This window comes from Sorex fumeus, unplaced genomic scaffold (assembly GCF_029834395.1).
Source record: "Sorex fumeus unplaced genomic scaffold, SorFum_2.1 ptg000043l, whole genome shotgun sequence".
NCBI classification, from domain to species: domain Eukaryota; kingdom Metazoa; phylum Chordata; class Mammalia; order Eulipotyphla; family Soricidae; genus Sorex; species Sorex fumeus.
The window spans coordinates 5,826,953-5,899,041 of record NW_026606100.1 but is presented as its reverse complement, the minus strand read 5'-3'; the positions used below and the strand labels follow the sequence as shown (position 1 = coordinate 5,899,041).

The 72,089-nt window shown below is 42.9% G+C and overlaps 2 protein-coding genes across 2 annotated transcripts; one reads left to right on the top strand and one right to left on the bottom strand.

Moving 5' to 3' along the window:
• Positions 1-17,026: 17,026 nt before the first annotated feature.
• SLC16A12 (solute carrier family 16 member 12) lies at positions 17,027-49,749 on the top strand. The gene is given in 8 exon segments (XM_056120599.1): positions 17,027-17,162; positions 26,984-27,090; positions 27,093-27,231; positions 30,667-30,770; positions 35,849-35,992; positions 38,324-38,903; positions 41,582-41,841; positions 47,028-49,749. Coding segments are annotated over 7 exon segments (1,539 nt in total). The 5' UTR covers positions 17,027-17,162; positions 26,984-27,029; the 3' UTR covers positions 47,279-49,749.
• A 3,029-nt stretch (positions 49,750-52,778) lies between these two features.
• On the bottom strand, positions 52,779-63,170 carry LOC130029601 (interferon-induced protein with tetratricopeptide repeats 5). The gene is made up of 2 exons (XM_056120600.1): positions 63,048-63,170; positions 52,779-55,845 (listed from the first exon to the last, which is right to left on the bottom strand). Exons 1-2 carry the CDS (start codon positions 63,050-63,052, stop codon positions 54,411-54,413), a joined length of 1,440 nt encoding a protein of 479 aa, XP_055976575.1. The 5' UTR covers positions 63,053-63,170; the 3' UTR covers positions 52,779-54,410.
• Positions 63,171-72,089: the final 8,919 nt, after the last annotated feature.

Sequence of the window (72,089 nt, the reverse complement as noted above, 5' to 3'; positions counted from 1 at the left end):
CTGAGTAGGCTCAAAATAATTTATTTTATATTTCATGTTACTACAAAATGGTAAGTGGACTTATCAAAAAATAGTCCAGTAAAAGAAAATTTGTGGAAATTGTTATAGCTCACAATGGTGTTACTAAAGTAATTGCGGATTTACTGAACTGTTTGTTGCTGGTTGAGACCTCTGTGTTGTTTTTGCTTATTGAACTTCCCCATCTAATTTGCCGTTCTTCTACTGGACTGTCAATATTGCAGAATTTGAAAATACATGTGCTTCAGGAGTTCCAGGAACTGTAGAACTGGGACAGTTCTTCGCCTGCCCCTCTCCTGAGGAGGCCTCAGAGTTTTCAGCTTGAAGACGGGTGTACCTGTGAATTTCATTGACTTGGCATCTCTCCCAAGACTAGTTGTGAGGCGGGGCTGTTACTATGGAGGCAGCTGTGGGATGTAGGTGTGGCTGTGGTTGCTGGAGCTTCTAGCAGTATATGGGGGTGAGGTGAGGGGAAGCTGCCTGCTCCCTCAGAGAAAGCACCAGAGTTTTCACTTACTGGAGAGTTTCTTTCTCTTCTGCTTTTTAATATACATTTCTAAAACAAAACAAAAGTAACAAGCAAAAACCTTTGACAAATTTGAAAAAGAGCTCAAACTCAAACTTGATAAAAACAAAATGGCTAATGGTTTGCCATTTTAAATGTATATGTGAATCGATGTTAAATAAAAAAAAATAGTGAGTATATGCTTAGTTGAGACTATGTAGAAGTGGTTTTATTACTTATGAGAAGGGAATAAAGATTTTATTTTATTTTTTATTTTTTTTATTGAGTCACTGTGAAATTACAAAGTTATTGATGACTGTGTCTCAGGCATTCACTGTTCCAACACTGCTCCCTTCACCAGTTCCCACGTCCCTCCACCAATCCGCCACCCACTCCCTGTTTGCCTCCAACCCACCAGTCTGCCTCTACCAGAGGTGGTTCTTTTGGAAGGTTTTGTTTTGTTTTGTTGCTTTTTGTTAATCCAGCAATGCTCAGGGATTACTCCTGGCTTTGCACTCAGGATTAACTCCTGGCAGTGCTCGGGGGACCATATGGGATGCTGGGAATTGAACTTGGCTTGGCCGCGTGCAAGGCAAATGCCCTACCCACGATACTATGGTTCCAGCTCCCAGAGGTGTTTTGTTTTGTTTTGTTTGTAAGTTTTGCACTGTGGTTTACAGTACTGTTAGTGACAGGCTTTCATGCATAACATGCATTACCACCTTTCAGCGTCACCTCCTCCTCCCAGTTGAACACATTCCTCCACCACAGTCATTGCCCCCTCCCACCCTATTCCCCCAGTGGCATCGTTCCTACTGAAGATTAGTTCTCAAGTTCTATCTCCATTGTCTTTGGGTATTTGTTATTCCACCATTATGTGGAATAACAAATGACATATCAGAGGAAATAAGGATTTTAAGACAGACATGAGAAAATACAGGAAAAGGGTATCCGTATGTTAACTTCCTCACAGAACTGTTTCCTATTTTCATGCATTCCTTTCCCATTTTGTCCTTGGACATCTGTATTTTCTATAGTTGCACACATATATCACACATGCATATATGTGTGCTATACATATCACACGTAGATTGCGTGGTCTGGTTGTGGGTTAACTCAACATAGACATTTTTATATATTTTATTTATTTAAACACCGTGGTTTACAAAGTTGTCCATGATGATTTGTTACAGGTATTCAATATTTCGGCCCCAATCCTACCCACTGTCACCTCCCTCCACCATTGTTTCCGTTCTCCCAAACTACCCCTTAAGCCTGCCCCTGTAACAGACCAACAATAATTTATTTATATTGCTTGTTACCTCTAAATGGCTGACAGAATGTTTCTGTAGAGGAAAATTTGTGAAAATCGTTGTATATCACCATTGGGACATTAAGTCCTTGTCTGAGGGTTTACTAATCTGTTGCTGCTAGTTAACTGTCTGTGTTAATGTTTTTTTGAATTTAATGTAATTTTTAAATTTTTTTCTAAATTTTATTTTATTTTTATAAAGTTGTTCATAATAATTCATTACACTTAATATTTGACCACCAATCCCATCACTATTGCACTTCCCACCACCATATTTTGAGTATTTCCACCTCAAATCCTCAACCATGCTCCCCAAAGCAGAACCGAAACAATTACTTTTGTACTGCTTAGTATGAATAATCTGCTAAAAATGGTCCAATAAAGTTTCCTTAGAGGAAAGTGTGTGAAAACTGTTGTATTTCATCCTGGAGCCATTAAGCCCTTGTATAAGAGATCACTAACTTGTTTGTTAAACCCCACCAAATGTTGTGTGCTATTCTTGGTACATCAGTGATGTAGAGTATGAGAGGTCAGTTCAGGAATTCTAAAATTTAGAATACGATTATACAGCAGATTCACTCATGTGTGAGGCTTGTTCCAGTCTGTGGAGAGCAGCCGTGAGCATGGGTTGAGTTCTGGAGGTTTTCGGCTGCCAGGGCTCTATAGGGGCTGGGAGGGAAACTCACCCATCTCACTCTGAGTTGCTCCAGTTAAGACAGCCTGATTCCAGGTCTGGAGGTATCTCTGAGGCATCTTGTTCTCTGTGGTAATGTTTTTTTTAGAGAGATTGGTTGGCTTCTATGTTACATCCTATCCATCTACTATTGTGATGTCAGTGTTATAGATATTGGAGATGTTGTGAGTCTGTAAATACAGTACCACACTCCAGAAAATCCAGAGTTCTTCACTGGGCAGTCTGACTGGAATTAACTGGGCAGCATCTTCAGAGCGTGGGAGCAGCTGCCGGGACTTGTTTGGGCAGGTGCTGGTCCGGCCCACTAGGAGAGTGTCCTGGAGGTCTCAGGTGGAAACAGGTGTCTGAGAAACGTTTGCTGCTATGTGATATCTTTTGAGATTTGAACTTACCTGACAGCAGCGGTGGGACGTGGTAGTGGCTGCCGGGGTTCGGGAAGTAGAGGAATGTGGAGGGAGGTCTCCCATCCTGACTCGAGGGAGACCTGGAATTTTCAACCACAAGGACTTGTGTTCTTTTCAGCAGATTACATTCTGCGTGAGGCTAAGTCCTGAAGTGATGGAGACCAACCAGAGGCATGGCTTCAGCTTTGGGATATGGGAGCAGGTTCCTGAATTTTTCAATACCGTCATTTTTAAATGCTGCGATAGTTCATATAACCATCATTTCTAAAGGCACAATTATCCAGTGACATGTCATGAATATCAACTTAGGAAAAGTCATTAAATTAGGGAGGAGGGGACAGAGCGATAGTACAGTGGGTAGGGAGTTTGCCTTGCACTAAGTTGTCTCGGGTTGGATCCCCGGGATCCCATGTGGTCCCCCGAGCACCACCAGGAGTAATTCCTAAGTACAAAGCCAGGAGTAACCCCTGAGCATTGCCAGGTGTGACCCAAAAAGCAATAAATAAATAAATAATAAGGGAGGGAACATGAATATAGTTATTTGGTAAAAGGATGGTGCTTGTACATTATTTAAGTGTGCAGTGAGAAAGAAAGAGTTCACTCAAACCTGTAAAGAAGTGGAAGTTAGTTAAATGTTCAAGAAACATGGTATTTCTTGGATTTTTTGTTTCTCCTCTCCACTTTCTCTCTGTCACTCTCTCTCTTATTTGACTACTTAATTCTTTAATATATTCTCTATCTCATAAGGGAAAATTGGCATGGAGATTTGAAGTTGCTTTTTAAAAATTCTGTAATAAAAAACCTGTTTGATTTCACCTGTGGTTAGGATATTTATTAACTAATAATTTTATAATTATATCACTCTTTGAACTAGTAGATATAGTTCAAAGTATTTTGCATGGTGGACATGGCTATCGAAGAGATTTGAGTAGAAGTCATGGATAATCTTCTCCATTGCCATTCTGGAGGATGTGATGGATCCATCAGGACGTCGGAGGGCAGTCATCTTGGTCTTATAGTTGGCGAAGGACAGGCGGGCATTACGAATACTTTTCCCGGCTTCTGCTGCATCTACCAGTACTTCTGCTCTTCTCTCTTTGAGGTCTTCCTTGATCGCATCTCTGCACTGCTTTGCGAGCTCGGACGTTAGCTTGCGGTTGCCTGAGGCATGTGCCAAACCACGCTGGCGAATTAGCTCAAGAGTTTTCGAAGATAGGCGATTTTTTGTGGCTATCTCTCTCTTGGCGTTTCTCGCACATTCATGGAGGTGCTGAACCAGTCGATTGTATTCCTCGTCAATGTTGTCAACAATGGCATCTTCCCATGTTGCCGCAATAGTACCAAAGAGTTCCCAGTTGGTGGTCATTCTGGGAGTTCTCTTTTTGAACTTTGCAGCCCTTTCTCCCCGCTCTGTGAAGTAGAATTTTGCACGAAGGAGACGGTGGTCCGATCCCGTTCGAAATTTTGGGACAACAGCGACATCAGTCAGGCAAAACCGTCGATTGAATATGATGTGGTCTATTTCGTTGTGGAATCGTCCACCGGGAGACTCCCATGTCCATCGTTTAGATTCTGCCTTCTGGAACTGTGAGTTACCATGAATGGTCTTGGTCGACATGATGAACTCAGACAGTCTCTCACCCTGTTCATTCCATTCTAGGCCATGGGTCCCGATGTGAAGTTCTTCAGCTGATCTTCTCGGTCCTATCTTGGCATTAAAATTACCCACAATGATCTTGTAGAAGGTGTGGTCTTCTTTATAGAACTTCTCTAGCTCCATGTAGAACTTCTCGATTTCTCTTTCATCATAATGAGATGTTGGTGCATAGACAACGAAGATAGAAACTGCAGGCAGTGAGCCACATCTATTCAAATGTAAACGTCCGATTCGGGTTGTTAGGCATTCGAATGAATCAATGCTCTTGGCCAAGTTTGTGTGACAAGGACACCGACGCCTCCAACACCTCTTTTATCGCATGTTCCGAGGAACAATTCTTCTCCAGTGTCGAAAACGGCATGGTGAGATTCGTGCCTTCTTGTCTCAGTCAGACCAATGATGTCGTACTTGATCATTCGCGCTTGTACCATCAGGTCCTCGATGGATGCATCTGATGCTAGCGTACGTGCATTGAAAGTACAGACGATCATTTTTGTCTTACTTCGTTGTGGCAGCCTAGGTCGGCCTTGAGATTTTGTCGGCCTCTCCTTTCTCATCCTTCTCAGTGCTGCCATGTCGGTGAAGCCTTCAGGGTCAGGTGAATGAGACCAGTTGTAGTTACTGGTTTTGGCATATCGAATACACAGCGGATAGCTTGCCAGGCTCTTCCGTGCGGGCGGAATACTCTCGGTAGCTTGCCAGTCTTTCCGAGAGGGATAGAGGCTTTTGGGGTGACCTCTAATCACCCTTGTAGGTGTTACCATATTTGAACCCTATCAAATATGGTACGACAATTCCAGAAGATGGGTATTTAGTGTCTTATGATGTGTCCGCAAGCGGCCACGCGGGTCTGGAAAGCGTCCTGGAGTGTGGCGACGGCTGGGTAGTGGAAGTAGTGTCGAGAGTGGAAGTCTGCCAGTGGGGTATTTATCTGGGTAGGGTGGGTCTCCTGTGCACAATTCGATCCCTGGGTGGTTGATGGAAGCAGACAGGGCAGGGTAGGGTGGGGCTCCTGATTAGAATCCCTTTGTCACCTGTGGTGGTGGGAGCAAGCAGAGAAGCTCTGTCCCTGGGTCTGCCGAGCCTGGAGTCCAAGGTCTCAGAGAGTTCCGCTTATCTTGTTCTGTGGGTCTTCAGTCGTGCGTGGGTCTCGGCCGGAGCTGCCACGCGGGTCCGGAAAGCGTCCTGGAGTGTGGCGACAGCTGGGTAGTGGAAGTAGTGTCTTCTACTCAAATCTCTTCGATAGCCATGTCCACTTGCCGACATACCAAATTCCACAGGATGGATATGTCGTTCCCAACATTCTCCCTTCCGAAATCTGACACGCCATTTCGTCGGTAAAGAAACAAACAGCACCCGGCCCAGACAAGGTCAAACCTGAACACCTGAAGAACCTGCCGTCAGTACTCATCAATACACTGGCTCGGCTCTTCACTCGCTACCTGTCTGAATGCAAGGTTCCGTCCCAATGGAAAACCAGCAGGACCGTACTACTGTTCAAGAAGGGAGACATCCATGACATTGGCAACTATCGCCCAATCTGCCTATTGTCTGTCATCTACAAGTTGTTCACTCGAGTCATCCTAAATAGGATTGGCAGAACACTAGATGAAGGACAACCATGCGAGCAAGCCGGGTTCTGCAAAGGATTCAGCACCATCGACCATATATCCACACGATAACCAAGCTCATTGAGGTTTCTCGGGAGTTCAAGATGCCGCTCTGTTTAACGTTCATTGATTTAAAGAAGGCCTTTGATTCTGTTGAGACGGATGTGGTCATTGAAGCCCTAGCCAATCAGGTCATTCAAGCCCAATACATCAGGATCCTCCGTGAGCTGTATTGCAGATTCACTACCAGGATCTCACCATTCTACAAAGAAGTGATCGTTGATGTCAAGAGAGGGGTTCAGCAGGGTGATACCATTTCACCAAAACTCTTCAGTGCCACCCTCGAGAACATCATGCGACAACTGGAATGGGAAGGAATGGGAGTGAAGATAGATGGTCGGCAACTACACCACCTCCGCTTTGCTGATGACATTGTTTTAATAACATCAAACATCAGCCAAGCGGCACAAATGCTGGCCGACTTTGACCGTGAGTGTGGAAAGGTAGGACTACAGCTGAATCTTATGAAGACAATGTTTATGAGAAACAGCCTTGTTCCTGACGCCCCATTCACTCTCAATGGAACGACCATCTCCGAATGCAACAGCTATGTGTACCTAGGTCGAGAGGTCAACATGACAAATGACCTGGCACCCGAGCTGTGCAGGAGGAAGAGAGCGGCTTGGAACGCCTTCAAGAACGTCGAAGAAATAGCTAAGAGGATGAAGAACCTCCGGCTCCGGGCACATCTCTTTGATTCCACTGTTCTTCCTGCATTAACATATGCCTCAGAGACCTGGGCCCTACGCAAACAAGATGAGAACGCTATTCAGGTCTCCCAAAGAAGAATAGAAAGAGCTATGCTTGGAATATCACGTTTCACTCAAATGAGAGAACGAATCCGGAGTTCTGACATCCATCGACGATCAAGGATCGGGGACGCTGTCTCATTTGCCAAGGTGTTGAAAATCAGATGGGCTGGTCACGTAATGAGATTTAAAGACGACCGCTGGACTAGAGCTGTTACTGATTGGATTCCATGGGATGTCAAAAGACCGCGTGGCCGCCCACCTACCAGATGGTCAGACTTCTTCGTCAAGATCATGAACGATCGGTTTGAGGCCCTTCATCTTCCTGGAGCGAACAGATGCCATTGGGCTACACTAGCACGTGACAGGGACAAATGGAGACGTTACTGGCGCCCGCTCGAGCAAATCAACGACTAATGGGAAGTTAAGTGATTAAGTGATTAAGTGATTTTGCATGGTGCTCACTGAATGCTGCTGCATAGCACTAGAAGATGTAATTGCTTTACTTTTTTTTTTGGCTTTTTGGGTCACACCCAGCGATGCACAGGGGTTACTCCTGGTTCATGCACTCAGGAATTACTCCTGGCCGTGTGCTTGGGGGACCATATGGGATGCTGGGAATTGAACCCGGGTCGGGCCGCGTGCAGGGCAAACGCCCTACCCACTGTGCTATCACTCCAGCCCCAATAATTGCTTTACTTATATCTATTTTATTTTCACAAGTCCTAAGCATTGCACCTAGCATGCCTAGTATGCTCAGAATTTGTAGAGGTATAAGTTACATACAATAAACTAATTATACAATTCAATGAGTTATTTTATATGTATATAAATATAGTTTAGATAATATAGTTATTGTAGTACGCTTGTGATAGCACCTGTACTGTAGCACTGTCCTCCCATTGTTCATCGATTTGCTGGAGCGGGCACCAGTAACATCTCACAACAAATTGTGAGACTTGTTGTTACTGTTTTTGGCATATCAAATACGTCATGCTTTTGCTTGTGGTACTGATACACAAAGTTACTGTGTCCCCTACACCACCTAAGTGCCCAATATCTTCTACTGTCCCATATGTTGTCTTTATTCTGGTTCTCTTTCCCTCTTTGTAACTACCCTCACTGCTTAGTAATTGTATTTTTATTCCAAGGTTAAGGGTTGTCTTTGTTCAGTGCTATTTCCTTGTTTTGTCCCCCTATACCACAGATAAGTGAGATCATTTGATAGCTGTCCTTTTCCCCAGTGACTTATTTTGCTTAACATGATACCATCCAGTTCCATCATAGTGCAACAAACTACATGCTTTATCTTTTCCTACGACTGCACCATACTCCATTGTGTATATATACAACAGCTGCTTTATTCACTCATCTTGTCGTTGGAAACTTGGGCTGTTTCCATATCTTGGCTGTTGTATAAAGTGCTTTATTAAGCATGGGTCTGCATATATCCTTTTAAAATAAAATGTTTAGAAAAAAATAAAAAAATAAAATAAAATATTTTGTGTTGTTGGTGGGGATGCCACAATGTGGAATCGTTGGGTTCTGTTATAGGAATTCTATTCTTTTGGGGAAGATTTCCCATATTCTTTTCCATAGAGGCAGAACCAGATGACATTCTTATCAACAGTGATGGTGTTATTGGGGTTTTGTTGCTGAGGTTAGTGAATGCTTTATATATATATTGGACATGAGTTCTCATCTGATGTGCAAATTTTTTCTCCCATTCAGTAGGGTATCTTTTTTTTTCCTTTTGTGACATACCCAGCAATGCTCAGGGGTTACTCCTGGATCTGCACTCAGGAATTACTCCTGGAGGTGCTGGGAGGGACCATATGGGATGCCAGGGATCGAACCCAAGTCAGCCATATGCCCTCCCTGCTGTACCATCACTCCAGTGCTCAGTAGGGTATCTTTTAATTTTAGCCTGAATTTCTTTTGTTTTGGGCCACACTCAGCTGCACTAAATGCTTATTCCTATTCCAGCATTCAGGGATCACTCCTGGAGGTGCTGGGGGTACATGGTATATGGGATACTAGTAAGCCTTGAACTCACTGAGTTCAAGGCTGCTATACTATTTCTTCAACCATACAAACACTATTTTAATTCTATGTAGTCTCATTTGTTTTGTTTTTGCCAATAGAGTCAAATCATTAACAACACCTCTGAGGTGCATATCTGGGAAAGTCCTTACTGTGTTTTTCCTCAGTATATCTGATGGATTCTGGCCTAATTTTGAGGTCTTTAATTCACTTTGAATTAACTTTTGTGATTGGTGTGAGATACAGATCCAGTTTCATTTTTATGCCTGTAGCTATTCAGCTTTCCCAGAACCATTTGTTGAAGAGTCTACACATCAGACACCCAGCTCCTTTGTCATATATTGTCCATAAATTTGAGAGTTTAATCTCTGGACTCTTGATTCTGTTCCATTAGTCTGAGGGTTCATCTTTATTCTAGTATTGCACAGTTTTGACTACTATAATTTTATACATAAATTAAAATCAGAAAATAAAATACCATTCATCCTTTTTTCTTCAGAATTGCTTTGGCTATTCAATTTTATGATTCTATACCAATTTTAGTAGAGTTTGTTCTTAGTCCTTGACAGATGTTATCAGAATTTTGATGGGGATCAAATAGAATCTGTATAATACTTTAGGAATGAAGGTCAGTGTTAATTCCTCCAATCCATGAACATGGAATGTTTTTCCATTTCCTGGTGTCTTCTCCTATTTTTTTTTTTTTTTTTTTTTTTTTTTTTGCTTTTTGGGTCACACCTGGCGATGCACAGGGGTTACTGCTGGCTCATGCACTCAGGAATCATTCCTGGCAGTGCTCAGGGGACAATATGGGAAACTGGGAATCGAACCCAGGTCAGCAGCGTGCAAGGCAAATGCCCTACCTGCTGTGCTATGGTTCCAGCCCCTCCTATTTCTTTTAATAGAGACTTAGAGTTTTTGATACTTAAGTCCTTTACATCCTTTGTTGTTTCCTAGGTATCTGATGTTTTAGGACAACATTTCAGTGGGGTTGTCTTTTTTTACTTTTTTCTCTTCTAGTTTATTATTTGCATATAGAAATACAACAGATTTATGTGTGTTGACTTTGAAGGTTGCTACTTTTCTGTATTGGTTAATTGTTTCTAAGAGGTTTCTTTTAGTTAAGTCCTTAGGATTTTCCATGTATATTATCATATCATATGCTAATACTGATAGTTTAACTTCTTATTCCAAAACTATATTGAATAATTGTGGAAAAAGTGGAAGTCCTTGCTTTGTATCTGGGGTCAAAGAAAAGGATTTTGTCTTTTTGCTGTTCATTGTGATATAGGCTGTGGATTTGTTATAAGTGGTCATTACTATCTTGAAACATGTAGCTTCTATCCCAATGTTATTGAGGGTTTTTTTTTATCACGAATGACTCACGTCATTTTTAAAAATTACAAATCATGTCTAAAGCTCTCTCTGCATCTTTTAATATGATTGTACAATTTTTTTTGATTGTACGATTTTTGCTCAAGCGGGCCCAGTAACATCTCCATTGGACGATTTTTATCTTTCCTTTTGTTGATATGGTATGTATATTAATTGATTTACATGCATTGGACCATAATTGCATTCCTGGAATGAATCCCACTCAATCATAGTGTATTATTCTTTTGATATATTGTGGATTTGGTTTGCTAAGATTTTGTTGAGGATCTTTGCATTGACATTCATCTGGGATAGTGGTCTGAAATGTTCTTCTTTAGAAATATCTTTGCTTCTCATATTACTGTAATGTTTGCTTCATAGAAGCTGTTAGGAAGAATTCCTCTTTCCTTGATATTTTGGAAAAGCTTGAGGAATGTAAATAGTAAGTCTTCTTTGAAGTTTTGGTATTGTGACTCCTAGATAAGGACTTTTGTTTGGGGGGAATTTTAAAACTATGACTTCAATTTTCTTGAGATAGGCTCCCCAGGTTTCTAGGTTTTCTCCTGTTTCTCTCTTGGGAGGTTGTATGAATCTAAGAATTCATCCATTTTCATTTTAGATTCTCCAGTTTCATGACATAGATTTTTTTTGCAATAGTCTATGATCACTTGTATTTTTGAGGTGTCATAATTTCTCCCATTTCATCTTTCATCTATATGAGTTTTCTCTTTTTCCCTCAAGAGTCAGCTACAGGTTTGTCAATATTTTGGTTTGTTTATTTGTGGATACACCCCTAGCAATACTCAGGTGTTACTCCTGGCGCTGCACTCAGGAATCACTCCTTGTGGTGCTCAGGGGACCATATGAGATGCCAGGGATCAAACCTGCTTAGCTGCATGCAAGGCAAATGCCCTACCTGCTATACTATGGCTCCAGCTCCCTAGGTTTGTTAATTTTGTTTATTCATTAAACAAACAAACAAACAAAGCTCCTGATTTCCTTGACCCTTTGTATGGTTTAATTGGTTTCTCTATCATTGATTTTTGCTCTGGTTTTGATTATATCATTCCATTCACTTTGGGATTCATTTGTTGTTCCTTTTCTAGTTTCTCAAGCTGTGAGGCTTGGTTATTGATTTGATCTTGATCTTCTTTCCTGACATAAGCTGTACTGCTTGTTCTCAGCATTATTTCGTTCAATGCTTCCATTCACAACACCAGGCTAGTGCCCATGATTCTATTGACACAAATGCCTTGGGAAGACTTCTGAAATGTGTGCATGATCAGTCTGGTTCCAATGACTCTGATTTGGGTGCACCTGGGTGACAACAGACTTTCAGCCCCTGTGACCTATCGCTGCTTCAGCACCAAGATCTAGCTGGGCTGACCCAGGGTTCACCATTGCTTGTGTCTGGCAAGTGAGACAGATGGCTTCACAGTCCAGGTTACTAGGGTAGTGAGTGGGGCTGTGGTTCTGTATACTCAATCACAGCTGTTCACCAAGCTGATCTTTGTAGCTAGGGAAGGGTTTTTAAGTCTGTCAGCACCAGTATTCAGCATTAGGCAACTCATCTCCAGGGTGCTTTACACATCTTTCACCCTTTAATCCATATCAAGTCCCTGTTAAAGAAGAACTAGTAATTCTAATGTACCCCGTAGGAACTGAGATTCAGCGTGTGGAGTTGCATATCAAGGTCATACAGCCAGTCCTTTCTCAGCTGGGTTTCAAAGTCAGATGCCTGGCCCATGCCAGGTGTATTGTTCTATGAGCTTAAAATGCAATGCAGTTTTCTTATTTATAGTACTGTCTTAAAGGTCTTTAAGATTAGTAGTGTCACTATCCCACAGTGACCAGGTCCCATGGTGCATTCTGGACTGATACATGTTCCCCCAGCTGATGTACAGAGGAATAGGTCTCAGGCTGGTGGCTGGCAACCTTTTTTTTATTATTGGCATCGGCCAGTACTTATGTAGAAAAAGAGAACCATCTTCATAAGGGTAGGGAGACAGGGATTAGCTTGGGTTTTATTGAACATAAATATAAACATGGGTTTGGTTCAAAATAAATATAAACAGATGTAAAGCGCTTCCTTCAGGGGAAATTCTTCTAGGAGATCTACCCAGGAGCAGCTCTCCTGGGGGCTCCAGCCTTCTGAATTGTGGTTCAGAAGTAGTCTAACTGGAAGGGAAAATAACCACAGAATTCCTTAGAAAATTCCTTTAATATGCTGTCAGAAGAATGTGGATCTCTTTTTTCTCAAAATAAATTTTTTTCTAAAAGTCATACAGTCATATTACTGTTTGCAGCTGCATCCTGGCCTGAGGGCCTTCTGTAAGCTTCATTTTCAAAGACATGCTCTTTCAAAACTTTTTTCACCCTCAGCTTCAAAATGCATGTGAAGCTAAGTGGCAGAGTCAGGGAGGCACCATCCAGCTAGGACAAGCCTGACTAAGTCCATGAACAGGATAATGGAAATCATAAAAGGAGGGCAGGTAAGAGGGGATGAGTTGCTATGAGATATTAAAGAGTAAAAATATGGGGCTGGAGTGATAGCACAGTGGATAGGGCATTTGCCTTGCAAGCGGCTGACCGGATTCAATTCCCAGCATCCCATATGGTCCCCTGAGCACTGCTAGAAGTAATTCCTGAGTGCATAAGCCAGGAGTAACCCCTGTGCATTGCCAGGTGTGACCCAAAAAGAAAAAAAAAAAAAAAAAAGTAAAAATACTCAAAGCGATGTGGTAAACATATGCAATGGAATACTACTCAGCTATAAGAAAAGATGAAGTCATGCAATTTTTTTTAATAATTTATTTATTTATTGAATCACTGTGGGAAAAGTTACAGAGCTTTCGGGTTTAGGTCTCAGTCATGTAGATACCGAACACATTTCCCTTTACCAATACTCATTTTTAACCCCGAACCCCAATAGACCCCCACCTCCCACCCCTCCCAATTCTTGTGAGGCAGATGAGTTCTAGTTAATACTCTATCTACTTTGACTAGATAGATTATTTCGATAGAAGATGCACAATTATTGTTTAGAGTTTACGACCCCCCCCCCAATCAGATATGCTGAAACAGCGTTGTGAAATGATTTGCTTTCTACAACTTGGTTTAAGAATAAAATGATGTCTATCACGGCCGCGCGGTTTTGAATTTCTGCTATTTTACTTATTGACCCTGGAAGAATTTCTATTAAAAGTTAGCTAGTTAAGAGATTGGTTTCTGTGCCCTGGAGTCGTGGCCGTGCCGGAGAGCCGCTCGTGGGGGGCAGCTGGCGACCTCGGTGGGGCGTGGGGGACGGCCCACAAAGCCCCCCTTCCCATGAGGTCCCCGCCGCTCCCCCGAGCCCGGCTCAAACCTGCTTTCCACAAGGCTCCCGTGCGGCCGCCATCTTTCTTTCCAGAGAGGAGCGGGCGGGCCGGTCAACGCCCTTCCCCCTCCGGGCAGGCTTGGTGGCGCGGATCAACACAAGTCCATTTGCTTTTCTGCTCCAAGCGGCTGGTTCTCTGTGCTAAGTCCTTGTGCCTCCGGGGCCGTGGCCGTGCCGGAGAGCCGCTCGTGGGGGGCAGCTGGCGACCCCGGTGGGGCGTGGGGGACGGCCCACAAAGCCCCCCTTCCCCTGAGGTCCCCGCCGCTCCCCCGAGCCCGGCTCAAACCTGCTTTCCACAAGGCTCCCGTGCGGCCGCCATCTTTCTTTCCAGAGAGGAGCCGAAGTCATGCAATTTTATGCCACATGGATAGATCTGGAGAATATCATGCTGACTGAAATCAACCAGAAGGAGAGATACAGATGCAGAATGATATCTCTCATATGTGGAATATAGAGACACATAGTAAGGGAATAACAATGTCAAAAGGCAACAGAACCTGAGAACTGGTCTAAAGAACTAAGCATACCAGGTTGGAGTGGGGTGAAGAAGAGATAGGTTGAAGGGGTGGGGTGGGGTGCACTGTTGAGTGTGTGTTGTTGAGACACTGTCTGCAAGAAACCATGTCATGAACAGTGTTGTAAATCAAAGTGCCTAAAATGAAATTTGAGAAAAGACCCAATATATTCTAGTGTACCTCATTTGAAAGGGTTAAAACATTAATATTAAAACATTTATATTAGCAACAACAAGCCCTAGTTTTAGGGGAGAGCATTCAGTGTCCTTGGGGGCCTATGAGTCTGACGTACCTTGTAGGATCCTAAAAATTTGAGTATATAACTTGGGAGTTGGTTTGACCACAGAGATAGATATCAAAATTGTCCATGTAAAGTGATTGCTAACTGAAAATAAAGGAATGTTTAAGTATGAGAGCAAAAGAGGACGTTGGTGTCACAATTGAGTTTTATATTAGAGAAACAAAAGATTTGAGTTGGTGACCTTGAGTGACTTGAACTAGTTTAGATAAGGCTCAGCAACGGCTCACTAATTGACTTCACCTTTTAACCATAGTGGTTAAAGGGCAGGTTTTCAGGTAACTGGTGAGCAGGACAGTTTCCCTTTGCCCTTCCAGATTTACCATCCATCCCATTTCTGTCCTCTTCCATTTCTTGGGAGAACATGTATAGGTTGCATCAACTAACTGGCTGCCCCAAATGTGAACATTTGACATTGATGGGACTTACAGGCAGAAGGAGTTAAGTATGATGTATTTACTTCCTTGACTCTTACTATTAGAGCACATGAATTGGGAGCTTACCTTTATCATTGATTTATAACAGTGACTTTTGAAGGTTCCAGAGCTGCCCTCTCCTTTGACCTTTCAGGCTTAGAGGTAGTAATATTTCCAAATATTACTAGCCCGGAGGGACTCTACTCGGTTTGTTAGGGTTTATGAACACCCCTCACACCTTTATAAATAATGTCTTTGTTGAAATTGCCCCTATTTCCCACTTCCTACTGGAACCTTAATAAAGAGCATGTCTAGTAAACCAAAAGGAATCTATGTTCTACAAGACACTAGCTCTAGTTCTACTTTTAATAAGCAGATCTGATCTAGGAGTCTCAGACCTAGGGGAGGAATTAGCACAAGGTGTGTCTATTGTCTATCCATATTTATGTCCATATCATGTGGACCTTACTACTTGATCAGTAGTAAACTTGTAATTAGTAAATTACACTGGATTAGTAATCTAACACCAAGATTAGTGAATTATTGAATATCATTCTCTATCTGCAATATATTATTACCATAGTTTTTCAAATTTATAATTGCCTTGGTGAGTCCTAAAAATTATTTGAAAATTCCATAAAAATTAACTTTAACATTTATCTTTGTAGATTTTCTTAATTAACTTACGTTAAATATGCATATTCAGAGATATTTTAAAATGTGTAATATGTACTCAATACTCAAAGTTGGGATCTTATTCTGTTCAAAGCTCACCAAACTATTCCTTGGGTCCCAAACTAGAAACAAGTGTAATGAACTGGCTCGGTTCTGATCACTGCTATCAGGATCAAGACAAAGATAACTGCCCACATCTTGAAAATTATCTTTGTAAAATCATTGTAATGCCTTGACTCCCAGGAAGAAGTTCAGGTCGTTGGACTTGCACTAAAGAGTACACCGCCTTCTCAAACTTGGCAACACCTTGTCCTTTGTGTGACCTCCCATGGCTCGGGCAGGGAACAGACTCTACAGAGCGCAAAAATAAACATCTCTGAGGGCTGTGGAATGTGATGGCCTATGTGGTGTGGGCCAGACAGTGGGCCTGCTGCCAGGCTCTGTAGGTGAGCTTCCCAGCAGCCCATGCTGGGCTTTAGCCCACTGCAAAACTGCAAAAGCAAGAAGAGAGGACCACCTGGCAGTGAAGTTCTGTCTCCAGATTTGGACTGGTCAGGGGCCTGGGTCTGCACAGGCTTTATGTGCTCACGTACGTCATGAGGTTTAGTCGCTTAGGACTATTACCAGATGCTCGGAAGGCTGATAAAACCAAGTTAAAAGAACAAGGAAAGATTTGCATTCTCTCTCTCTCTCTCTCTCTCTCTCTCTCTCTCTCTCTCTCTCTCTCTATCCCTCCCTTTATATGTTTGTTTAGTTTCTTCTTACCTTCATCCATTCCTTGCTCCCTCGCTCCTTTTCTTCTCTCCTTCCTTTCCACTTCCTTCCTCCCTATGACAGGTTCATACTTCTTCAAATCTTTGTTTTCACATACCACCACCCCACACACACACACACCACAACAAACTAGGTAATTTCTCACCACCCCCTTCCTTGAACGAGTTGTTCTCTTCTCTGTGTGATTTGAAGAACTGTCTGAAATTAGGAAGCTGGGGGGTGTTTAGTCATTAAATATGTATGACAGGACTGTCCTTCTTGCACTGTCCTCAGGACTTCGGACAGGGCAGTGGATGCAAGAGCCAAGGGTTAGTCCCCTCGAAGAGCCCTTACGCTGCTGGACCCCTCTGCCTACTTGCTTTTTCTTCACTCTCTGTCGGTGTTGTGAAGTTAACCCACTCTCTGAGGTGGGTTAACTTCTGGCCAACTAAATAGCTGACTCCCTGCCCATCCCGTTTCAGAAAGCTGGAGGTCTCATGATTACAGAGGGAGGAAGATAGGGTATAGACAGGCCATGCTATTCTTCAATCAAGCGCTCCTGCCAACCAACAAAAGACTCTGAAATATATCTCAGCCCCCAAGTTTCTTCTCTGCAGTCAAGAAGGCTCTGATAGAACTTCAGTGAGTCTAATAATTCCCTAGCTTCAAGAGTGAAAGCTGAAAAATTCCACAAGAACACCAAGTTAGGCATAAAAATATAGTGATCAGACAACGTGGTTATTAGGCATATATTTACAGTGTGCTAGAGATTGGGCTATTGAGCTGAATGCTTTGTGCAGACGTATTAACAGAGAGCGCCTTATCTCAGCCCTATAATTTCTTTTACAAGCAATCTCAAATAGAGAAAATAATTCTATCATTTCAAAAAGTATAATTAGAGACAAACAACTGGTTATGAATTGCTCTGTAAACAAACAAACTATTAAACTCAAAAGTAAGCATTTATTTGATGTTGCCTAGAATCAGTAGCCGTGCGGTTTAGCAGCTGATAGGATTGGAAAGAATCTTATTTCTACTCTGGCCTCTTATGAGAATCACAAATTGTACCTCTTTCTTTCTTTCTTTTTTTCTTTCTTTCTTTCTTTCTCTCTTTCTCTCTTTCTTTCTTTCTCTTTCTTTTTCTCTCTTTCTTCCCTCCTTCTCTCCTTCCCTCCTTCTCTCCTTTCCTCCTTCTTTCCTTCCCTCCTTCATTCCTTCATTCCTTCCCTCCCTCCCTCCTTCCCTCCCTCCCTCCCTCCCTCCCTTCCTCCCTCCCTCCTTCCTTCCTTTCTTCCTTCCTTCTTTCCTTCCTTCCTTGGGATGGGCTCCCCTGAGTACTCCAGGCTCTGCGCTCAGAAATTACTCCCGGAGGGTACTCAGGGAAACATATGGGATGCCGGGAATCAAACCTGGGATGGCCACGTGCAAGGCAATTGTCTTACCCACTGTACTGGTCCCACAAGTTGTACCTTTTTCTCCATTTCCTTAGACCAAGTATCTATAGATCACTCCACTGCTTTATTCTTGATGCTTAGGTATAGTATTCCTAGCCCTCATGTCACACATAATGTAGAAACTTCAGCAGTTTATTTAGCAAAGGTCATTGTTGAAGTTTTGTGCCCAAAGGTCCCTGACAGACATCCAAAACTTTCTAGTTGAAGTCAGTAATTATTTACCAGGATCTGTTGGAGAACAAAGCAGAGAGAAGCAAAAAGTTGGGGAGAGGAAATCACTAATCTGTGTACCTAAGAACAATATTATTTTTTCTTAGCATATTTGTAATATCATTGAGCAACAAAAATAAATAAAACCTTTTACATTAGAAGGCATCTTAAGACTCAGAGACTCCAAGTGGAAAAAGTAATTGATCTTTGGGGCCGAGACAATACAAATCCAAGTAGAGAGCAAAGGGGGTTCTTCAACTTCCATCACTGGTGAGTTCTTTTTATTTATTTTTGGGGAGAGGCACACCCAGCTGTGTTAGGGCCTACTCCTGGTTTTGTGTTCAAGTATCACTCCTGACAGACTCAGGAAACCATATGGGATGCATGGCATGGGATAGAAGTCAGGAACTCTGGAATCAGCTAGAGCACTTTGCTACACCATATAAAGACTACATTAGGCTGGAGTGATAGCATAGTGGGGTGGGCGTTTGCCTTGCACACAGCTGACCTGGGTTCAATTCCCAGCATCCCATATGGTCCCTTGAGCACCTCCAGGAATAATTCCTGAGTGCATGAGCCAGGAGTAACCTCTATGCATCACCGGGTGTGACCCAAAAAAGCAAAAAAAAAAAAAAAAAATTAAACTATTCAAATTCTTGGCACCAGGGAGATAGGGCTGACGGGCTGACTTGAATGTGTCACCTGCCAGGAGTGACCCCGAGCACCAAACCCCAAAATAAATAAAATATTTGAGTGTCTCCAGTGCACATGATATCACTCCTCTGTAATGTCCAGTCAGTAGCCAGGCTGATCAGAGTGGTCTTGGATTCTGGGGTAGGGCAGAACCAAACAGTTATTCTAGTTTAGAGGGAATGAGAGCAAGTCCAGTGACTGGGAGGAAAGTAGCTTCCTCTTCCACAAAAGGCTTACATTTCACCCAACAGTTAGCAAACAGATGTTCAACACGTCTGGCATAAAAAGTGGAATATGAAGGAGATTGACATAAAGATTTCCACTAGGAGGGAACTTGGAGGCAGCAAAGAGCAACAAGGAGAAAGAGATTAAGACCAAGAGCTTCCCATTGCCTCTTTTGCAAACCACAACACCCAAAAGGAAAGAGAGAACAAAAGGGAATGCCCTGCCACAAAGGCAGGGGGAGATGGGGGACTTAGGGGATGGGAGGGGTTCTGGGATCCATGGTGGTGGAAAATGGGCACTGGTGGAGGGATGGGTATTTGATCATTGTATAATTGAAACCCAAGCACAAAAATTTGTAAGTCTACAACTGTACCTCATGGTGTTTCACTAATAAAAATTAAAAAAAAAAAAAAAGACCAAGAGCTTCCAATCCCTGAACACTTTAGTTTGAGCTTCAAAGCCAGGGCGAGGTTCTGTCTTGCAGTTAGACTACTTTTTATTTAAATCTGTGAAACAAAAATTATGATGCCTTCTTCACATGGTTGGGATGAAGATTAAAATAGGAGAATAGGTACAGTAGAGAATTTAGTTTTATTTGTTTTGTTTAGTTCTGGGACCACACCAGCAATACTCCTGGTGCTGTACTCAGGAGTCACTCCTGGTGGTATTTGGGGAACCATAAGGGATGCTGGGGGTCAAATCCGGATCATCTGCATGCAAGGCACATACCTCACCCACTGTACTATCTCTCTAGCTCCACAGTAGAGAATTTAGAAGCTGGTGGTGAGCTGCCACTAATAGTAGCTATTCCTGTTATTTCACGGCATATTTTTTGGCCCAGGGAGCCAGGAAATTGATCCCTAAGGTACTGACTGGAACCTACGTGATGAGAACACTTTTCTTCCGGCTGAACACCATCTCAATAAAAACAGGTTATGCTGAATACTCTTCATTTCCTAGTTGTAATGTTAATTTTCTCATGTTTTTATTTTACTTTGCTTTATTTGGGGTCGTTTTCACCTGTTCCCAAGACTTACTCCTGGCTCTGCACTCAAAAATCACTCCTGCTGGGCCTCAGGTGACCATGTGTGGTGGCAGGAAATGAACACATGCAAGGCAAGCACCCTACCGCTGTACGATTGCTCCAGGCCCTGTGTTTTAACTGATGATTTTACCCTTCTGATGAATAAAGTGACCCTCAGATTTGGTTTGGTTTTGGAGTTTGGGCCCCATCCAGTGGTGTTGGAGGGCTCTCCTGGTGGCTACTGGGAACTGATCATGCAGTGCCAGGTATTGAACCCTGGGCTGCTGCATGCAAAACATGTACTTGGTCTGTTAAGCGATCTTCATGACTACTTTCATAGGTCTTTAGTAGAACCAAAGTGCTCAGGGCTTACTCCTGGCTCTGTACTCAGAGATCACTCCTGATAGGGTTCTGGGGACCATCTGTGGTACTGATGATTGAACCCTGGTTAGCTGCATGACAAGCGCCCCATCCACCGAACTATCACTCTGGGCCCATTTTTTTATGCCTTTTTTAAAAAAAAAAAAACTTTTATGATTTATTTTTGTCTTTTGGGTCACACCTGGCGGTGCTCAGGGATTACTCCTGACTCTGCACTCAGAGTCATTCCTGTTATTCCTGGCAGTGCTTAGGGAACCATATGGAATGCCAGGGATCGAACCGGGGTCAGCTGCATGCAAGGAGAACGCCCTCCCCACTGTACTATCATTCCAGCCCCTGGCCGTTATTTTTAACATTTGACTTGGTGAGGTTCTCTTAAGTGAAAGCACAACTTCTCATTTATAAGACACTCTGATAGAGCTCTTATCTGTACTCCACCCCCTTCCCTCTCAGCTTGGGGGTGGTGAAAAAGTCAGGAGATTCTGATGTGTATCATTAAACAGTTTAGTGGTGAGGAGATAAAGAGTGATAACAGCAGTATGCTTGATAAGGTTCTGGAAAGAAATGTGCAGACTATAAAATGGAGATTACTCTGAGGAAAAAGGGATTGGTGGAGACAAAGCAGAAAATATAGAAAAATTATGTGGCAAAGTGAGTACAAAAGGAATCTGAAGATAAAAGAAACAGAGGCTGGAGTGGTAGTACAGTCTGTAGAGCATTTGCTTTGCATGCGGCCCACCCGGGTTCAATTCTGGCATCCCACATGGTCCCCTGAGCAATGCCAGGGGTGATTCCTAATTGTCTGCCATGGAGGCAGGGGGAGGGTTGGAAAGAGGGGGTCTACTGGGGACATTGGTGGTGGAGAATGTGCACTGGTGGAGGGATGGGTGTTTGATCATTGTATGATTGAAACTCAAACATGAAGCTTGTAACTTATCTCATGATGATTCAATAAAAAAAAAAAGTGATTCCTGAGTGCAGAGCCAGGTAGTAACCCCTGAGCATCGCCAGGTATGACCCTTTGTATCACTTGTATCACTTGTCATCCCGTTGCTCATCGATTTGCTGGAGCGGGTGCCAGTAACATCTCCATTTGTCCCTATCACATGCTATTGTAGCCCAGTGGTATCTGCTCGCTCCAGGAACACGAAGAGCCTCAAACCGATCGTTCAGGGTCTTGACAAAGAAGTCTGACCATCTCATAGGTGGGTGGCCAGGCGTTCTTTTGACGTTTCATGAAATCCGGTCAGTAACGGCTAATCCAGCGGTCATCTCCAAATTGCATTACGTGTCTGGCCCATCTGATTTTGGATGCCTTCGCAAACGAGGCAGTGTCCCTGATCCTCGATCATAGACGGAGGTCAGAACTCTGGATCCCTTTTATCGCTTGAGTGAAGCATGATACTCGAAGGATAGCTCTTTCAATTTCTCTTTGGGAGACCCAAATAGCGCTCTCATCCTGTTTTCATAGGGACCAGTTCTCTTCTTCAGGTGTGACCCCAAAAGCCAATAAATAAATAAAATTTTAAAAAAAGAAGAAGATAAAGGAAACTCATAACATCATAGGATAGGTGGGAGTGGTATAATGGGCTAGTAATAAGGTTGATATTTGTTTAGCAAAGGCAATAACCATATATCTGGGCTGATTATGGGTGCCTAAAAAGATTACGGCTAAGGATACACACACTTTCACTGTGAGAAAGATTAAAATTATCTCTGTACTTCCTTCTTGTTATAGAAGTAAAAGATCTTTAGATGGAACACCTTAAGGAAACAAATGGTGTAGCCCAAAAAATACCTTCCTATTACCCAGGTAATCACTGATTCCACTGGAAGTGTTCTCTAGAGAGTTGCAGTAAGACTGAGACTTGCTCATAAAGCAACACAGATCTGAGGAAAATTGCAGCTTCTTTGTTCCTATAATCAATTTAAACTTCTTTATAAATCTCGGTAAAGGCAAGAGAGGGGCATTCATTTTGCTAAAAGAATCTTTGTCTAGCATCAAATTGTTATTTTTCCCTCCTATGTTTTCTTTAAAAATGTTATGCTTTTTGCTTTCATGGTAAGAGCTTGTGTTGTAAATAGTGTGAGTTAAGACTCAAGATAAAATTTCCCCTCAATAAATGTGTGATTCTATTTCTATGCTGTTATGTGTCACTAATCTATTATGCTAATATTATACTACCTCAATTACTTTGGATTTATAAAGTAAGTCTAAAGGTTATTTAGTCTAGTAGTTTTCTTTTAAAAAACATTTTACTTCTGGGGCTGGACACATAGTACAGTGGTAAAGCCCTTGCCTTACATTCTGTTGGCCTGTATTTGATCCCCAGCTACAATCTCCTGAGCCTATCAGCAGTGAGCCCTGAACACAGAGCCAGGAATAATCGCTGAGCATCACCAGGTGTTCCCCCACCTCAGAAAAAAAAAATAGCTCTAATACTTTCGATGTTCAGGATTCTTCAACTGTTGACTCTATTTTTTTTCATTCTCCCACATTCATGGAATGATTAATTAGATAAAGAGGGGGTACAATGCTTTAAGGAGGTAGAAGGCTTGAAAATGACCACATCGAAGTGCTCTCTGTAAGAATCACTCCAGCTGCCTTAGTCTCAGGATGTTTGTCTATATTTGCTCTCTGAACTAACAAGGCTGCCAGTTGTTCCCAGTTTGTTTCCTGATTTCAAAGATGCATCTTAGAAACTTCCGTGAGCCATTTTCTCGAGAAAACTGTGATTTTAAATTAAATTTTTATTAAGCAGTTTAATTTGCACATATTTTGCCAGGTGGTAATAGCCTATGTTTCCAAATTATTCGTGGAGTATTAATGAAATATTTCACTTATTAGTGGGCTGGAGTGATAGCACAGTGGGTAGGGCATTTCCCTTGCACGTGGCCAACCTGGTCGACCCGAGTTCAATTCCTACTCCCCTCTCGGAGAGCCCAGCAAGCTACCGAGAGTATCTCGCCTGCACGGCAAAGTCTGGCAAGCTACCTGTGACGTATTCCATATGCCAAACACAGTAACAAGTCTCATGACAGAGACGTTACGGGGCCCACTCGAGCAAAATCGATGAACAACAAGAGGACAGTGCTATAGACAGTGCAGTTAAAATTTCTTAATACAGTGATACCAATAAGTGGGTGGTTGTTTAATATAGTGGGAAAATCATCTGTCAGAAGTTTTTAGTCCCATAAAAATTTATCCCTACTGTAATTAAGAAGTCTGTTGGATATTACAAAATGTCAAGTCTTACAAACCACGTTTTCTCACATTTTCTGTGAAGCCAAAAGACAGGTACCACTTAGCTAGGTTCTCAGATCGGAATGTCACCAAGTCATCTCCAAAGTGAGAGCCAAGCTAAGTGTTCAACTGGTGGCTCAATTAGGGAAAAAAATCTGCCTCAAAGCTCAGTGGTGTTGGCAGAATTCACTGCTTTTCTGTTATAGGACTGAGCGCTTTAGCTTTCTGCTGTGGCCTGGAAGCTGACTTCAGCTTCTCCAGGGTACCATGGTTTTCTGCCATGTGGCTTTTGCCCTAGGCAGAAGGAGCTTCTGGCGGGAGGATGTAAGTGACTCCACTCACCAGCCTGCATCTTAGGTTGTGTGGTGAAGTCATGAGTCAAGGCCCATCATATGGCTGTATCCTGGTGAGAAGCAAGTCATAGGTCCGGATACCCACACCAAAGGATTGTACAAAGACAAGAGCCATGGAAGACTAGACCAACAAATGGACATCTTAGAATCATCATTAGCAGCTGTGCATGTGTTTGCTCATCACTAAATCACCAGTGCCCTGAAACAGTGTCAGACATAGCTGGTGACTGAATGAAGCAATGTTGCAGATAGTCTTCCTTGGAAAATGTGTTCCTAGTCCCTCACCCCCACCCCTCAAATCCTTAATTCACTTTTTGGTTTTATATATGATATATTTTGATGTATAAAATATTACATTTTAATAATATTCTGTCTAGAATATATATAGGTATCATTGTATTAAGAAATGATTTTAATGATTTTTAATGATTTAATGATATTCTGTCTAAAATATATATATATATATATATATTGCTTTTTGGGTCACACCCAGTGATGCTCAGGGGTTACTCCTGGCTTTGCACTCAGGAATTACTCCTGGTGGTGCTCAGGGGACCATATGGGATGCTGGGAATCGAACCCGGGTCGGCCGCGTGCAAGGCAAATGCCCTACCCTCTGTGCTATCACTCCAGCCCCTAGAATCTATATTTTTTTAAACAACTGAAATTACATATATTTTTTTATTTTATTTTGCTTTTTGGGTCACACCTGGCGATACACAGGGGTTACTCCTGACTCTGTACTCAGGAATTACTCCTGGTGGTTCTCAGGGGACCATATAGGATGCTGGGAATTGAACCCAGGTCAGCTGCGTGCAAGGCAAATGCTCTACCCGCTGTGCTATCACTCCAGCCCCTAGAATCTATATTCTTAAATGTGGATTATCCCCATGTGGAGTAACTGAATGGTGGGCAGAGTTGGGGGTGAAGTGCATAAAAAAATGGCAAGAGCAAAAGTTTCTAAACACAAAACGAGCAAAAATTAATTTAAAAAACAATTGCTTAAGAAATCCAAGGTGTTTCTCACTGTTTGGGAACAGTTTTTCCCCAATTTGCCCAGTAATGTTGCACACTGGGTCCGGGCACACGTGGGGCAAAGGATGAAGGGCACTCGGAGAAACAAACCACTCCGGGAGACAGCTGATGGCCATTGACTTTATCACCAAATACACACATGTTTTATAGAGGGTCTCGGCTTAAGAGGATGGTCCAATCACATGACCAATCACCTTTCCAAGTCTGCTTTGCCCAGGCCCAATCCCAAATAGGGCTAGATGCTGCAGTTAGGAGTGACTTGCTAGATGACTCGACAGTTCTTGGGAGGGGGGGCGGGGGTTGGGTGAGACTCAAGACTGGATACCTGGTGCTTGTCAAATGTACCCAGACACTCCCTACTGGGTCACTATGCAGCGACAGATCTTATCTGCTCTGGCGCCTGTTGCCTTGCTCCACATGTCACAACATTCTTTGGATTTCTTTGGTGGAAGGGATCATGAGTAGGAAAAGCTTAAGAAGGCATGATCTATAAGACCAAGAACTAAAGGAGAGTGGTAACATAGATGTAGTGGACCGCCTTTCTTCTCTAATCTTTCCTAGTGCTTAGTTATATTAAATCGCTATGTACCAGTATCTGAGCCCAGTATCTGAGCTCTCTATTCTATTTCATTTCTCATTCTCTTCTTTCTTAATCACATACTTAATATTTTGATTGTTTGGTTTGGGGGATTTGGGTTTTGGTTTTTAACTTTTTTTTAACTGGGGTTCGGTGACTTACAATACTGCTAATAAGAGTTTCCCATGTGTATGATTCCAGCACCACACTCATCACTGTGCCCACCTCCCAAATCACATGCTTCAACAAATCATAGCTCTCTAGCACAGCAAAGCCAAGAAGTTACTGTTGGACTAAATAAGTTGAATAATTAGAACATGGTCTTCTAGAGTGTTAAAACAGATTTCAAATTACAGAGTCTCTAATAAAACTAAAGCTTGTTTTAGTTTTATACAGCACTATGTGAGTCTAATGAGAGGAATCTCTTCTGCACAGTCACTGAATTCTTCTATCCTATAATTCTATTTCTTCTTTCTCCTCTTCCTCTCCTTCTCTTTATCTTACTCCTCCTCCTTCCTCCTTCCTCTTTCTCCTCTTCTTCCTCCTTTACTTCTTTTTCTTCCTCCTCCCTTCCCTTTCCCCTTCTCCTCTTCTTTCCCTCCCCCTCCTCTTTTCTTCACCTCTTCCTCCCCCTCCTGAGATTAAACCAGGGTTAGTCACAGGCAGAGCAAGCTCCTTTAACCCATGTGCTATCTCTTGTGCCTCTCTGTCCTGAAGTTCTGCCACCCCTTGAGTGATGTCATGGTCTGTGTACTTACAGCATCTCTTCACTTATATCTATTCTTCTAGAAAGGAGTGGTAGAAATGTTTTGAAAGTGCCTTTTACCTGAGCTAATGAAATAGAATTCACACATATTACTTTTTTCTTCTCACACCTCTTTCAGACAAAGTCACTAAGGAAAATGTTTTCAAACAAGGTGCATGTATTAGGCTAAAATATGAGAATGTCTGTTATTTAAAAAGGAGAATGGGGGGCCTGAAGTGATGTTCAGCAGGTAGAGCACATACCTTGCACATGACTGACGCAGATTTGATCTCTGGCATCCCATATGGTCTACCCAGCACCACCAGGAATAATTCCTTAGTGTAGAGCCAGTAGTAACCCCTGAGTATTACGAGGGGTAGTCCAAAACCCAAAAATAATTTTTTAAAAAATGAAAAATAAAAGGAGAATGGGTACCAAAGACAACTTTGCCCCAGCCCAATATTCATAGTTGCAAATAATCATATGTAACAGGAAAATCTTAATAATCTTGCCTTGTAAAAATACAAACTTTCAGATTTGGCAGTAAAATCTAAATGTGACCTCACTTTTCTTTTCTTTTTAGATGGCCAATTACCCATGTGCCAGGTAGCATTCTATGACAATCTTGAATGCCAAGAGGAAGCCACTGGACAGCAAACTCTTCCGAGATCCTAACTGGACTGTTTGGTAACTTGGAAAAGAAGAGAAAAGAATCAGAACTATGGCAAGAACAAACAGAGCGCCTTCTGCCTCCCCTCCAGACGGGGGCTGGGGCTGGATGATTGTGGCTGGTTGTTTCCTTGTCACCATCTGCACCCGAGCAGTTACCAGGTAGGTGGGAACTAACTCTGCTTTATTAAGGTGATAGGGCATGTTGTCTTTTTCTCCCTAAGAATGCTTCATTTTAATTCTGAACATATTATGGTGAAAATTCATGTGTTTATGTAGGGGTGTGTGTGTGTGTGTGTGTGTGTGTGTGTGTGTGTGTGTGTGTGTATGAGTTTCCTTTATCTGCTCACATACATTTTCTTTGTAAAGTAGGTGGGATTTATTTTTGTTTTGACAATTAGGAGTCTTGCCTAGTGGTTTCTTCTGTGATATCTGACATAAACCTGAAGTATCAGGACAATTTTATACTAAATATTGTAACTATTCCAGCCATTTGTTTTCAGAAGAAGCTCATCCCAGAAAGGAAAAACATGTAAAACCCAAATACTTAAAAACCTCTTGAATCACCAGATACCATTGCATGTTTAAAACCTAGAATTTATTTTGCTTTGTTTTGTATTTAGCTATGAATGTGGGGGCTATGCAGAAGGAGAGAGATATAGTGTGATTTTAGGGCATATGTCATACTTTCTTGCTGTCTCCTTTTTTTAATTCAAGGATGCAGTACTATAAAAAAAAAAAAAAAGGATGGAGACTGGAGCGATAGCACAGAGGGTAGGGCATTTGCTTTGCATGTGGCCAAGCCAGGTTTGATTCCCAGCATCTTATATGGTCCCCTGAGCACCACCAGTAGTAATTCCTAAGTTGCAAAGTCAGGAGTAACCCCTGTACATTGCCGGATGTGACCCAAAAAGCAAAAAAATAATAATAACAAATAAAATTAAAAGGATGTGGTACTAATTATGCATGGACTACATGGATATATATTGAAATTCATTCTTACATTTTAATTTAGAATAAACTTGTTCCTGAAATATGCATGGACCAGTTCTTCTAAATTCTTTCAAATCAAACTCTTTGTTGCTCATCTCTGGCAGCAAAAGAAATTAATTTGTGCAAATAACTTTATTTGATAACATTGTCACCAAATGCATGAATGTTTCCCCCATGAAATCTGTATAATGCTCATATATTAAATATAATATATATTACATTAAAAATATAGAACTGAGGAAAGAAGCAGGATGTTTGTTTCTGTTATAATAAGTACTAGTTGAGTATGTTTCACAATCAACTATAAGTTGTTTAAAATAGTATTACTGGTAGGAAGTCTGATTTTTCTCCATTTATATTATGACTCTTGAAATCTGGGGGTAGAGAGGTTAGTGAGATAATAAGAATCTCTTTTATCTTGGTTCTTACCTGTGGAATGTTCTATCATTCTCATGATGAGACCATTTTGGAAGTGAGCTCAGTGCCTTATGAGCACTGCTGGAATCCAGGAAAGAGGCTACCTGTAGTTGCCAGCAGAAGTTACTGGGAGAGATTGGGTAGAGGAAATCTGAGCAGAATAAGGTGAGAGGAGGGAAGTGTGATGATGTAACTAGCATCAAAATTTAAATATAATGAGCCAGCAGGCAGTCCAGAGAACTGGGAAGGGGGAAGAGGAGAGCGGCCTGCAGGGAACGTGCCAGCGTAGAGCATCAGTTCATTCTTTCACCCCTACTTTGGTTGAGAAATACTTGGCACCCATCACTGGGTAACTTTTATAACTAGATGGTTTGATTTGTACATATTGTGAAAGAATTTTTTAAATTGATTCAGCTAATTTTATTATTAGCAAAGAAATGTTAATATTCTTATATAAGTAAGTAAGTAAGGCCCTCCCGTTGATCATCGATTTGCTCGAGCGGGCCCAGTAACGTCTCCATTGGAGACTTTGTTGTTACTGTGTCTGGCATATCGAATACTCTCGGTAGCTTGCCGGGCTCTCCGAGAGGGGCGGAGGAATCGAACTTGGTTCGGCCATGTTGGCTGCGTGTAAGGCAGACGCCCTACCCGCTGTGCTATAGACACAGTTAAAGGAAAAGAAAGAAAAACCTCCTGTGATGAGATATCTGACAATTTAGCCTCTCCTACTTAGCGTATCATGTAGACTGTGTGAGCTAAAATCATCCTGTGAGCATCACATCTCAAGTACTTAACTTCCAACCAGAAGTCTGTACCTTCTTACCACCTGCCTTTTATTTTTCCCTTTCCCTGTCAACCACTGGTCTGATCCCTTTCACTGTGCATTTTGTTTTTTGGCTTGTTTGAGATCCCACATCTGAGTGAGGTGATACCTTACCTGTCTTTCTTTGTCGGACTTATTGTACATAGTGTAAGTCCTTCAAATTCCATGTTGCAAATGGTAACATTATGTTATCTGTGGGGGGTGGGCTTCCAAGTAGTGCTCATGTTCACTTAGGGCCATTCTTGGTGATACTCTCATCCAACCAGACTGGATGGTTCAGTGCCCGAGTCTGGCAGTGGTTCAGCTCAGGCCTGCCCAGAAGTGCTGGAGCACAGCAGGACCACCCTAGTGGTGTTCAAGGTCATACAGTGCTGGGAAAAGAGCCTCGGGCCCATGCATACAAGATATGCACCCTGACACCTGTGCTATATCCCACTACCCCTCATTTTTTGTTTTGTTTTGTTTTGTTTTTAGGCCACACCCAGCTGTGCTCAAGGCTTACTCATAGCTCTTTACTCAGGGATCACTCCTGGCAGGTTCAGGAGACCATATAGGGTTCCTGAGGATTGGACCTGGGTCCAGCTGTGTGCAAGGCAAATGCCACACCTGCTGTGCTATGTCTCACCCTACCCTTCAATTTCTATGTCTGAATAGTATTCTATTATATGTGTATGTGTGGGGACATATATGTAAGTATGTACAAAGGATCTATTCATCCATAGAAGGACATAGAGCTTGTTCCCAGGTTTGACTATTGTAAATAATGCTTTTATAAATGTGGAAGTACAGATATACTTATAGCACTGCCCTGTATGTACTTAATGGTATTGTAAATTTATGTCAATTGCTTCTAAGAAAATCTATGTAGAAGTGTATTCACACAGTTTCAGACCTGTGTTTTTCAATGTTTGAATGTATAATGATCAACACCTGAAACCTATATAATGATAAAACAATGTAACTTCAACTTAAAATTTTTTAACTCATGCTATTTGATCTTTCATAAGAGCTTCTCTAGGGCAGTGATCTTCATATCCACTTAGCTTGAGTAGCCCTCTAATGATGAACTCTTATCCTATAGGATGATCTAATGGAAACTTCTAGTTTTCTATTTATGAATATAGCAATGTATGATTAAAAAGCAACTAAAACCCATTAAGGCTGGAACTGATGAAGCCAAAACTTTAAGCTCTTACTCAATTCCATGTCATGCTCATTAGCTCATTATTTAATTATATATATGTATGTATGTATATATGCATATATAATCGGTCATATATACATATCCTATATCCTATAACCAATCATGTATTTATGTATATATGTACACATAATATATATAATATCTTCACCTTATTTTTCAGATGCATCTCAATTTTTTTTGTGGAGTTTCAGACATACTTCTCTCAGGATTATGCACAAACAGCATGGATCCATTCCATTGTAGACTGTGTGACTATGCTCTGTGGTGAGTTTCACTTAACCAGGAATATGTAATTACTTTACATGCCAGTAACCTCCAACTGCCTTCAATTACCAGTTTTTATAAGTTGCAGAGCAATATAATATTGACTAAGATTATGCATTTGAAAAAGAAGATTGATCCTACTGTTAGTCCATCTCAACCAGATTTTCTCTTGGAATGAATAATTTTGGCTGATATCAGATGGAGCAGCTAATTAATATGCTCAAAAGAACATATACCATTTGGTTCTTCCATATCAAAAAAGGACGATGGAATCATAGGAATTGTTCTGATTTTAGAAGTAGTTAATCATATAGTATTTGCTTAGCTTATTTTCCAAATGCTATGGTTCCCTAACCCTGAATATGCAGAGTCAAGAAGGATATGGAAGGAGAGGCTGATAAAACACCAAGGCAGACATAGGCTGCCAAAACGCAGAAAAACAAAAATGATTGTCTGTACTTTTAATGCTCATACGCTGGCATCTGCTGCATCCATTGAAGACCTTATGGTACAAGCGCGAAAGATCAAGTATGACATCATTGGTCTGACCGAAACGAGAAGACATCAATCCCATCATGCTGTTTTCGACACTGGAGAAGAACTGTTCCTTGGAACATGTGATAAAAGAGGCATCGGTGGTGTCGGTATCCTTGTCAACACAAACGTAGTCACGAGCATTGATTCATTCGAATGCCTAACAACCCGAATCGGATGATTACACTTGAGTAAATGTGGCTCACTACCGGCAGTTTCTATCTTTGTTATCTATGCACCAACATCCAGTTATGGTGAAAGAGAAACTGAGAAATTCTACATGGAGCTGGAGAAGTTCTATAAAGAAGATCACACCTTCTACAAGATCATTGTCGGTGATTTTAATGCCAAGATAGGACCAAGAAGATCAGTCGATGAACTCCACATCAGAATCCATGGCCTGGAATGGAACGAACAGGGTGACAGACTGTCTGAGTTCATCATGTCAACCAAAACCTTCCATGGTAACTCACAATTCCAAAAGACTGAATGTAAACGTTGGACATGGGAGTCTCCCGATGGACGGTTCCACAATGAAATAGACCACATCATATTCAATTGGCGGTTTTGCCTAACCGATGTTGCTGTTGTCCCAAAATTCCAAACGGGATCAGACTACCGTCTTCTTTGTGCAAAATTCTACCTCACAGAACGAGGAGAAAAGAATGCAAGGTTTAAGAAGAGGACTCCCAGAACAACCACCAACCGGGAGCTCTTTGGCTCTATTGCGGCAACATGGGAAGATGCCGTCATTGACAACATTGATGAGGAATACGATCGAATAATTCAGCACCTCCATGATTGTGCAAGGAATGCCAAGAGAGAGATAACCACAAAAAACCGTCTTTCTTCGAACACTCTTGAACTTATTCACCAACGTGGCTTGGCACATGCCTCAGGCAACCACAAGCGAACATCCGAACTGGCAAAACAGTGCAGAGAAGCCATCAAGGATGACCTCAAAAACAGGAGAGCAGCAGTACTGGTAGATGCAGCAGAAGCTAGGAAAAACATTCGTAATGCCCGCCTGTCCTTCACCAACTACAAAACCAAGATGACTGCCCTCCGACATCATGATGGATCTATCACATCTTCCAGAAGGGCAATGGAGAAGATTATTCATGACTTCTACTCAGATCTCTTTAATAGCCACATCCACTTGCCCACATACCACATACCACATGATGGATATGTCGTTCCCAATGTTCTCCCTTCCGAAATCCAACATGCCATCTCGTCGGTAAAGAAACAAAGAGCACCTGGCCCAGACAAGATCAGACCTGAACACCTGAAGAACTTACCATCAGTACTCATCAATACATTGGCTCGACTCTTCACACGCTACCTGTCTGAATGCAAGGTTCCATCCCAATGGAAAACCAGCAGGACTGTACTACTATACAAGAAAGGAGACATCCACGACATTGGCAACTATCGCCCAATCTGCCTATTGTCTGTCATCTACAAACTATTCACTCGAGTCGTCCTGAATAGGATTAGCAGAACACTAGATGAAGGACAACCATGTGAACAAGCTGGATTCCGAAAAGGATTCAGTACCATCGACCATATCCACACAATAACCAAGCTCATTGAGGTATCTCGGGAGTTCAAGATGCCGCTCTGTCTAACGTTCATTGATTTTAAAAAAGGCCTTTGATTCTGTTGAGACGGAAGTGGTCATGGAAGCCCTAGCCAATCAGGGCGTACAAACTCAATACATCAGGATCCTTCGTGAGCTCTATTGCGGATTCACTACCAAGATCTCACCATTCTACAAAGAAGTAATCATCCATATCAAGAGAGGGGTTCGGCAGGGTGATACCATTTCACCAAAACTTTTCAGTGCCACCCTCGAGAACATCATGTGACGACTGGAATGGGAAAACATGGGAGTGAAGGTAGATGGTCGGCAACTACACCACCTCCGCTTTGCTGATGACATCGTTCTAATAACACCAAACATCAGCCAAGCGACACAAATGCTGAACGACTTTGACCGTGAATGTGGAAAGGTCGGACTACAGCTGAATCTTACGAAGACAATGTTTATGAGAAACAGCCTTGTTCCTGATGCTCCATTCGCTCTCAACAGAACCACCATCTCCGAATGCAACAGTTATATATACCTAGGTCGAGAAATCAACATGATGAATGACCTGGCACCTGAGTTGCGCAGGAGGAAGAGAGCGGCTTGGAATGCCTTCAAGAGCATTGAAGAAATAACTAAAAGGACAAAGAACCTCCAACTACGAGCACATCTCTTTGATTCCACTATTCTTCCTGCATTAACATATGCCTCAGAGACCTGGACCCTACGAAAACAGGATGAGAACGCTATTCGGGTCTCTCAAAGAGGAATCGAAAGAACTATGCTTGGAATATCACGATTCACTCAAATGAGAGATAGAATCCGGAGTTCTGATCTTCGTCAACGCTCAAGAATCAGGGACGCTGTCTCATTTGCCAAGACATCAAAAATCAGATGGGCTGGACACGTAATGAGGTTTACAGACAACCGCTGGACTAGAGCCATTACTGATTGGATTCCACGGGACATCAAAAGATCACGTGGACGCCCACCTATAAGATGGTCAGACTTCTTCGTCAAGACCCTAAATGATCGGTTTGAGGCTCTGCATATTCCTAGAACGAACAGATACCATTGGGCTACGCTAGCACGCAACCGGGATGAATGGAGACATTACTGGCACCCGCTCGAATAAATCGATGAATAACGGGGATTAAGTGATAAGTGATAAGTGATGGTTCCCTAATTATCCAGTCCTATAACCAGTCACTGCATAGCAGTGATTTCTGTCCAAGTAATCTTTTTTTTTTTTTTTTTTTTTTTTTACTTTTTGGCTCATACCCGGCAATGCTCAGGGGTTACTCCTGGCTTTTCACTCAGGAATGACTGCTGGCGGTACTTGGGGGACCATATGGGATGCTGAGAGTCAAACTCAAGGCAAGCAACTCCTGCTGCTGTACTATCACTCCAGCCCTGTATCCAAATAAGTCTAAAACAGTACCAGTAAATGCATTACCTCCCAAAACTTGTTTTCACACTGTTCCCTTCCCCAAAAGGGTACAAAATTTGATTCATGAGTTTCTTCATTTTTCATGAGTAAATCATTCTTAGACAAGGACTGGGCAAAGAAAAGATGGTGCAGTCATGAAATAAACTCATTCACCATGGCTGTCATTTCACCCATACAACCCCAGAGTTTGCAATTTAGAGTTTGTAGTGTTTCCAGACACTCCCATTTCATCTATATAGTAGAGGGAAACTATCCTTGGGATTTTAACTTCTATTAATTTTTCAAATCAAACTTATTCATGTCTTAGATTCTGAGGCTAGTCCTGTTCAAATAATGTATTTGAAGATTATACTCATTTAATCCTTTCATTTAAGTGAATTCTGTATTTTAGAAAGTGCATTTCTTTGTGCACAACTTGGTAGGAAAGGGAAATGCTGAATTCTGCAGGAGACTATAAATAATGGCATCTGATTCCGTTCTAGGTACCGATTCTTATTTATTTTTAGAAAAAAACTGTGCATATTTAGGAATCACTTGAATCATGTCCTGTGTTTGGAGGCATTGAAGATGAAGACTAGGTCTAAAAGCAGGTTTTATGAGCAGGTTAGGTTGGCTCTTTTTCTTGATAACACTATGTACCCCCTTCCTTTTTTTTTTTTTTTTGTTTTACCAGCAAGACAGTCCGTTGGTTTTCAGGGTCACATGATCAGTAACAGCCATTGCATGGACACCTCATGAGAATCATGGAATCATGTTTGTATTTTAGGTGACTCGTTTCCCTCCTGTTATCTTTTGCTCTTCATAGGAGGCCTTGAGCTAAGCAGGGTCACGTTAAGTGCCACCTATTTCAGTTCTGTACAAGGACTTGAGGCCTTTTGTACCCGATTATCATCCACCAACCTGTTCATCTGGGAACATTAGTGGGGCTCACAGAATCACATCTAGGACCCTCTTTGGAGATATACAACCTTTTGATGAATAGAGAAGAAAACATTTTTGAGTTCAATAGGCATATTCCATATTTTCTGGGCTTTGAACTTCTCATCCATAGGTTTCCCAAAGGTCAAGGCAGGGCCAGGTAGTTTGTTTAGTATCTTCTCAGTGGCCCTTTTGTGGTACATGTTGTCCTACAAGGCTACCCACTTTCTTCTCCACCATTCGACTCTCATGACATTTAATTACATCAAACATACAAAGCATACCACTAGGCAAGTGGCTTGTAGTTTAAATCAGAAGTTCATTGGTGATTTACAGAAACACTTGGGGTGGGAGGAGAACTAAGCCAAAGAAAAAGACCCAGAATAAGATCCAGCTTTACTCTGTTATTTCCATGTGACTATGGACAAGTCATTTCCTCTACCCTCAGTTTTTCAAATCTGTAAAAAGAACAGCACAGGTTCAGTGCTATGAAGGTCAATCATTTCCTGTTCTACATACCACATCACAGACTTTCGCAGTGCCCTCACGGCCTCTCTGTTAAACTTCTTTATTATTGTTTTGAAGCGCCACTTGGGAGTGTGGTCAGTAACCATCTATCCTGCCAAGTGGGAATCATGCTGGGTGGCTTGCTGGCATCTACTGGTCTCATCCTGGGTTCATTTGCTACCAGTCTGAAGCATCTCTACCTCACACTGGGAGTCCTTACAGGTAAGGGCACTTTCTGCTCCTTCTCTCACCCCAGGCCATCCATTGGGTGGTTGCCAGAATGGTGACTCCTAAAATGGGGGGGGGGGGGGGCGTTGCCTTTTTGGTCACACCCAGCAATGCTCAGGGGTTACTCCTGGCTCTGCACTCAGGAATCACCTCTGGCGGTGCTCGGGGACCATATAAGATGCTGGGAATCAAACCCGGGTTGGCCGCGTGCAAGGCAATTGCCCTAACCGCTGTGCTGTCGCTCTAGCCCCTAAAATAGTCATTTTGTTAGATAAAATTTAGCTGACCTAGTTTATGTCGATCTACCTAGCAATTAGACAAAAGAGCTAGAAGTGCAATCGATTGTGCTACTGTAATAAAAATGCAAAACCACTTTAAAAAATAAGCCTCATGGTAAAAGTAACTGCTGATTTTCCCTTTGGTGGCAGTCTGGCAGAAATTTTGTTCTCAGAGGCAGCGAGAGTCAGGACAATGTAAATTTTCAGCAATGATTATTCTCCCAACATTTTTGCCAAGACATTAAAACTTACCTGTGGTCACAACAGACCTCAATGGCTGTAGGCATCAGTCATTGTCCAGCTAGGAAGGTGTCATCATTTTAAACAGAAAACCCTTTATTGTGGCCATTCTGATGCAACATGTTCTCAGTGTTACAGAAAGAAGTATGCTTCATTCTGTTGATGCTGAAGCTTTAGCCCAGGGTCTCACACAGGCAAGGCAGGTGCTCTGCCTCTGAGCCACAGTCCTGACCCTAAAAAACTAGAATAGCTATGCATTTCATAAATTGCAGGTAGGAGGATTGCGTAGGGTCAGGGTGGCCTTGGTTGGTGGAACCCACATGGGAGTTTGATCGAATTCTGAGGTGTGAATCTCTGTTTCAGCAGTGCCATCAGGGGTGGGTGGAATATTATCTCCTATTGAGTCCATGCATTCAGCTTCATGATGTAGCTTTGTGTAACCCAAAGGGTCACGCTGCTGGGATCTCCATCATCCCCATTCACCAGAGACTCTCCTTTAGCACTGAGACACTTACATCAGGGAGGCCACAGTCCAGCAGGTTGGGATCTTGGTCATCCTGCACTGCCTGTGGGACAGGAGCTGAAGGTCATTCTCCTTTTCCTTTCATGGTGTTTTTTGTTTGTTTGTTTGTTTTGTTTTGTTTTGTTTTGCTTTGCTTTTGGGTCACACCCAGCAATGCACAGGGGCCATTCCTGACTCTTCACTCAGGATTTACTCCTGGTGGTGCTCAGGAGACCATATGGGATGCTGGGAATAAAACCCGGGTTGGCCGCGTGCAAGGCAAATGCCCTACCCGCTGTGCTATTGCTCCAGCCCCCATGGTGTTTTAAGTCCCACAAATCCCAGGCTTAAAGCCCTTCCTATTTTCTTGACTCAAAAGGAAATGGAGTGATTTTTCAGACTTTTTGCTGACTTTAAGAAGGCTTCTAGGTGACTGCATATATTTGCTCTGTTCAAATATAAAACTTAAAACTCACACTTTGTTACCCAGTGATGTGAAATTACTCTGGAACTTTCATGCGGTTACATGTGTTATTTAAGCTACACTTCCAGAATGGCCCAGACTATTAAATTGTGTCTTCAGTGGCAATAAAGGATTGAAGTTAGCAATTCGCTGGATATTTTAAATTTAAAACAGGTTTGAATGGGTAAGTCCATTTCATAGGTCAGCCTTATTTTGATTTTCTTGTTAATTTAAATTAGTTTATCTAATAGTTTTGAAGGTCTTCTTTTCATTTCAAGAAATCCTGTTTCCTTAAGAGTTTTCTTCCCAGGGCTGAAATGATAGTAGGTTGCTTACCTTGCATGCGGCCGACCCAGGGGTTTGATCCCTGGCACCCCATATGGACCCCCAAACACAGAAGCAGGAGTAAGTCCTGAGCATTGCCAGGTGTGACCCCAAAGACAAAAAAAATGTTTTCATTCCAAGAGGCAAGTCATGTGTATGCCACAGTTTAAATATTGGATGGCTGGTGAGAGGAGACTTATTTTCAACTTAATATTAAAAAGTTTGATAAGGGTTCACTAAAAGGCCCAGTTCACTTAAATCCAAGCTGTTTCATTCTGAGAGATTTCTTTGGTTTGGGGCCACACCAGGTGGTTCAGGGCTTCAGGCTCTGCACTCAGGGATCATTCTTGATAGCCTTCAGGGGACCATATGTGGTGCAGGGGATTGTACCCTGGTTGGTCACATGCAAGGCAAGCCTGTTATTCACTGTACTATCTCTCTGTCGTCAGCTGAGAAATTTCTTTCCTTGTTGGCTCCTATCCCAGCACCTTATTTTTGGGATTTCTCTTTATTTCTAGGTCTTGGATTTGCACTCTGTTATTCTCCAGCTATCGCCATGGTTGGCAAGTATTTCAGCCGACGGAAAGCCCTTGCCTATGGGATCGCCATGTCGGGAAGTGGCATTGGCACCTTCATCTTGGCCCCAGTGGTTCAGCTCCTCATTGAACAATTTTCCTGGCGAGGAGCGCTCCTCATCCTCGGTGGCTTTGTTTTGAATCTCTGTGTTTGTGGGGCCTTGATGCGACCGATTACTCTTAAAGAGGACCATACAAATTCAGAGCAGAACCATGTGGATCGAACTCAGAAACAAGACTGCAAGCAGGCATCGCCCTGTCCAAATTTGACCAAAGAATGGATGCAGACCTGCCTTTGCACTTCTTTGCAGCAGGAATACAGCTTTTTGCTGATGCCGGACTTTGTTGTATTAGCCGTCTCAGTTCTGTTTATGGCGTATGGTTGCAGCCCTCTCTTTGTATACTTGGTGCCTTATGCTCTGAGTGTCGGTGTGAGTCACCAGCAAGCTGCTTTTCTGATGTCCATACTTGGTGTGATTGACATTATTGGCAATATCACATTTGGATGGCTGACAGACAGAAGGTAAAATGGATTTCCTACCAGGCACCAACCAAACTGAGTTTTTCCCCCACCCCTTTGTCCTGTAGGATTCCTAGGTCTGAATGTTAGCACATCTTTAATATCTGAAGGCAGCTGTCTTGCTAGTTCTTCTTGCTAGGAATTGGTAAACGTTCTTTATAGACAGAGAATAAACGTTTTGGGCTTCATGGGCCATATTCTCACCATTCTTCAGCTCTGCTTTTGTAACACAAGGGAGCCATGACAATATGTGACATGACTTCTTTTGTGGACACTAAAATTGGAATTTCTCATAATTTTTCACGTCACAGCATAGCATTATTCTTTTATATTTTCTCTTACCATTCAAAAAGTAGAAAAACCTTCTTAGTTAATTGGTGATGGAAAAAATAGGTGGAGGGGCAGATTTGGACATGTTTGCCAACCTCTGTTCTAAGAGTTTTGGGTTGTAGATAAACCTAATTTGTTGGAAACCTAGGGCAACTACAAGTTCTGGTGACAGTTTAATTTCAGATGGTCAAGTCCATCTCCAGGTAAGACAACTGCTGGTAGGTGTTGTGGTCATAGTTTCTTTTGAACAACCCCCAGAGTCTGGCTGGTGATGGAGAGGGAAGCAGATGTAGTTCAGGGGGGAGGATTCATGCAGTAATAACAGTAGGGGATGATGTCCCCATACTTGTGTTTGACAGTGCAAGTAGAAAATACTTTCTGTGAAGAACTTCAAGACTAGAAACTAAATTTTTCAGAAACAGTAATTTATTCATCTAATCTGTATCTATTTGGATCGAAGGAAAATACTTTCTGTGAAGAACTTCAAGACTAGAAACTAAATTTTTCAGAAACAGTAATTTATTCATCTAATCTGTATCTATTTGGATCGAAGGAAATTGTTACTCAATTGGTCATTAGTCATGATCCAGCTTCTGGTCTCCAATGCTATGAATTTAATATTTAAAATCAATTCCACACTTTTAATGGTCACAGGAGAAGAAGAAGAGCAAGAGTATCTCTCTCTCTGTGATCAGTTAGTTAGAAGCCTGGTCTGATTAAGGGATTTCCAGTCTGGGATATCCCAGCCCTAAGCTTTGGTGCTGGTTTTATCCCTTGTGATCCCTGTAACAGGGAAAGCCACTTAACCCTTGGATTTTCATAGGCCTTCGGTAAAATGAGTGAGTGCAATATTTTTTTATCCATCTCATAGCATTTTTTTGGAGGGGGTGGGGTGGAGGTGGGGAGTGGGCCACACCTGGCGATGCTCAGGAGTTACCTCCTGGCTCTGCATTCAAAATCACTCCTGACAGTGCTAAGGAGACCATATGGGATGCTGAGGATCAAACCTGGGTCTGTCGCATGCAAGGCACGTGCCTTACCCACTGTACCATCACTCTGGCTCCTCTCATAGCATTTCGTGATGGATTATGGGAAAATGTAAAGGATAAACTCCTGGTGCAGGCATTGTACAGAATCTTAAAAGCAATTAGTATTATATATGGGCTTGGAATGACTGAGGGGGAAATATAATGAAACTACTATGGGAGAGATTTTGAAATAAGATGTGGTCATAGTACAGGACCTTCATCATCTCAGGCCAACCATTTTTTTTTAACTCACTGTTATTTCCTTCCTTAATAAAACATAAGCAAAGGACAGAGTCTTTTTTGTTTTTTTGGGTTTTGGGCCACACCCAGTGGTTCTCGGGGTTTACTCCTGGCTGTACACTCAGGATCACTTTTGGCAGGAGCAGGGAACCACACGTGGTACAGGGGATCACCCACATGCAAAGCAAGTGCTCCAACCACTGTATTATCACCCTGGCCCTGATAATTTTACCCTAACTATTGTATGTTTATGTAAAACACTGAGGTGTGTTATTTATTTTTAAGTCGCCATGAAATTACAAAGAAATGGAGTTGCTGGGTCAAATGGAAGCTGAATTCCTAATATTTTTAGAAATGTCCATATTGTTTTCCAGAAAGACTGAATCAGTCAACATTCCCACCAGCAGTGAAAGAGAGTCCCTCTCTCCCTGTACCCATGCTGACACTATTCTTTCTTATGCTAACACTGGTTATTCTTATACTTTTTGATGCGTGACAGGCTTTGTGGTGTGAGATGATTATCTCATTGTTGTTTTGATTTATATCTCCCTGATGATTGAAATGCAGAACATTTTTTCAAATGCCTTTTTGATTAGCCATTTTGATTATATGCCTACTATATAGCCACCTGGATTACTGAATATTTATAATGTGCCTCTGTAACCTGTAACCTGAAAGCATCTAACATGATAGCTTTCTAGAAAATATTAGTCTTGGCATTCTGAAGATTACTTTACAACTATTATGTAGGTAACCTTCCCATTTTACAGCTAAAGAAATCAAGGTCATTTACAAAATAATTAGTAACTAGTAATAACTAGTAAGGGAGAAAACTGGACCAAAACTGGACTGTGTGTAATTTCAGAGTGTTTATTTTCTATCACACCATACTTCTTGGGGAGGTTAGTTCTTGAATTTCCTTACATAACAGAAAGACAGACAGATAGCATAAGTGACATACAATGGGGGATGATCTCTGAAGAACTGTGATACTTACTGCTGTGTGGCATGGTTTGAAGTTCTGAGGGTTTTTTTATACAACCCATATGTACAGCACTCATTCTTGTCCTTTATATCCCACAGGTGTCTGAAGAATTACCAGTCCATTTGCTACCTCTTTGCTGTGGGACTAGATGGACTCTGCTATCTCTGCCTCCCCATGCTTCAAAGTCTCCCCTTTCTCGTGCCTTTCTCTTGTATCTTTGGATACTTCGATGGTGCCTACGTAACCCTGATTCCAGTAGTGACTGCAGAAATCGTGGGGACCACCTCTTTATCCTCAGCACTTGGTGTGGTGTACTTCCTTCACGCGGTGCCATATCTGGTGAGCCCGCCTATTGCAGGTGGGTTTTAAGAGAGAACCCCAACTCATCTCTTCTGTTTCATCACAGTCCTCCCGTTGTTCATCAATTTACTCGAGCGGGCCCAGTAACGTCTCCATCATGAGACTTGTTGTTACTGTGTTTGGCATATCGAATATGTCACGGGTAACTTGTTAGGTTCTGCCGTGCGGGCGAGATACTCTCAGTAGCTTGCCAGGCTCTGTTTCATATTGATGTAAAAACATTAGGCTCACATAAAGATGATGAAGACCAGAAGCAACTTGGGGAGAAATGTGTGTTGTGTTGAGAGAGGCGAGGGGAGGAAGGAGGAGAGAGGTACAAGACCTTCAAAATATCATGGTCTTATCTATATCATTAGGTTACAGTCTTCTTCCAACCATCTAGGGAACAGTCTACCTGGAAAGAGAAAGTCCCAAATTAAGTTCTTGATGAAACTATTGAAATGGAGCACTGTTCATATTTTTAAATAAGTCCGTACATCAAAAGGGACATCTGCAGAGCACAGGATACCAACAGAGAACAGAGGGAGGTGAGACTGATAGAAGTGTGAATGGCAGGGGCCGAAGAGATAGTGCTGTGGGTAGGGAGCTTGTCTTGTACACAGCCAACCCTGGTTCAGTCCTGGCACCACATACGGTTTACCTGGTTTACCTGTCTCCACCAGGAATGATCCCTGAGCCCAGAGCCAGGAGTAAGCCCTGAGCACTACTGTATGTGGCCCAAAAACAAACAAACAAAAGTGTGGGTGGCATAGTGGAATGGATTGAGTACTAGTCAAAGGGCTGGGGGCACTATGTTCTTCAGAGACGTTGGATAGTATTACAAAAGAGTAGTATGGAAAAGAATCTATTTTAGAAACCATGATCTAGCAATTAATTGATTGCTAAATCAATTGATACTTTCGGGTATGAACAAAATTCCAGCCCAATGGTTCAGGAGCAAACTGATAAAGGCTTGTGTGAACTCCAAGAATGGAACACACTCTTGGAACAAGATGAAGTTCTAGGCAAAGATAACAGCAGACATAGCAAATAAAGATGTGGGAAGCAAAGATATCAAAGATAACTTAGAAAGGAATGACAAGATTGACCAAGGCCTCGCATTATGCAAGGCAAGTGTTCTACCACTGAGTCACTTCCCTTGCCCTTGAATCCTTAAGCAACATTTGATTTATGTTAACTCTGTTTTTAAAAAATTTTATTTAGGGGCTGGAGTAATAGCACAACGGGTAGGGCGTTTGCCTTACATGCGGCCAACGCGGGTTCGATTCCCAGCATCCCATATGGTCCCCCGAGCACCGCCAGGAGTAATTCCTGAGTGCATGAGCCAGGAGTAACCCTTGTGCATCACCAGGTGTGACCCAAAAAAGAAAAAAAAAATTATTTAAACACCGTGATTTACAAAGTTATTCATAATACAGTCATTTTAGGTATTCCATATTCTAACACCAATCCGACCACCAGTTTGACCTTCCCACCACCTGTGTCCCTCTCTAGCCTGACCCTTTAGCAGACACAAATAATTTACTTTATATTGCTTATTACAACATATATCTCATAATGGTGCTACTAAAGTTATTGTCTGCAAATGAGACACTAGTTGAGCCTACTGTGCTATTGTTTTTCACTCATTGAGCTTCAGTGTTATTTTTTTTCACTCATTGAATTCTATGCATCTTTCCTAATTTTCTGCATTCCTACTGGGCTGTCAGTACTGTAACTTTGGAGATGTTGTATGGCCACATACATGTACAGCCACTTCAGCAGCTCTATCACTAGGATGATTCAGCAGCAGCGTGGCCTCTTGGGCCTCCCAGGTTCAGCTTGGCTGCAGCTTCTCTCCAAGACTGATCATGGGATTGGGCTGTTTAGATGCCAGTGGAAGTGGTGTGGGTCAGTGGAGAGCTGGGCTCTCCAACAGAGCAGACACTCAGCCTGCCCCATCCTGAGAAGGCTCCAGTGATAGGGGCACAAAGACCAGGCCTACCAGGTCAGGCACAGCTGTGACTTCTCTCTGATTTATGTTAACTTTGAATAAATAGAATTGAACTGCTGTTATTAAATGAAAATGGTTACCTATGGAGGCAAAGAACGACCCCATTGAAAGCAACAAGGAAGCTAAAGAAAATGGTTTTGCCAGGAAAATGATGAATATAATGGTCATATTCAGATATCTGAAATCCCCAAAAGTATGGCCACATAGAGCTGTTTAGGAATGAAATATGAGCTTAGCAGAGATTTCCAAACTTATTTGTCCTTCAGTCACCTTTTTAGGAAAAAAACCCAACTCAGCCTGCCAACCCCCATAAATTTACCTTCTTTAAATGAACAGAAATTACCCCAGAATTGTACCCAAGGCTGCTACTTTGCTCCCCAGGAAAAGCATATACTTTGGGAAATATGATTCAGCCAGAGGCTAGATTTAGAGTTCCCAGATAAAGCACCCAGAATACTTTGTAGACTGTCAAGTACTCTAGAAATGTAAAGGAGGATTCAACAAAGAATCCAACAAACATTTCCTGCAATATTGTGCTTGAAACTGCTGGTAAAGCATTAAACAGATCAGAATCTGTTCCTCCTTCCTAGAGCTTGAGGTCAAGACTCAGGTCTCCCAGAATGAGGTTGGGGGATTACCTGCATCAGAAATTCCTATAGACTTGTTAGAGTGAAGATTACTGGCCCTTTGACTGTGATCTGAATCTTTGGGGATGAGCTCTGAAATTCTCTCCATATCTGCAGCCCCCTTTCTTGTGATGCTTATGCACACTAAAGACAAGACAAACTCCTGAATGTAACTGCCAAACTAAAACCCAGCAAGTGGGTAAGTTCCCCAAGGATCAGCATGAGAGAAATGAGCTTAGCAGAGAATTCCAAACTTATTTGTCCTTCAGTCCCCTTTTCAGGAAAAACAAACAAACAAACAAAAAAACAAAATTCTAGCCTGCCAACTAGAATAAAGGAAATTTTATTAAAAAAAAAAAAAGCAGGAACCTGTTTTAGTTCTTGTTAAGAACAAAGGGTGTAGGTTACCCCCATATTCCAGCTATTGTTAAAGCAGAAAATAAGGGAAATGGTTGTTACTTTACTGCTGTAGATGAAAATTCCCCATCAGTTTAAACTCCATGACATAGACCCACATGTTGGATGCTTTGTTTTTAGAAACTGACACCCAAATGTTCCCACATCCTCTTTCATTAGCCCATTTTTTCATTTTAGGAACAGAATAATTCTATTTTTAAAAAATCAACTTCCTTCATCTTTTTCTCAATCCATGGCCTTTATTTAGCAAATTGGACGTTCTACTCAGTGCCTGGCATTGGAAGATGAAAGTGTTTTACTCCTTTTGGGATTTATTCTTTTATTTGGTTTTCTTTAAAATAAAAATGCTGGCAAAGATACCCCCAGACCCTGTGTCAGGCTGAGTCTCATATACACGGCATCCTGGAGGGAGGAGTCCTCCATCTGCCCAAACAGAGCACCAGCAACCAGAACCCGCCACACTCCAGTCGCCGCCAGGTGCACAGCCGTACTCAACAGGCTCGGGACAAGCCTCATTGAGGAATGAATCTGTAGATAAACTTGGGTATGCAGGTTTTGTGGCTTCTAAGTAACATCACATTCAATCTGGTGTGCTTCTACTGGATTATCAGTATTGTAAAGTTTGGAGATGTTCCAGGGTATTGAGAACTTTTTAACTGGTTGGTCCAGGTAGAGTTAAATTTTTTTTATCAAGTTTTTCACGATGATTTATTACATTCAATATTCCAACTCCAATCCCATCACCATTCTACCTTCCCACCACCAATATTTCCAGTTTTCCCAACCACCACCCAAGCCTGCCCCAATAGTGGTCCTAAATAATTTATTTTGTATTTTTTGTTATGAATAATTCACTAAAAATGATCAAAAAAGATTTCCTTAGAAGAAAATTAGGAAATCTAAAATAACAGGTAAATAAAAATAAAAGTAGGAATCTTTATGTATCAGACTACTTTTCCTTTTTTTTTTTTCGTTTTTGGTTGTTGGGTCACACCCGGTGATGCACAGGGGCTACTCCTGGCTCATGCACTCAGGAATCCTGGTGGTGCTCAGGGGACCATATGGGATGCTGGGAATCGAACCCGGGTCAGCCACGGAAAACATCCTATCCACCATGCTATTGCTTCAGCCCCCAGACCAAACTTTTCAAACTGACCTTTATCAATTACTTTATTGGCAATTTTATTTGAATACCAGCATCACTACCAATATTTTCACACAAGTATTGTGCATCGTAAAACTACTTCATGGAACTGAAGATCAGTTGACACTCCCCAAATTAAGAAGTGAGCGTCCTTTTTAGACTTACAAGCCAGTTTAGATCAATGGAATTAAAGCAGGGAAGAAGAGAAAGCATATAACTCTCTGGTAGATTTTCTTAGCATAAAAGTAAAATTTGGAAAAACTTAACAATCTTTAAAATTATAAAATAATTGCCTGCAGAGTTCTAATTTTATCCCACTAATTCTCAGCTCACAGGGACTCATATTTTACCTCTCCTGGTTCTCTTCAAAATTTAGAGCTGGAGTAGAAAAATTAATTTGTTGCAGTGACAGATAAAAAGGGAAGAAGGACATGATTTCAGAATTGTGCTTTCTGAAGTCTACATTTTTAGCTTCTAAAATGGCCTAACATTCTGATTTCAAGGTGAATGCATCATAATGATGAATTTGAAAGTTTGGGTTCCACTTTATCCAAAAATATTGTATTTGATGTAATAAATAATATATTAGTTATGTTATTCAAGATAGCTTATGAGTGCTGTGAAATGCATTTTATACAGTTTTATTCTCCTGATGCCTAGATAAATAGCCCTGATGTTCATCATTTGAATGATGCTGATTTTATCTTTTCTATTATTCCAGGTGATTAATAAAACTGCTATTTATTGGGTGATCACTAAAAATGTGACAGGCTTTCTAGCATGTCACTTTGGAGAAGGAATAACAACATTCTTTTTCAGGATGTTTTTCTAGAAAAGAAGATGCATGCTTCAGTTGTTACTCAATATGATTAGGAGATTGGGTGTGTCAAAAATTAGATGGTGGTACTAGCAACCTATTGTTATTATCCTTGCTGATGATTCGATTTGAGCCATGTAAATGAATTTTCAACTCGGCGCTATAATCTTGCTGTTTCTTGTTGCAGGGTGGCTGGTAGACACAACTGGCAGCTATACTGCAGCATTTCTTCTCTGTGGATTTTCAATGATATTTAGTTCAGTGTTACTCGGCTTTGCTAGACTTGTCAAGAAGATGAAAAAAAGCCAGCTGCGGTTCCTTGCCAAAGAATCTGATCCCAAGCTGCAGCTCTGGACTAATGGATCGGTGGCTTATTCTGTAGCAAGAGAATTTGATCCGAAAGATGGGGCATCTGTGGTCCTCGCAGTGCCCACCTGACCCAGGGACTTGGCCTGGGAATGCATCTTCAAGGCAAGAGAGGAGGGACCATGGGATTGTACATGATTCTGAAGTATTTTATTTTGACAGAAGCATTGACCTCCACGGAAATGATTATTACTGTTTGGATAACATGTTTGTAGAGGAAACTCGCAAATAACAAAGGAAACTGGACTGGCTCCAAGTTTCCCCATTCGGGGTTTGTACATAACAATTGAACTCACATCTTTTGGATAATGAATATCAATCCATGGAGAATGTAAGGATATAGCTGATATGATTCTCTGTAATTGAGGTAATTTTCAGACATCTCAGACCCAAGTAGATGACCACTAGATAGCAACTTTCCCCCAATGTCTATGGCCCTTCCACTTCCTGCCATCATTTAGAAGGTGAACAGTCATTAACATGTAGATTTGGGGGGCTGGTGGGATCAGCTTGGAGTAGTGGTTGAAGTTGAAGATGCCAAAAACTTTTTCAGAGTGAGGTTTCTCCCTAGAGACTATTCCCACCTGCCCCCGCCCCCACCAGCCCTGACCTCCCCCATCACTTCCTTATTTTTCAAATCAGCTCTTATTCTGGCAAATTCAAACCATGAAAATTCAAATGATCATGGAACGCTGTCGTTTTCTGAATTGTAAGACCCAGGCAGCCCTGACTGGGAAGGTCTTCTATATGAACACTGGAAATGAAAAGCCCATTTACTAAGATTAAGTCCTAGGCACTCATCTTTGTTACTAGCCTTTACAAGGCTAGCTCCACCCCAGAGAAATTTGTTTTTATTTTCTTTTGTTTTTGCTTTCATTCAGAACCTGGGACTGAACCCAGGACCTCACACATGCAAGGCAAGTCCTCTAACGCGAAGCTACATCCCTGACCCTATAATGCTTATTCTAAATTTACTCTCAGTTTAGCAGAACACAGCAAGTCATAAGGGCAATTTCTCAGTCTTATCTGAAATGTTAACACCAACTTTCCCCCCCCACCTCTCCTCTTATCTGAAATGTTAACACCAACATTCCCCCACCCCTTTTTTTTCCCCCTTTTGAATTAAAGCTCTTATTTAAATTGCAGACACATTCCTCTTAGGAACAGAAAAATGTTGACATTATTCCAACTGGGCAGGAATTGAATTCTTGAATCAGCAGGTCTCTAGTGAGAGTTTTCTTTTCAGATCAGACATTTAGGTTCATCATCATTCAGAACAGGACTTGGCAGTTTTGCCTGGGGAAGGGCAGGAAATAAACCTCTATGATTCTAAAATAATCCAAAGGTGATATTCCTTTTTTCCTGTGTGAATTCTTGTAATGTCTGCTGTTCTTCATCTCTTTATAGACAGACTTTGGAAACCTGTGGGCTTTCCCATTCATTTGTAGTGAATGCTTCTGGGGTTAATGTCAGCATCATAATATCCTCACACATTAGTGTGTGGACCCAGGGAGAGTAAGGTGAAGATTTCTGTAGGGGTTACTGCAAAAACAAACAAAACGATGAGGAAGATCCAAGGTTGACTAAACATGTTGGGCAAGAGTCTTTGGACGCAGTGAGACTAAGCAGGCTGCATTTCAGCGTCTTTGCCGAAACTGGATTATATGATAATCTGACTTACTGGCATCTTTCAGAATTAAATACTGATTCAATTTTTCAATTTGATTGGGGGGTGGGGGGAAGCTGTAGTAGATCATAGTTCTTTTCCAAAGAGAAATTTGAATGTTAGCTACTTTAAATGTTAGTTAATTTTAGCTCATTAGTTAACATTTGAATGTTAGCTAATGTTAACTTGAATGTTGAAAAAATCTTTTACTTCATTTGAGAGTTTAGTTTTGAACCCATTTACCTTCCTATTTGTCATTTAAAGATAGAGCTTGGAAAATGTTTATAAAAAGTTCAAATTAAAATGAAGTTATATATGGTTGGAATAGCACTTTACCCTGAATGTTATTTCTTGACTCTTCAAGACTAAAGATCGTTTTCTAAAAATATATAACTAGTTATAAATATATGTATTTTTCATAGCATGATCACAGTAAAATTTTGTTTATATGGTTCTGCAATAGAATTTCTATAAACTTGTATATTCATGAAAATGGGCATAAATAATAGAGCTTTTTAAAGTTTGTGTAAAATATTTGGGATATTTGATTTTATACATGCATAAATTTGTAGGTTACATTCCTCTCTGGAGCAGCATTTTTGAAAAGCAGTAAGGAAAATATAAACTCTGGAGCAGTTAAGGCTCCATGTTTATTTTAAATTGAGTGATTTGTGGGAATAAGGTGTTTTGTGGAATCAATAACAAAATTATGGTAACTTAATTCAACATCTTAAGTGTCTCTTTATATCAGTGAGAGCTCTGTTTCAAAGTTGACAATATAAATACTGTAGATACTGTGCGCCAATGGGCCTTTTCGTTGTTCCAGATGCAGTTTCATTAATCAATTTAATTATTTACACTAATATTTTCTTATTTCAAAAGCATAATAAAATGAGTTTATAGTTATGTTTGGAAGAACATTTTTTTCTTGAACAAGGTGTTTGAATTGATAGAGTGGGCCTGTCTGGGTTGTGTTTTGATATTGGCATATAAAGGCGTGGCAGCAATCGAATGATTCCCGAAGAAAAAACTGTTTCTAGACTACCTCCTGTTGGCTACTCTGCTAAGCACTCCCTAGCATTGTCTCATTTGTGCTCCGTAATAGTCTATCGCCTATATTTATCTTTGTGTAGCTAAGGGGGTCTGATACTGGAGTCACCTCTTCCTTTTGTACCTTGTCTTTGTAAACAAAGGTTCAAAAAGACACTTTCCTGAAAAACAGGCACTTCCCCAGGCAGAGAAAATCCTTCAGAGTTTACCTGGGTCTTCCAGTGAGTATACATGGGAAGATTATAGAATGGAAACATGTTTTTCAATTTCATTCAATTATTTTTGGTTTGGGGATCTAACTGGCAATGCTCAGAGGTTTCTCCCAGCTCTCTGCTCAGGGGTCACTCCCACATGTGCTCAAGGGATCCTCAGTGGTCCAGGCATAGAAAGAGGGTCCTCTGCATGCCAGGCAGGTGCCTTACCCCCTGTATTATGGCTCTAGCCCCTGTAGACAGAGCATTTCAAAGACTTTTCCCCCCGAAGTTTGGTTCAATAAAGACAACTGCTTGCAAGCAGGGTATCTGGGACTCACAGGATCGCAAGGAATAGCATGTTGAGAACAGGAATCTTCAGAGCATTGGGGGAAAAGTTCAAAATCCACCACTCAACTTTAAAAAAGAATCATGTGAGCTATTAACTTGCAGTCAGGAGCCGTAGGAGCCATGTTTGACTTGACATATGACACAGCACTGCCATCTCCTGGAAATAGTGAGAACACTTCCCAGTAGGGGACACTGCCCAATGGCAGTCCAGCAGGAACCCTCCTCCCCAGCCTTAGTCAGCTGTTGTGTCCTCCTGCTGGTGCCCCTGTTTCTGATCAATACCTATCTCCCATCCTATATTTACCCTTTTCTTTTTACACACCTAGAGGATAAAGGGGCTGTGTTGGTTCTTATTTCACAGGGAGAAGAGTACAGACAGGGAAAGAGGTAAGGAGCAACATGGAACAACACAGGGGTATCTGTAATTGAGGGTTTCTGTCCTTCCCTCTTTTCTCCTCTTCTGCTCCTGTCTTCATGGTTCCCTTAACTTTTTCTTCCCTTTAGTTGGGGTTGTTTTGTTTTGCTTTGACCATGCTGGGGGGAGGAGGGCTTTTAAGCCCAGGCCTCACGCATCAAGCCATTAAAGCATGCCCTTTGCTGCCAAGCCACACCCTTTTCTTTTGGAGTGGGGGCACAGCCAGCTCTGCTGTTCTTATTTGGGGCTTACTCCTGGCTCTGTACTCGGTGATCACTCCTGGCAGGCTCTGGAGAGATCAAATGTGGTGCCAGGGATGCAACTCAAGTGGGCAGAGTGCAAGGCCCTCCCGCCCCTCTCCCCCTCCCCCTTCCTAGCTCTCCTCCCCCACCCCGATACAAACACCACCTGCAGACAAGTGTTAAGCTTGAAGCTGCAGATTCTTTCTTCCTGAAATCTGCTCAACAAATGATTTCTGTACACAAATGACCGGTAAGTCAATTTTTGTTAATTGGTTTTGGATTTTATGTTTCTTGCCATTTGTTTTGGTAAGAAAGCACAAGGTTGTGCAGATAATTTGATATTAAAAAAGGGGGGGGGGACAGAGAGGTGAAGCACCTGAGACTAGATCAATATTCAATGGAATTGGGGACTCACAGCCATGTTCCAACGTCAGTCTGGGGTGTCCTGAGAGACAGGTGATGTCCACACACCCCTGGGTGTGGGTATGATACATCTGTGCCCTCACCTGCTGTGCTGCTGGCCGGGCTGGCGTGCACCTCGCAGGGGCAGGAAGATGAACCCTTAGGACGTGCCCTGGGTTCTCACTGCTGAATGGCTCTTCCGCCTCCCCAAGATTTGCCTCCTCTTTTGCTGACTTACTCCGCATTTCAGATTGCCTACACCCAACGCTTGAAACAAGCCCCTCCATTTGACCGGGTCCATAATTTCTCAGGGCAGCCTTTCCAGGAGTTTTAGAGCAGCTGTTGATCATCATGTCAAAGGGCATTTGATGTTGACAAGATTCCTTTCATGATTCCTCCCAGTGAGTTTGGGATTTGTACAAATGGAAAACAGTGGTGGGTAACTTTGCTTATGGAATGTCTGTGCTAGGTTTTCCTGCAGGAAAACTCTGGAGGGTTGCTCCTAGGGTTCCACACTCATTCCAAATTTTAACACAATTTAGATAATACAGTAAAATCGCTAATGACTAGGTTTTAGAAGAAAATACCCCTGGTTTGAAAACCTTTCCTACCTCTTTATTAACTAGGGGGCCATGGGATGATGTAATCATTCTTAATTCCAATCAACTCCTATACAAAAGGAAATGATAAAAATGCCCATCCATGGGAATTTTGTGTGGATTTTATACAACACACTTAGAGCAGCACCTGGTATAGATTTACATCTGGTGTAGATGTATCACCGGAGTCAACAAATATGGCTAGCTCAGCATTCCTTCTTGGGTGTTTGAGTTGGTGTTGTCTGGGACATAGCGGGGACCGACCTATGGATGGTCTGTTCAACTCTTGTACTTTCAGCTCTTCCTTTCTACCTTCATTCATCTCTACCTTCATTCTCTTTTACCCTCTGCTCTAGGAATAGAAGCTTACATAGGAACGACTCATTACATTCTGTGTCTTCAGCGTCTAGCCCAAGTGAAGCACCCCACGCCTACTTTGTGGAGCTTACGAGAGGCACCGGTAGAACCCCAGGAGATGTAGCATTCCCGAAGTTTAGTCATCTTACCATCATTTTTTTTCTGGTGAATTTTTTTGGGGGGAGCGGAGAGGCTCACCGCTGGTGTTGCTCAAGGCTTACTCCTGGCTCTGCACTCAGGGGTCACTCCTGACAGAAACTAAGACATTTCAAAGTTTAAATTCATAAGACACATTGCAGATACTTGTGAATACTTTAATATGCACAGGAAAAAATAGTTGGAAAGATACATATCAAATTGTTGGGGATGTGAAATTAGAGAACAAGTTCTTATGCTTAAATTTAGATACTTATGTATTATTTGAAATCTTACCATCAAAATTACTTTTAGAATAATCCACAAACTAGAATAATCCAATAACCATAATAAAAATTTAAAATAAAAAAGTAACAAAAAGTAAAAAACACAAACAGATATTTAAACGCTACACTAGAGGTATAGAGAAGTAAATCACATGGCACACTTTCCCACTAAGCCAGTTGTGGTCAATAGTCTACAAAGAAATATAAGAGAAACACTTTTAAATTAAAAGTGTCCAATTAAAGAAGTCCCCTGGGATAAGAGCTCTGTAGACGTGACCCTTCAAATTAAACTGAAAGTCGGGTTTAAATATTCCAGGGAGAACAATCAATCTGAAAACTTCAGACAAAAGAAAAAGCTTCACAGAAGTAACTTTGGAATACTAAAACAGTTACCCAAAGGCCAGAAACTGTGGGCTTGAGAATTCAACTCAGTGCAAATCCCAAACTAAGAGAAATCTTCAAAGAGTAATGCCTGGAATCTTGGTAATCTAAGGATGTAGGTTCAGGCATCTACTTTGCCCGTTTGCTAATCATTTCCCCTAGTTTCTCAATTAGCTTGTCTTCCACATGAATGATAACCTAAAAATACTGTAATTTTAATTAGAGGGAATAAGTGGATTCTGTTTAGATTAGAACCAGAGAAACTTGAGACTAATGATTTTTCTTTATATTATTTCCCTTCCTGATAACTATTTTTTAGCTATTTAAGTGATTAACTGGAAGTGATTAACTGGAAGACAATACATCTGGTTTCTCCTGGGTCCCCAAACTTCTCTTTGAAAACATTTTTTTCTCATGGTCTACGTTTTTCTTCCCTCTTCTTACTGACATCAACAGAGACAAAAACTTATGAAATTCTTTCTCCTGACAAAGAGAAAGCTTTATACATCAACCAGAGAGTAGCAGGTATCATCTAAGTAAGTAACTATCTGGTTGATGGTTCAAGATCCTCATCAAAATCAGAACAACTGGAAGCACCTGTCTCTTGTGAGCCATATTAATTACAAGTTTCACTAACATAATTTTGCACTTCTTGGTTTAGGTATCAAAGGATTACATCGGATTACACTCACTGCATTTTAATCATTAAAATGGAGGAAATGGACAAATTAAAAAAAAAAAAAGAAAGAAAGAAAAAAAAAGTGTGTGTGGTTCCAGGGATGGAACCCAGGGCCTCACACATGTAAAACATTTGCTCTACCATTAAGCCACAGCATTGGCCCCAGAACATTTTATAAATAGCAGAAATCAAGAATATAACATCAAGGCCAGGCCATTTTTTAAAGTTATCACAGCTAAAATGTTGATGTTTCTCAATGGATTTTAGTACTTTTCATTAAAAAAAAAAAGATTCATCATGGTGTATGTTAAGTATTTAGCTCAATACACAACAGCCTGGTACACAATAGCCGTCCAATAGATTGGCTCAATGAACAACGGATTAAAACAAAGCCAAAAATGAGAATCCAAAATGGATGGAATAAAAAAAAAAAAGCTTAGAGTGCATAGTTAAAGTCGCAGTTCACATAGCGCAGCAAGGAATTCTTCATTTTCTGGATCCATCTTCTGGGCCCTTTCGTAGCACTCAGCAGCTCGCCTCCTCTCTCCCTCTAGCTTATACACAAACCCAAGGGCACTTAAACTCTGCACATCCGAATCATCGTGACCAAGTCTCTTGGAAGCCAGTTTCTTCAGAGAGCCTGTCAGTTTGGTGCGAAGGGAGGACCTATCTTTCACCTTTAAGGCTTCTAAATAATGGTGAATGGCAGTATTTTCTGATTTGCAGTGGAATTCCTGAAAGCGGCCATAGTGGTAGTGGATCTGATGCTTGTGATCATCAGTTATATTCTCCAGACGCAGGGCTTTCTGGAAAATGTCTTCAGCGTTGCTATACTGACCCCCTTCCGCATACATGTTGGCCAGGTCTGTGTAGGCAAAAGCAAACATCGAGTCTCGTTCCACGGCCGCTTTGAAATGAAATATGGCAGATGTGATCAGCTCGTCAACCTTCAGTTTATCTTTTCCTTTCGGCTTGTTGCGCGTGGCCTTCTTGATTTGAATCATTTGCGCCCTATAGCAAAGCCCCATTTGATGATGCAGGAAAGAAGAGGTCGGAGTCACTTCCAAAGCCTTTTTCAAAAGTTCAAGAGCTTTGTCCCAGGAGTTTTTTCTCCTGTAGAATTTGGCGGCATATCGAAGGACATAGGGCTGAGAAGCGATCTGGTCCAGGATTTCCTCAATATACTTCTCCCCCTCAGCTTCCGCATGTACATCCTGAAGCTTCAGGGCCAGAAAAACCTTAATGTAGGTGTTGTCTGGGTTCAGGGTAACAGCCTTCCTCAGGGGGCCCAGGGAAAAACTTTTGATGGACCCTTCCCTGTCAGAATCATCCAGCCGATACACTGTGATGGCATAGCCGATGTTAAATTCTGGATTGTCAGGTTCCACCTCCAGAGCCTTCTCAAAAGCCACTTTAGCCTTTTGGTAATATTTTCCTCCAAACTTTAAGAGTGCCCACCCTTTCTCACAGTCAATCTCAGGGCGCTCCAACTTGTAGCCGAAAGGACTGGACAGTTTCTTGCAGACGTCCCCTACCTTGTCTATATACCGCAAAGCTGTTTCAAGTTGGTCCATGTGGTAGTACACCCACGCGTAGTTTCCCCAAGTGACCAGACTTCGTACTTCTTCACCTGAATGTTCTCGCTGGATTATTTCTTCGGCTTGCTCCAAGCACACGAGGGCATCTTTATTTTGGCCTTTAAGGTGTTTCACATAGGCCAATAGGTTGTAAAGAGTAAGTTTGGACTTTGTGTTAAGAAATTCAAGCTGTTGCCCAATTGTATCCTCCACATCAAATAGATCAATGTCTTCCTTGAGTAAATTCCATGTGAAGTGGCATTCTAATTCCAACAGAATGGGCTTCAAGGAATCCTTAGGAATTTCACTGTCAAAGATAAGATAATTTTTAATTCTTAAATAAAGGGGAAAGTAATCATACTGTTCTTTGCTTATCAGCCAAAAACTTTGATCTCCTACTTGATCCTACAGAATTAAACTCCTGGAATTTCTAAACTAGTTTCTTCTGTGTATTTATGCCCTAGAAATATTATACTAAATTTTTATCAATTCTTGCATAACCAGTTCTGGAGAGATACAGTTTTAAATGTTACAAAGGCATCTATTTTCTTTTGGCAGTTACTAACCCATATAGACCATTTAGTTTTAGAAAGGTGAATTTAAATGTTGTATTTACTAGTCATGAAAATTAAGAATAATAACCAATAATTAACAGGAAAAATCCATTTTTACATAAAGCAGCGATGGGAGGTAAAAGGAGGAGAGATATAAGAAAAAGAGGTTCACTGAAAGAGAGAGGAACCACTCAAATACATAATTTTGCCAACGGGGGGAGGGAAAGAGAGAATAAATATACAGAGAGAAAAGGCATAGAAACAGAGGAACCAAGTAATGGAAAAAAGTGCTAAATTTGAGCTGGATGAAAAGAGAACAACAGAGACTTAGAGAAACAAGAGGAAAAGGTAAAAGTAACTTAGTAAGTATTGATCTAGTTGTCACATCCTTCTAACCATTTGGGTTGTGAGCAGCAATAAAGGCTAATAATACTCTTATTAGCTTGTCATTGCCCTTACTATTTACTTGACATTAAAAAAAAATGATCAAAGGACAGAACTGTACTTCCGTGGTCAATTTAATGTAGTACACAAATATTTTCATTTTCCCTGATGCCCACTGAAGCTTATATAATATTATAATGCAACGCTATTTCAATAACATTTTTAATAAAAATTTTTAAATGTTCATTGAATTCCCTCCTGGGAGACACAACATATAATCTCTGCATAGTTCACTGAGAACACTCTCTATATTTATTTACTTTTTTTGGTTTTGTTTTGAGGCCATACCCAGCAATGAACAGGATTTACTCCTGACTCTGCACTCAGAAATCACTCCTGGTGGTGCTCAGAGGACCATACGGGAGGCCAGTTGTTGATTAGGTCAGTTATGTGCAGGGCAAGCACTCTACCCACTGTGTTATCTCTCCAGCCCCAGAACCCAGAACCGTTATCTTTATTTTATTTATTTTTTATTGAACTGCTGTGAGATACACAGTAACAAAGTTGTTCTTGATTGGGTTTCAGTCAGACAATGTTCAAACACCCAGTCTTTTGGGACCATTATCTTTAAAAATAGGAAGGTAAGGTGGGGAGAAAGATAATTATTAAAGCATTACTGAGAGTCTTTGTGTGCAGAACCTTCTGAGTTACCTGAAGGATGTAACTGAAAGGAAGCCACAGTCCTTTTACAGGGCTGATACTGTAAGGGGACACTCAACACAACTGGAGTATATTCCAGTAAAGTTCTGCCACCCGTGAAAGATACCAGGTCCAGGGCTATGGGCATCTGTGGATTTTAATTGGTGAGGATTCCTTCCTTTGGTTTCTGTTTGTGGGACAACTTCACTCCCTATGTCCAGTCCCTATGATTTGAGAGGGGCTGTCATCCACACTCCACTCCAGTCTGCGCAGACATTCCAGTTAGTCCCTGCGCCCGCTGATTCATTCAGCAATGACATGTTTCTGAAATGGGACTTCAATGGAACACTCTCTTTTCCTTCGTTAAAAAAAAAAAAAAAGCTTTATAAGATAGGCACAGGGCTGCGGGTGGCCGTCTTTTCAAACTCTGCAGGAACGTCTGCTCATGAATGTGAAATAGAGAAAAACTGGACCAAGAGAAACAGATTTGCTCACATGCTATGTCCAGTCCTGCCTAGAACTTCATTTCCTCCCCCATCCTCAGTCTCCCCCCACACACCCTGCCCCAGGTCTGTCTGCAACTGACATAACTCTGATTTAAATATCTAGTTTTGGAACCAGAGAGATTGTACAGCGGTTGGGGCACTTGCCCTGCACGCGGCTGACCTGAGTTCCACCCCCGTATGGTCCCCTGAGCAAACTAGGAGTGATCCTTGAAGTCAGAGCCCAGAGTGACCTCTCCACCCAAAATACCTAGTTTGGCAGATGGTGAAGCAAAATGAAACTTTCTAAATCTACTATTGGCTGTAAGTAATTAAGGATTATAAGACACGTATATTATATATTATACATATATATTTCTACCAGAGAATGAACTGCTCCAATGATGAAGCAAACCATGAACTGACCGTATTCAATCCCCTTTATCTTTACACACAAAGTAATACAGGAACCCCCCCTAGCATGTACAACATAAATTACTTGTGTAAATGCTCATGGAAACTACAGCATACATATCAATAAACATGTACTGATCACCTCACCTCACCTCACCTCATACAAGTTAAGCACTGTTATAGTGTATATAACAGTGAAAAAAGAATGAGGCTCTTTCTTATTCTACTAAATTCATAGTATTTCTGTATTCTAGCAAATTCATAGTATTTCCATTCTGGAACCAGTGGGAACAAAGGCTCGTACAAAATAAATACATAAACAAATTAATGATAGCATAATTCTAGACAGAGATACCTGTTACAAAGGTCGAGTGATAAAGCGGCCGTGCGGAATTGGAAAGCGGTGACTGAAGTGAGATCTAAGCAACCAAGAGAAGGCAGACCTAGAGCTGAAGGGAAGTTGCTCCAAGTCAGTGCTCCTCAACTGGGATAAATCTCTGGTAAATAACACTAGTGTACTTATTTTTCTTTTAGTGCCTTTCTTAAGAATTACTGAATCACTATGAGATACCCAGTCATAAGGTTTTCACAATTGGGTTTCAGTCGTATAATGTTCCAATACCCACCCCTTCACCAGTGCACATTTCCTACCACCAATGTCCCCAGTTTCCCTTCTGCCAACCTCCCCACCCACCCCCCAAACCCCCCACCCCAATAACAGTAAACCGTTGCCTTCGAGCAGAAGAGACAGTCTCGTGGTGCTACCCTGGCATGCAGCTGACCCAGTCTTGTTCCTGGCACCCCATATGGTCCTCCAAGCCTGCCAGGAGTAATTCCTGGATGCAGAGCCAGGAGTAAGTAACCCCTGGAGACTGAGAGCCAGGATTTAAATTACATGTCCAAATTTACACAGCTATTAAGTGATTAAGTGATTAAGGCTGAGAAAGCAATGGTTTCAAATAAGACCCTCAATCAAAAGTCACATCTACACCGCGGAGTTGTACTGAGATGGGGTGACAGAAGGCTGCAGGGCCTCACCCTGACCCGGTGAGGCACTCTGGCCAACCCAGCTAGGTTTGGTGGGAGTTTCTGTGAGCTCTTGCTCTCTAAGAACTGCTAAGCTTGCGACTCTAAGTGATGAGACGCAGCTGAGCACTGGAGCAGGGAGATCATGATCACAAAGGCTGCCTGCAGAGAGGCAGGTGTTTTTCCTAGCTTTGAAGTAATAGAATTAAAAGTAACATTAACTTTGCTTTCACTCCTGCTTCTGTGAGCTTGCTTGCCCAGGGCACAGAAGAGGAAACTGAGCTGTTCCGCTCTAAGTACTCCAGGTGTCAACCCTGCGGAATCCATGCCTACAGGTCTGACAAAGCTGTTTTCCCTGAAGCCCTTGGTGTCTTGAAACTCCCTTGGAGATTTCGCTCCAGTGGCGCTCCTGGATGGAGCACGGCTGACTTCTCACGGGGGAGCAGCAGAAAGGCTGATTGGTGATTCTCTTAAACAGTAAAAGAGCTGGCTAAAACAGAGATTAAAAGGAACTGGAAGGAAAGGCGGGCATCTTAGTTATCAAAGATCTCATCACTGTCGAGTGAATGAAAATACTCTTCACCTCACAAGCTAATTAAAGACTTTTTGATGTATACTTTGATAGTCTTGATATGTGTTTCTTCTATCTCTAATCTCGCCCCTGAATCCTAATCTTATCTCAACTTACTGCACATCTTCCATTAGAAATTCAGTTGACATCGCAAATACACCCAACGGAGAAATCTGGGTTCTTACAGTCTGTTCCTCCCTTCGTTTTTCCCACCTTCACTGGCGCCTCTTACTTCCTCAGACGTTGGACTAGGAACAGTCGTTGATTCCTCTTCTCTCAGCTCCACATCCAGTCTAAGAGGACACCCTGTTACTTCGATTACCCCAACACATCCGTTTTATTCTCCACTTCCATTAACTGTCCTAAGCTAAGCCACAGTTGACTTCCCTGTAAGAGCAGAAAGCTATTCTCTCTGCTTCCAGTCTGGGTCCCTGGATAGCACTACTAAGTTTCTCTTTTCCTTTCTTTTTTTCCTTCCTGGTGGTGCTGGCAATCAATCCCTGGGCTCATACATGCAAAGCATGCACCTTACCACTTGATCTACATCCTCCGTGCCCGTACTACTAAAACTTTGAAAATGTAAACCAATTACTTCTCCAGTGGTCACCTGGTATATATTTAATAGTTGGTTCACATGTTTTTCTCACTGACATTTTTCTCATTCTGTGAATGTAAACCAAATTATTTTACTCTCCCACTAAAAATGTCCTTAGATAACAAATCCTTTGGGCTGGAGCAATAGCACAGCGGGTAGGGTGTTTGCCTTGCACATGGTCGACCCAGGTTTGATTCCTCCGTCCCTCTCAGGGATCCCAGCAAGCTACCAAGAGTATCTCGCCCACACGGCAGAGCCTGGCAAGCTTCCTCTGCCAAGCTTCCGTGGAGTGGCGTATTCGATATGTCAAAAACAGTAACAACAAGTCTCACAATGGAGATGTTACTGGTGCCCGCTCAAGCAAATCGATGAACAATGGGAGGGCAGTGCTACAGTGCTACCTCTGGGAAATCAATTAGTGTCTCAATAGAAAGCTCCCAAATGTCTTCGTGTATGAATTCAGCATTTGTCAGGCCCTACACACTCCTAAGGGAACTTGGTCTGGTTTCATCAACATTCTAACTGTTCTGCTCGGTCCTTGGCATTTTCGGACCCAGTGGCTTTCCTGTCTTGAGCATATCAAGTTCAAGGCCTTTTCCACCTGTTGTTTTCAGTCAGCCTGGAATGCTCTGCTCCTGAATCTTTCCATGATTAACTCTTTAACTCAGCTCAAAGACTCCCTACTGAAGAGCTGAGTCTGTGACAACTACCTAAAATAGCTCCCTCAGTTCTAGATTGCTCTCTTGGCCCAATAAACTATTTTATTCTCCTCAGAGCTCCTATCACTTTCTAAATTACACTGATCATTAATTCAGTTATCAGTTATCTCTCCCACTTAAACATAAGCTCCTTTGAGAATAAGAAACTTGTTCTAATAAAGTAACAAAATAGGAGACTAACATCCAAGAGTGGCTGAGATTAGTACCAGGAGTTTTGCTCCATGGCTTGGAGGCCAGCCACACATTCTAGGGGAAAAGGGAGCTCAGATAGAGAAGGGAGCACCAAATAAAGGGTGTTGGGAGGATCCTCCCAGGATGGGAGAAGCATGCTGAAAGTAGACTACAGACCAAACATGACTGCCACTCAATGCCTCTTTTGCAAACCACAACACCCAAAAGGAGAGAGAGAACAAAAGGGAATACCCTGCCACAGAGGCAGAGTGGGAGGGGAGGGGGGTGGGGGGAGAGGGATACTGGGGCCCGTGGTGGTGGAAAATGGGCACTGGTGGAGGGATGGGTATCTGATCATTGTATAATTGAAACCCAAGCACAAAAATTTGTAAATCTACAACTGTACCTCATGGTGTTTCACTAATGTAAAAAAAAAAAAAAAAAACTTGTTCTGATTTTTTTGTTGTTGTTATTCTCCTTTGTATCCACTATGGGTTATTCCAACTTTCTAACAGAAGCTCAGTAAATATTTGTGTAATGATTTTTTGTTACATCCTGGAGGCTCCAGTCCAGAGGAAGAGCTAAACTTAACAACAAAAACAAAAACAAACAACAAAGAACCCTGCTAGTTCTTCCCTTCCTGCTAAAGGCTCCAAATGCGTCCCACTTCAGTTCTCGAGGCGCCTGTTTTTGGGTCTTTTTGCTCTCGGGCTCATGTCTGAATACTGAAAAGATTTGGGGGCTGTTTCCTAAGAAACTGATGAGGACACCTGGCATGACTGTCCCCTGAGAGTTACTCCTTTCTCTGGGGCAACTGCACCAAATCCTTGGGAAGTCATGCCACGCCCTGCCGAGCTGGCACAGATGTCTGGCAGCATGGGCGAGGGGTGCCTGCACGGCCAGAGTGAAAGGTGCATCTGCCTCTAAAACCTCCTCCCAAGAGAAGCAGCTGTGAGGACCTGGCTGAGCCATCTTCCACAACGCACTGAAGGGCTTTGCCAGACTCGAACTGACATGAGAAATTTTACTCCGAAGTCCTTTGCTTGGGGTTGGGGATGAGGGTGCGGAGAGGCACAGCCGGCGGTGCTGAAAGGCTTAAGCAAGAGCCTGAACCGCTGGACTGTTTCTCCGGGCCCTAAAATGCTTCTTCCCCGCCGCCCTGCCTCTGGGAAGCAGCGCAGAGAAGGCCACCCCGACCGGAGGGGCATCCCCCGCCCCCGCGCGTCTCCTCGGGCATCCTGCCTAGCAGTCGCCGTTCACTGTCCCTGGGAGACCACGAAGCCCCGGGGCGTGCTCCCCCCCATCAGGACACACACAGCGCGCCCCGCTCCTCGGCGCCTTGCCTTCCCTGGGCGCCCCCACTTTCGGGTGGCACAGGAGGGGGAGCCCGGCCTCCTGCTCTCGCGCTAACCCCGCACGTCGGCGGTGCGCGGCGCTTCACCCCCGCCCGCTCGCCCTCTCCGGGGTCCTTTTCCGAGCTCCCGGGGGAGCCGACTTTGAAGCCCCCCCACCCCCTGGCCCGTCGGTGCCCGGGATGGGGGGCGCCCCGGAACAAAGAGCGCCGGGCTGCACCCTCATTCCTCCACTCGTTAAACGCCAACGCTCGGCCGAGCGGGCGGGAGGCTGGTCCCCGCCGAGGAAGGAAACCGGGGGCGGCGGTGGGGGGCGGCCCGGGACCCCCGGCCTAAAGGGGGCCGCGGAGGGGGGCGGCGGCGGAAGTGAACTCGCGGGGTGCACCCGCAGGAGGCCGCGGCCCCGGGGCCCCGTCCCCCCGCTCCGAGGCGGCGGCTCGCAGGCCAGGGAGGCGGGCGGGGGGCCGCGGGCGCCGAGGGGCCCCGGGACGGCCCCGGGTGGGGGGCGCCCGGGAGGGGCGCGGGGCCCGCGGGGGGCTCACCTCATGGCGGCGGCGCGGCGCGGTCCCTCGGGCTCGGCGGCTCCGCGGTCCCGGCGGGCGCGCGCGGGGCGGGGGCGGCGGGCGCGCGCTTCCCACGCGGTGGCGGGCCCGGGGCTTTGTGGCCGCGGCCGGGCGGGAACGGGGACGCGGGGAGCGGATCCCCGGCGAGGCGGGGTCCGGCCCCGGGAACGGAAACTTCCCGCCCCTCCCCCAGCTGGGCCGGCGCTCGGGCGGGCGCGCGGCCGGAGCGCCCGGGAGCCCCGCGCCGACGCGCTGCCGGCTCCACTCTGCCCCCGGCCCCTCCGAGCCCACTTGACCGTTCCTCTTCCCTCCTTTGTCTGGGTTCGCTTCTTGGGGGGCCAGCAGGGGGCACCCAGCGGCGCCTGGGGGGCTGCTCGCGCCTGGGGCGGGTGGGGGGCCGGGCAGGCCTGGGGCGGGCTGCCTGCAGGGCGAGGAAGGGCCCTCGCCGCCGCGCGCTCTAGGCCCCTTCCTCTCCGAAAAGTAAACCGGGACTGGAGTTGTCTGCGAATTTCTTTTATTGGGGGGAGGGCTCCAACCCCCGCGATGCCAAGGCTTACTCCCGGCTCTGCCTTCAGGGCATTACGCCTGGCGGTGCTCCGGGGACCACATGGGATGGGGGAGAGCCAGCCCAGGTTGGCTGTGTACTGGGCTGCCCGCTGGCCCACCGCCAGGTCCACGAATGGAAGGGGTGGGGGTCGGGGAGTGGGGGCAACCGATCCTCCTTTTTCAGCTTTCTGTCTCCTAAATGGAACCGGAAGTCCCGGTCTTGATGCCTTCACATTGCAATATGTACCCTAATTTCTGTAAATCTAGACGAATGTTTGGGTCAAAGTATATATTTAAATTTTTTGTTTTGCCCACAGCACCCAAAAGGAGAGAGAGAACAAAAGGGAATGCCCTGCCACAGAGGCAGGGGGGATGGGGGAGGGGATGGGGGTGGGAGGGATACTGGGATTCGTGATGGTGGTGGAAAATGGACACTGGTGGAGGGATGGGTACTTAATCATTGTTTAATTGAAACCCAAGCACAAAAATTTGTAAGTCTACAACTGTACCTAATAAAATTTTTTTTAAAAATTTTTGTTTTGCTTTGGGGACAAAGTATATATTTAAATTGTGATTGATATTACCGAATATTTGGCTAAGAGGTTGACACCCTCCCCAACCCCATCTGCTCTCTTATGTATGACAACTCTTGCCTTCAGGAAGTGGCTCTGCTGAGAAAACTTTCTGCAATTGCATCCCCATGCAAATGGAGCTGATACTGTAGGGAAAGCATCAACTGCTCCTTTCCTAAAAATTTCACCCCCTCTAAATTCAATCATCTTTCAACAAGTTGTATGGAACAATTAAGGGCAAGACCTTTGAGGTACTATCAGTGCAGCGATGAACGAAGTCTAGGGACATCCTTTAGTAGAGTTCATTTCTAATGTGGAGCTCAAGAAGAAATGCAACTTTATTTCAGATGGTGCTATGGAGAATAATCAGGGGGTTTTGGTTAAAAATAAGTTGGCAAGGATAAGTTTCACGGGAGACCATGGCAATGGAGTAAATAGCCCGAAGAATGAAGTAATCTCAAGGGCAAGGAGGAGTGAGCACTTCTGAGGAGGGACCCAGAAAGACTCCTCTGGTCAAAAGGAAAAGCAAAGACCTGAAACTGGAAGCACCCTCGGTTTGTGTGGGTGATTGGTTGGAGGCAAAGAGGCAATGTGGACTTTACCTATTGTAAAGATTCACTAAGACACAATGCCACATTAGAGACAGCATTGAGGTTCTGAACCCAGAATCTCCTCCTTACTAAGAAATACTCAGAGCTTTGGTTTGAAGCCATTTTCTAGTGTGTTGTTCAGAGTTTGGTGGTTTTTTTTTTTTTTTTGAGGGGGTGGGGGTGTGAGGAAGGTTGCTTTTGGGATCACACCTGGTGATACTCTGGAGTTACTCCTGGCTCTGCACTCAGAAATTACTCCTGGCAGTGCTCGGGGGATCATATGGGATTCCAGGAATCAATCCCATCTTGGCTTCGTACAAGGCAAACGCCCTATCCGCTGTACTATTTATTGCTCTGGCCCCCAGGTTTTTCTCCTAGTTCTTACCTTCCTTCTTCCTTCCTTCCTTCCTTCCTTCCTTCCTTCCTTCCTTCCTTCCTTCCTTCCTTCCTTTGTGTCTGTTCTAAGAGATAGTCTTTATTGAAGTTAATAAGATTTTGTATAGAATAGCCAATCAACAACAAGAAATCAAAGCGAAAAAATATTCTAGTTATCTACATCATTATTTAGGAATTCTAGATCAGAAAGATTAAACCCATCTGTAGAATATTTAAGGGAAATAACATTTTCAGGATTGAGAAGGTGTGAAGACTTCAGTGTGGAGTGGGGATTAGACATGCTAAAATTAGCACTACATGTAGCACTGTCCTCCTATTGTTCATCGATTTGCTCAACCGCGCACCAGTAACGTCTCCATTGTGAGACTTGTTGTTACTGGTTTTGGCATGTCGAATACACCATGTTGTTACTGGTTTTGGCATGTCGAATACACTATATTCTTGCCAGGCTCTGCCATGTAGTGGGATACTCTCAGTACAGGCTCTCCAAGAAGGAACGGAGGAATCGAACCCGGGTCGACCACGTGCAAGGCAAACGCCCTACCCGTTGTGCTATCACTCCAGCCCAAATAATTTTAGCATTATCAGAACTTACTAATGCTAAAATTACTAGATGAAATTTGAATACGAGACTTCACACTCACACACACAAAACTCTTGGATCAGGTACATCCTTGGGAAAGTCGGTTGTTTTTCACCTTTTAATTGTGTCCCTATCAACATGTAAAACACTGCAACTAGGAAAAAACTTGGGGGGAGGAGTGAAAGTGAAACAGCAATGAATCTAAAGTTGGTTTGGGAAATTGAAACTCAAATAATTGGTAGGTACTCCCAATAGTAGAGTTTCTGAATAAACACTTTATTAAAATAATGGGTGTGGGCTGGAGTGATAGTATAGCGGGGAGGGCGTTTGCCTTGCACACAGCGGACCCAGGTTCGACACTCCCCCACTCCCCACCCCACCCCCACCTCCACCCCCACCCCCATCCCATATGGTCCCCTGAGCAGCCAGGAGTAATTCCTGAGTGCAGAGCCAGAAGTAGCCCCTGAGCATTCCCGGGTGTGACCCACACACACAAAAAAAGGGTGTAAATTAGGGTTGCTCTATTTTGGCACTATTGATATTTGGGCTGGATGATTTGCTGTGGGATTATGTAGCACTGTGAAACATGGGCCGTGTAAGTGCATTCTTGCATATGCCCACTAGGTGTAAGTAGCACTCTGCAGCTGAGATGTTAGCACTAGCCCCAAATGCAATCTCCTTTTAGAGTCCAGGGTCAGAATCCTTCCACCAGCACCGTTCACAACCCTATAGCCCCAATTGAGACTTACTGCTGGAAATAATTCCCTTGAACTTGAGTTGGGAAAAGGAAAAGTTGAATACTGATCAAAAGAAGTTGGAGATGGGACTTGATGGAGTTGGAGGAGTCCCGAGTGAAAGGGAAATGTTAAACAAGGACTATATTCTTAAGCATGGGACGTCAGAATATAGGTTGTTTATCTCTGTTGGTCTGGCTCGGGGCCACACATGGTGGTGGTCAAGGCTTACTCCTGGCTCTGTGCTCAGGGTTAATTCCTGGTGGTACTCAAGGGACCATGTATGGGGAATTGAACTGCTAGGTGTGTGTAAGGCAATTAACCCTATCTCTATGACCCCTGGATTGTATTAGTGGTTTGAGAGTCTTAGTCCCAATGCAGTTCCACCTCTAGCTGTATCACAATTCGCTGATAATTTTTTACTTTCAACGTTTCTAACCCTGGGAAATTAGACAGCAGTTATGTTGCAAGTGCACAGACAGACCGGCATGGCAGATAGGGAGGCCATGGCAACGGGGATTAAAATGAGTTGACACTGGTGTCCAGGAAGATCTTCAAGAAGCTGGAGCCTACGGTGATATGTACATAGAACTTAGCAAAAACCTGGCTTAGAGCACCTCTAACAGTAATGAATGTGGGGATCTGTTGCTTGATCTGATTTTAAAGTATGTGAGAGACACTGCTTGGGCAACTTGGAGAAATCCCTGGGAAGGAGGAATTCTAAATAAGGCACCAACTGAGGCTCTATCCATCATTTTCATGGGAGTAATAAAAATCTTGAAATTCAAACTGTTAATTTAAAGAGACCTCTTAATTATCATCCAACTTTGGTGACAGTATTTTCAATATCAAAGAAAATTTGTGCACCTGAATCTGCAAGTACATAGCCTGTCACACACTTTTTATTTTACTGAGCCCTGGGAAGTAAATAAATTTCTTCCAGAGTTGGGAAAGATATGACAGAGAGGTAATATTAAGTTGTAATAGACAGACACTCAGTCCAGGACTCACGCACGAGTGAAGCCCCAGAGAGCCAGGGAAGCAGAACTCTGTGACCTCGAACTCCAGACCTAATGGACCCAGGAACAGAGATCCTCTGCCTGCTCCCAGCAGCCCAGCAGACCTCCATTACCTCCACTACCTTCACTACCCAGCCGTGGACGCCCTTCAGGATGCTTTCTGGACCCGCGATACATCATAAATCACTTAATACAAGATTACTGCACCATATTTGAATGCTTTGAAATGTGATTTGAAGCATGGGAACACCTGTAAGGGAGATTAGAGGCTGCCATAAAAGCCTCTATCCCTCTCGGAGAGCCTGGCAAGCTGCCGAGAGTGTCCTACCCACACAGCAGAGTCTGGGAAGCTATCTGTGTTGTATTCGATATGCCAAAACCAGTAAATACAATGGGTCCCATTCTCCTGACTCTGAAAGAGCCACCAATATGGCAGCATTAAGAAAGATGAGGAAGGAGAGGCTCATAAAATCTCAGGGCTGACCTAGGCTGCCAAAACGAAGAAAGACTAAAATGACTGTCTGTACTTTCAATGCACGTACACTGGCATCGGATGCGTTCACTGAGGACCTGATGGTGCAAGCGCAAAAGATCAAGTATGACATCATTGGTCTGACCAAGACGAGAAGGCATCAATCACATCACACTGTTCTCGACACTGGGGAAGAACTGTTCCTTGGAACATGCGACAAAAAAGGTGTCGGTGGTGTCGGTGTCCTTGTCAACATGAACTTAGCCATGAGCATTGATTCATTCGAATGCCTAACAACCCGAATCGGACAATTACACTTGAATAGATTAGCCACAAGCCACGTTGGCGAATAAGCTTGAGAGTTTTCGAAGATAGGCATTTTTTTGTGGTTATCTCTCTCTTGGCGTTCCTCGCACAATCATGGAGGTGCTGAACCAGTCGATCGTATTCCTCATCAATGTTGTCAATGACAGCATTTTCCCATGTTGCTGCAACAGAGCCAAAGAGCTCCCAGTTGGTGGTCATTCTGGGAGTTCTCTTCTTAAACTTTGCATTCCTTTCTCCCCGCTCTGTGAAGTAGAATTTTTCACGAAGGAGACGGTGGTCCAATCCCGTTTGGAATTTTGGGACAACAGCTACATCGGTCAGGCAAGACCCTCTATTGAATATGATGTGGTCAATTTTGTTATGGAACCGTCTACCGGGAAACTCCCATGTCCAACGTTTAGATTCGGCCTTCTGGAACTGTGAGTTACCATGGATGGTCTTGGTCGACATGATGAACTCAGACAGTTTCTCACCCTGTTTGTTCCATTCTAGGCCATGGGTCCCAATGTGGAGTTCTTCGGCTGATCTTCTCGGTCCTATCTTGGCATTAAAATCACCAACAATGATCTTGTAGAAGGTGTGGTCTTCTTTATAGAACTTCTCCAGCTCCATGTAGAACTTCTCAATTTCTCTTTCACCATAATTGGATGTTGGTGTGTAGACAACGAAGATAGAAACTGCCTGCAGTGAGCCACATCTATTCAAGTGTAATCGTCTGATTCGGGTTGCTAGGCATTCGAATGAATCAATGCTCATGGCTAAGTTTGTGTTGACAAGGACATCGACACCACTGATGCTTCTTTTGTCGCATGTTCCAAGGAACAGTTCTCCAGTGTTGAAAATGGTGTGATGTGATTGATGCTTCTCATCTCGGTCAGACCAATGATGTCATACTTGATCTTTCACGTTTGTACCATCAGGTCTTCAATGGATGCATCAGATGCCAGCATATTGCATTGAAAGTACAGACAGTCATTTTAGTCTTTCTTCATTTTGGCAGCCTAGTTTGGCCTTCAGATTTTATCAGCCTCTCCTTCCACATCCTTCTCAATGCTGCCATATTCAAGGTCAGGGGAATGAGATTCATTGTATTTACTGGATTTGGCATATTGAATACACCACGGATAGCTTGCCAGGTCATGATAAGAATATGAAAAAAGACCATCCAGATTTCCCAGCTCTCCCCCTCAGCAACACCCTAGGAACAGATTCTATGTAGAAAGCCCCAAGTGGACACAATTTGGGAAAACTCCATAAAACTAACCTTAAGAGACAAGCTGGTACATCCCCCACTGGGGGCTGCCTGCATGTCAACCTGAAATATGTACTATTGGCTTTGTTCCCTCCGAAAAGCCCATGTTTCCTCTGTGTTTTTCTCTCCCTCATATTTCCTGAATAAAGATATATCCTTTTTTTGAGGGGGGGGTCACATACGGCGATGCACAGGGGTTACGCCTGGCTCATACACTCAGGAATTACTCCTGGCAGTGCGCGGGGGACCATATGGGATGCTGGGAATCGAACCCAGGTTAGCCATGTGCAAGGCAAACGCCCTCCCTGCTATGCTATTGCTCCAGCATATCTTACTTCACCTTTTGCCTCCTCTCTGAAGTACATTTCCGCAAGGATGGATAACAAACCTGGAATCTAGGGAAACTGAGAACCTGGGTGGAGAGAAGAACTGACTTTCCTACAAAGAGTCATCTCTCCCTCCAGCCCAAGATCATGGCCCCCAGAGATCTGAAGCAGTTTCCATGCATCACGATCATGTGGATTTCAGAGCAGCTGGACAGCGGCCCAGTGGGGCTGGTGGGATGCTAGTGTCCATGTCAGAGAGTACTCTGGTAGACTTTGTCAATTTGATCCCTACCCATCCAGGCCTTTCCCCCGGTGACCACGGTGAGTCCAGCAAGAAGACAGTAACTCTGCCCCTCTTGAGGCTTCTTCCTCCCTCACGCCACACTTCACCTAGGTCCCCTGCATCACTGGATGAGGCAGATACCCAGGAACCAAAAGACTATGATGTCAAGAGACATTAGGATACCTACTTCATTTGATGGGTTCCTTTCTGCACCTACAACAGATTGGCTTATTTTTCGCAACATTCAGCCTCCTTTCTACATTTTTTGTGGGGCTGGGGTGGTCACACCCAGCTATGTACAAAGGTTACTCCTGGATCATGCACTCAGGAATTACTCCTGGCAGTGCTCGAGGGACCACCTGGGATGCTGGGAATTGAACCCGGGTCGTCCATGTGCAAGGCAAATGCCCTACCTGCTGTGCTATTGCTCCAGCCCCTCAGCCTCCTTTCTAAAACACAAGCACTTTTAAGTTAAAGTTATTTTCTTTTGTTTAATCTAATAGATGTCCTATTTCAGCAATAAGAAAATTGGAATGATTGCTTCCATGTAACTCAGATGCCTGCCTTTTAATGACATGAATTTTACTTACTCCAAGTCCTATAGAATTTCAGTGGAAGCCCAGAGTGCTGCCCAATATTTCTGTGAATGTTGAGAGGGCTTTCTGTCACATAGATTAGAGGTTGTTACCAAGAATTTAGGCAATTCCTAAAAATTTAAAAATGTTTTTCAAGGAGGAAAATCTTTGTTTTGAAGAGACTATATCAACACCTTGGTTTTGGTTTGTTAAAACTCATTTCAGACTTCAAACTTCTAGAACTATAAAATATGGATTTTAACCTCCAGATTTATGACAATTTGTTATAGACTCATAGACTCGGTAGGAAATTCATACATTCTCCCTGTCCAAACATAAATGAAAAACAGTAACAATTACTTGCCTGTTCTTCCATTTTAAAGTTAATCATTGTTTTGTATTGCCTTTTAACATCATAAAAGGTGACCTCAGGGGCCAGATCGATAGCACAACACGTAAGGTGTTTGCCTTGCATGCAGCTGACCCAGGTTCAATTCTCAGCATCCCATATGGTCCCCCAAGCACCACCAGGAGTAATTTCTAAGTGCAGAGCCACAAGTAACCCCTGAGCATGACCAAGTGTAACCCCAAAAGCAAAATTAAAAAAACAAACAAGCAAACAAGTAATCTCAGTTCATTCAGCACCCATAATCTACTAGAGTGATACTACCAAGTGACTGAATAAATAGTGCTTCAAACCACATGGCTTCAAATATTGAAAAAGTGTTTCAAATAAAATGAGACCATTGGGAACAATCTGCCAATAAATTAAACTTCAAACTCCTTCATGTAGAAAACTCACCTTTAATTGACTGGGGAACCTCTTTTAGTATCTTGTCTGTCACATGTCTTCTCTCTGGGAGAAATATCTGCTTTTTTTACCGAGAGTAAGCAGACTCTGCCATCCCAAAGGTAACTGAGAAACAGATGTAAAAAAAAAAAAGTCCCTGCCCTTCTCATGTTTCAAAGCAGGACAGACATTTGTCATAGCACAGCGGCAGGGCATTTGCCTTGCACTCAGTCAGCTCGACTGAGCCCAGTTCAATTCCTCCGCCCCTCTTGGAGAGCCTGGCAAGCTACCAAGAGTATTCAATATGTCAAACACAGTAACAAGAAGTCTCACTGTGGAAACGTTACTGGGCCCGCTGGAGCAAATCGATGAACAACGGGAGGACAGTGTTTGTTTTTTGTAACACTTCCAGAGAAGTCTATACAACAAACCTCACTAACTTGGTTTCCTTTCTATTAGTTTTACCTTTCTACAATTTATCATGCTAGAAACTCAGTTATTTCATTTCATCACTTCAAATGTATTCTTCAAATGTATTATTTATTATTAAGATGCT